The following is a 72,089-nucleotide window of genomic DNA, read 5'->3' as shown; positions in this document are numbered from 1 at the left end:
ATAAGTGAGGCCTTGGGATATTAGTTGCAAAGAATGTGAGTCTTTCACAAGTAATAAGTCTGAATGTTTCTTTTTACTGTGAACCAAGTACCCCATTCCAGCACCTGACTCTTAGGGCAGCGTATCAGAGCAGTCCAAGGGTGGGGTGCGGGATAGTAAACACAGCATTTTGGTACTCCCCAGGCCTCAATTAAGTGCTTTTATTATGCACATACTGTATAGTATTTAAGCATTATTTACAGATATATACAATTAGGTAGGTGGAAATACCTTTGGTGATACCCTAATTTCATGTTACACTCCTAATGGTTTCTGCACACTATAAACACAATACTTGTGTTGTAAGAAATTTGCATAATTTGCTTTTGTGTAGTTAAGTGAAATGTCATCAAAATTATGGAAAATTAGGCAAAAGAAAAATCAGCTATTATGAACTATATTTTGGCATGAAATGTATTTCCTTGTAAATTTTTGCTAGAAGAATGTATTTAAACAAAGTACAGCTGCTCGTGTTCTGTTGTACGGGTACGTTTACAGTATGGTTTTGTTACAAATGTAAAATCTTTACTGTGAATGGTGTGTAAACATGCAAAGTGGCACAATGGTGTCAGTTTGGACATTTTGAATAAGTTTAAAGGGAAATTCCCCAAATTACGTACATTTAGCACACACTTCAGTCACATATCCCAATATAAGGAGGTGTTGTTATCAGTAAGGCAGGCCAACTGGCTTTATCAACAAGGAAAAACAAGAACTGAAGAAGGACACCTGGATTAGTAACAGGCAGAAGGTACCGGGCTTCACAGAGAGGGATAGGTTGTAGCATGAGCACAACAAATACCTTGTGAGTACAATACCAGTTCCCAGTACCTTTTTCTAGTACTAATTCAGACGTCTTATTACCGCAATCATAAAGTAATCCTGCTTACTTGTCCTTTACTCTTATGTAGCACTTTGTGAGTAGCCTATTTGCTCCACTCCATGAACACCCAGGTGGAGCTCTTCAGACCTGACTGGGGTGAGCATCACCTGTTTACCTGATAGACCTAGAAGCTTGAGCTACATATACATGAGCTATTGTGTTGTTTCACTTGTTTGCTTACATTGTGACCACGGGAGCTAATCTAACTGTCCTTGTTTGTCTGTCTGTCTCATGTATCAGTACTTTGACTTTGTACAACATTGCACTTGCAAGCCATGAATAAACAGGAGAAGCATGAGTGCTGTTCACAAGATGTATTGGGACAGTGCTGATTATGAAATTCATTTCTCCTTTTTCTTTATCTCTTTTACAACAGGTTGATTTAGAGTGACTTGTAAGACAATGACTGGTGTATAATTGTTCACTACTGTTGAGTGTTGTATTGACATTTTTTACATAGATCAGGTTTACTGGTCCTGATGAATTGCCCCAATCCTATGACACAATAGAGTCAAGAAACATGTTGACCGTTTTGACACAGTTTTGATACTGCTATTCGACCATTGGATCAAGCAGCGGATGTATACACTTGTGTTTAATCATAGCAAGGTAGCCCCCCACATTAAAACTCAGCTTTAGGGAATCTCTTAGATACTTTGATCCTCACCCCTGTTACAATCTACAATTTGAGCATCTATTCCATCCACTTCATGCACAACATACATTTAAAGATCTCTAGCAAAGTGTCCCCATTGAGGGGCAAGTTGGGCATTGCAGCCTGGCCCAACGAGGAGCTAGCCCGAGGATGAAGCATAACAACCAAATGGATGTGTGAGGGCTCTTGCTCCTGAGCTACAGGTGCTTCTTTAGTGGGTGCCACATTAAGTGCTTCAGGTTGAGTAGTAGCATTTAATTTTCAGGCCCTGGATACATGTTGTACCATTTACTAGGGACTTACAGGTAAATTAAATGTGCCAATGATGAAGTCTTTGTGTGTGTACCCACATTGCAGTAAGTATCCATGGCCATAAATAAGTGCCCCAACGCAGACATGTCTTGCCTGGATGGAAAAACGTCAAATCTATTCAGGCCAATACTGACCAATTGGCCTTTCTGTTCACCAATGTCCTCAGAGTCACTTGCAAAATGGGGAAGTTATCTACCAGGTCAGAGTCAGTGATAGTACCAATCTATAATAAAGGAAATTGGGATGGCCCAACCTGCTATTGTCCAATCTCACACGTGGATGCCTGAGTATTGGAGTACGTTTTCTTTGTAAGGATGCAAGATAGAACGGAAGAGTGCCAAGACTGGCCTGACACTCTAGGTTTCAGAAAGGCACTGGCACTGTCGAGCAGTGTTTAAACCTGTCCCTACTGATTAGTAAATACACCAAGGCTAAAACTGTGCCATTTATTTAGCAATCATGGTCCTTTAAAGCACATTTGATTATGTCACACATGATAATCTCTGGTGCTTGAAGGTGGATATGGGTGTGGATCTATCCATTCTAAATATACTTAGGGACATTTACAGTTAAACCGCAGCCAGGCTGCCATTCGGTACCAATGGGGAATGTTCTGATTTCACATTGCTAAAGTGGACAGGCAGGGATGTGTGCTTGCACCTTGCTGTCCACAATTTACATTAACAACTTGCAGGTGAAGGGACATGCCTCAGGTTTACGATCGCCCATTTTCTGTTCTTCCAAATGAAGACAATGTCACCACAGTGGCCCACACACTAGTAGCCCTTCAATCATTACCGAGTGGTTTTGAGCTATTCATGGCAGATTTGAACACTAAGGTGAACCTCTCTAAGTCGCTCACCATGATTTGGGGTTCCTGGAGAGATAATTTACACACTTTCTATGAGAAATATATTTATTTTCTCTTAGCTGGGTTTTTTTGTGCCCGTTACTATTTTGTGAAGGCTTCAATTCCCTAAATGTATTTTTATCTAAGTTAGGCTTGTAGCGATTGATAGAAATAAGTACAATACAGAAAGCTAAATGTACATCTGTGGCAGCATATGTGTTATGCTTCAGACTGAGAGGGAACACAGTGAAAGGAATGCAAAGAATGCAGCAATCTTAGTCTGAGTAATGAATTTATTAAGGCACTTCCCAAGTTTCATATACGGAAAGAAAAACATGAGCTTTCATTTCAAGTGCAGCAACACATATGCAATTCTAAAAATTATCACAGCAGTAGAATAATAATGATCACGGAAACAGAGACAATGCAATACTTCAACAATGGATATTATATATATATATATGTAAACTATGTATTCATGCATGCACAATACAAAGATAAAAATAAGAATTAAAAATGCATCACAATGGGTCTTGACACCGACATTATCCCTTTGTCTGCCAACTTTAGGTTGTGGAACCCAGACAACCAAAAAGAGAGAGAATGCCCGCAATGGGATTATTTTCTGAGCAAGGCGTCCCTTCTCAGATGAGTCCCTTCTTCCCATCCATTAAACTTCCACTTCCTTATACTTTAAACAAACTTAAGAGGAAAGTTCTAGAAACTCCCCTCCAATAGGTAAGTTGTTCATACGCTGACCATACCAGATCTGTGTTGAAAGAACAAGTTAGAGACTGGCAGAGCTGTACCCTGCTTAACCTTAAACATTCTCAGCCTAGTATGTCCTTACCTTCCTTACTCCCCCATGTTATGTTCCTGTCCTTGGTGAGAAATAGCAAAAACACGTTCACAAGCTGTGAGGGGAAAAATACCGGCACCAATAATGTGACGTCATTTGAAGCTAAGCACAAAATAAAGTCAGTAGTCAAGATGGAGCCAGTGGTTAAACACAAATAGCATTACAATATGGTGCAAGGATTTGGAGACATGTGAATGTTAGAAGGCAACAACAGTCAAAAAATTGTACCTACAGAGAAGGATCTCAGTCCCATCTGGCTGCCTCTCTGCATTTTGCCATTATGAACTCAAAGCCCCATATGTTGAATATCTCATTAAAGTACAGCCCATATTATTATGGCACAGGGTACGGATGAAGGCTTGGGCAAACTTAAACAGAGGAATAGTCCTGTAAGACTGTCTACATTTAGGGCCATATTTATACTCTGTTTGCGCCGGATTTGCGTTGTTTTTTTTTACGCAAATTCGACGCAAAACTAACTCCATATTTATACTCTGGCGTTAGACGCGTCTAGCGCCAAAGTTCATGGAGTTTGCGTCATTTTTTAGCGTGGACACCTACTTTGCGTTAATGATATGCAAGGTAGGCATTCCCTTCTAAAAAATGACTCCGAGGCATGTGCGCCGTATTTACACTCCCGGGCAAAAATGACGCCCGGGAGTGGGCGGGTCAAAAAAAATGACGTCCAGCCGCTTTAGCGTCATTTTTTAACGCCTGGTCAGGGCAGGTGTTAAGGGACCTGTGGGCTCGGAAGGAGCCCAGAGGTGCCCTCCCATGCCCCCAGGGACACCCCCTGCCACCCTTGCCCACCCCAGGAGGATGCCCAAGGATGGAGGGACCCATCCCAGGGAACTTAAGGTACGTTCAGGTAAGTATTTTTTTTTCTTTTTTTTTTGTGGCATAGGGGGGCCTGATTTGTGCCCCCCTACATGCCACTATGCCCAATGACCATGCCCAGGGGACATAATGGCCCAGCGGAAATGTCATAATAGGGAGACAGAAATACCGCCGGCAATGGCGGTATTCTGTCCCCCGCGGCCTCGGCGGTCTTTTGAAAAGACCGCCGAGGTCGTAATGACCCCCTTAATATGTTGTTCCATATTGATGATTCCCAAAGCAAAATGACTAGTCGAGAGAGTTGGGAAATTGTCCTGGTGACAAAACCTCTATTCAAAGGATGTTTCAGTTTAGGTTTTTTTGTCAGTACTTTGACACACACAGTAATTTTTTTAACAAACCAGCCTTAAAGAAATAACATATTAGACGATGAGTCTGATTTATATCTTGGCGGCATGATTACTCCATTGCAATGGTGACAGAGTGTACATACTAACAAGATAAGGTCTGTCTGTCAGATTTAACAGCTGGTGGAACATAGGTTTAATGACGGTGAAGAATACTCCACCTCCGTTGTGATTAAACCCCTAAGATTGTCCTGTGGAATAAGGGCCGTCAGAGGCAGACCATTAATTATGCCCATCTAGTTTAGCTGGGTAAAATTAGAGGTCAGTTTTCACTGCTTTCACCACCAGAAAAAAACTTGCATGTAAAAGGCTGTGAAAACTGCTAAATGCTCCCCTCGTCATGGGAGAAAACTTCCATGGCAAGGGAGAAATTATCTTTCTTATTTTAGAAAAGAAAATCGCTTCAGGATTTTCTTTTTGAAAATAAAAAAAAATTAAACAGTTTTGTGCAGGACTCCGTCATGTTTATGGAGTCCTGCACCAATCTGTAAACAGCATTGACAGAAACAGCTGTAACAGTGGTTCATCCCAAAGCTTTAAAAATGCCCACCTATATATAAATGAGTTCCAATGTAAGGTGTCACTTGTGTTTGTACCAAATCTGCAAACAGAAGAGGTCTGTGCTACATAGCTTTCTACATTATCCAAGCTATTGATATTCGAAGAGATTAAAGGGCAGTTTAGATGCATTTTTAAGTGTTTATGGTTGCATGATTTTGCCATTTTGATTTTGTAGTGCATGTTGTTATCGTAATGATATAAATTGCTGAATTATACTTTTATGATTTTTAAGATTTAAAATAGAAAAAAGTTTATTTTGATTTAAATGTGCCAATTAGGTGTAGGACAAATTTGCTATTTTGTAGGGAGAGTGCAAAACACTTTAGCACTGGTTAACGGTCCTAAAGCCAACAGAAATAAATTCAGTAAATTATGAAGGGAGAAGGCAAAATGCTTGGGTGACTACCACCCAAGGATGTCAGACTTAACAGTAGGGAATAGACTAATAGCATTAGTATTGTATGATGAATTTTGGTTGACACATTCTTAACCTTCACCTTTATTTGCATGTGATCGCTTAGCTATTTTTAATAAGCATCATCATTCTGATACACTTGAATAGACTAGTACTACATAAATATAATCATATGATTGTAAAGTACAAAATATTGTGTATGTATATTGATTCATGAGCACAGTGGTGGAGCTTTACATCATAATTACTGTAGATAAGAGATTCTCTGACAGTACTCTCTGACTCCTAAAATACCATGTCTAACAAAGCATAACTCGCTAGACGAATTGTGAGAGACACTTGCCAGTTATCCTTTTCTCCAAATAGGGTGTGTTTTTTTGGGTGTTAAGGGGTTCTACCTGGAATTACCCCATTCATCCTGGGGTGAGCACAGCACCACTGATGCAATGTCTACTCCAACATGTGATGGCCTTACTGGTAACTTAGATAAACCTACTGGATGGAACCAATTCAACAGTGCCAGTTTAGAGACAGAGCACATGCACTGTGGCAAAGATGGCAGTGTCACAGCAGACAGACTTCTAATACCAGAAACAATCAGGGGCAGAAGAAGGTAAGCAATCTTAGGTGACCATACACACTAGGCACATTTCTTACACAGCCATACATGAATGGTCCTGTATGGGCTTTGTCAAGAGAGGGTGGTGATTGGTTATGATAAGTGGGGCATTTCCTCTACCACATCTTTCCCCTCACGCAAGCAACAAAGATCCTGGTGTATCCATTTATTTCATAAAATGACCTGTAGGTCCAGGCCTTGTTTTATTTTCATCCTGGCATTATTTGCAATGTTTTATTTTTGTGGATAGAATGTTTAAGTAACTTTGGGCCAGATGTACTCCCAGATGTACATACATTTCTCTTAACAATTTCTAAATAGTGATTCCATCTGAATCTCTGTTAGGAAATCGCAAATGGAAATGAATGAAAGTACACCTTCCACAAATAGCAATTTGGTAGGAGTTGCATTCTCTATATTTTGATTTCCTAATAGGAACTCGCAAAATTTGTGAATCAATATTAGGAAATTGTAAAAAGGAAAAGTCACTTTGTGAGAACAGAATGATGACATCACTCTGAGGAAGTGTTCCGATGCATCCCCCTCCTAGTGTTCTATAGCACAGAAGACGTGAGTGATGAAGCTGAAATGAAGGTTTTACATTTATTAGTGCATAAACGTAGTGCTGCAATAATCAAGTGTGACTTTAATCGAACTAAATAAGATTGTACGGGGACAAATGTGCCCTCAGAGTAGTTTGCCAACATTTATAAGCGTGCTTCGTATAACGTGATGTATTAGAATTGTACTAGTTTGACATAATCGTAAACGTGTGCCATGATTTGCTTGTTAGAAATGCTTTAGCTTAGCATAACTTTAGTGGAGGCTTTGGCCTAGCTGCCGTGTCTCACGGTTTAGATGCTCGTATTTTTCCAATGTGCTAATAAACGTGTATTCTTGCTTGAAGCTGTACTTTTCCAGTGAGACCGTTCACATGCTTATCTTTAAGGTTTCGTGCCAGCCTGGCATCTTCTTTTCCACTCCAAGGTCAATCTGCAGGTGCAGACAATGGACGCTCTGAAAGTGAGTTAATTGGTAAAATATGTTGCAACTTACGTTCCCGACTCCAAGGATAATGTATGCTTAGGTAAAAGCTTGAGAACTGTTGTTTTTGATTGGACAATTTGAAGCTAACCTATGAACCCTCCAATGGAAGACCCTACTGGATTTGAACTGTTGTCTATTTAAACCAGGTGCACGAGAGGAAAGCAGCCATTATTGGACATCGCCCATACCCGCCATTTTGCAGGACATTGCAGCTATTATGGCCCACTTTGCTGCGACGCCATTTTGAAAGAGACTTTGATGCTTTCTCTAATCGAGAGAAAGAGACTTTAAGTAATTCTCGCCCTAGAGACTTTAACTTTAATACGTCCCTTTGCATGAAGTATTAGTTTTATCTTGCCGCTGTGAGGCAATTGCCCCGTCCACCCTGCCCCTTTGCCCCCGTCCCATGCTGATCGGAACCGGTACCCATGCTGATCGAAATCGGTACCTGTGAGACGAAGACTGATTGAATTTGGTAAATATGAAAGGAAAATTGTACAATTGCATTGTGTTTTCTTTTTAGGTAACCAACTGCTGAAATTTTGATAAGAGCCTTAGTTAGGAGTTTTCCAAATTAATGTTGCTAAATTGTTTTTGCATGAAGTCCCACATGCCGATGCTGATTTGAGGTTAGATGAGGATTCATTTGATGCACGATGCAATTTGAGACCTTGTCATGCTGACTAAATGTATGCAATTAGCCCATTACAGATTGTAGTTTTAGTGGTTTGCGTTGCCATTATAGAAGGCATCGTTATTCAAATGCTGCATAGATTGCATCTGTTTCGCCGTTATGGACAGCTATTAATGTTCATTTACATATATCATTTGGTGTTGAGACACATTTATATTGTGCTAGCTTTGTTAATATAGGGAAATAAATTCATTAACTTTGCATAAACTGGTGTGATTATTCATGACCGAAAGGTCATGGTTTCGCCGAAATGTATTCTGGATTAATTGTGAAGTGTTATGTTGATCGGGGAATTGCTTATGTTCGTTATTGATTATTGATTGTTGATTTTGATTGATTACTCCCGAGTAAGGAGAGTCCCACTTGGCCAAAAGATTCATCGACCCAAGAGCGTCCAACTACAGGTAAATTGTTAGGCTGGTAACGCTCTATCATGAGTGATCTTGCAGGAGTTAATCTATGGACCGTTGTGGGAATCATTGGCTCCAGAAAATTCCTAAAATGTCCAGGGAAGAGACAGACAAAGACCTTGCAGCCAGAAGGCACGAGCTTAAGTTCTCAGAGAAGGAGCTTGAGGTCCTTACCACAGAGTGTGTTGGCCATAATGAAGACCTAATTTACTGTTTCAAAAGCACGAAATTATAAAATCTAGAATGACATTCTGGACAAAATCAGTTTCCTTTGAGTGACACAAAGTTCCATTCTAAGAATCAGGAAAATATTATACTACCTAAAATTGTGTACGAAAGAGAAATTAGCAAGTCGCTGGGCTGAGGCACGTGGGACAGGCAGAGGACCATGTCAGCAGCCAACATGATTGAAGCAACAATTTAGCTGGAGAGTGTTTTGGGGTTGTCCAACATAGATACCCCCAATCCACTATCTAATTTGGAAGGTAAGATTACATTAGATTTCCATTCTATCATGATAGTATGAGAAACACAGGCATTTCAACAATGTATTCAGAAAGGGTACTCCATTCTAATGGATGTTTGAACTTTAAAATTAATTATGGGAGTTGTACTAACAACAAACATAACTTTATCATATGCAGAGAAACACATGTAAAAAGATTTCTCTCAAAAACTTTGTCACTAAGCCTAGCCAACAATGAGAGAAATGAACTTAGGCTTACATTAATTCTTCGATATTCATGTGAAAATACAGTATATTAAAGTACAACTATAGATGTGTCTCAGATGTATCACAACAGATAGAGTCTGACACTGAGTAAAATGGCACTGATAAATGTCCTTGTGAAGTTCAGCAATCCATAGTTGTACCTGCCACACAGACAGAGCAAGTAACAACCAGAAGAACAACTACAGTTTCACCACACCCTGATTTCCCGGATATAGGAGATGAACCAACCCCAGCCAGGGCTTTCACTCCTACACCTTTGAGAGACAGACAGATGTGTCGCAGGTCTTTGCAGAGGCATTGTCATGCAACAGCTCCTTGTAATGCTCGTCTCCTTGCTGCAGAAGATGCTTCTTAGACATCTCAATTACTCAGAGGGTTAGCCTCTATGCTCTCTGTTCAGCGGCTGCAGACAAAAAAAATGTCAATTGGTAACTTACGTTTATCAATCACACAATGTCACAATTGCTTGTTGGGCTAGAGATTCTGAGGAAAACAGTTGAGGATGGTCAGATAATGATGAACATCAGCTTTACAAGACTCATTGATTGCACAGACTTCTTACAACAATGCAGCAGGATCACTCAACACAAAGGTGCGAGCATCACCAGCACATGGTGAGGTTTGATCCTTTAAGCCACTCCATCAACTCTCTGGCACAGGCCATTAGCAGTTTATCTAAGTTCACTGTCAACATTCAGACTCAGATGGGTCCCTGCTGCAGTGATGTAGCCTGTGGCTTAATGCAGATTACATCTTAAACCAGTGTAATATTAGGGCTTGCAAAAGTAGGGTTAGGGGATAGTGAGGTGGCATCAATCTTAAGTAGCCTATCTGTGCCTGATGTCTCAAACCTGAGGCACACACACCAACGTACATCTAGTACAGATGTTGGCTACAAAGGCAGGCACTGCTGATAAAAGTAGTGCAAGCAGAGGTAGAAGAAAACACTAACCAGTTTGTGTCTTTTCATTTAAATTTCACTTCTTATCATGGTTACATAACAAAAAGAACTGAACAATTGTGATCGTCCAACACAAAATGAGAATGAATCCTAAATGAAAGGAATATTTTGATTTCAAACCATCATCGAACATGAGGTATAGTTTTAATTTCCAATATTCCCTTTTTATTTATCTTAAAAATAGTTATCAGTGATCTCAGCACAACATGCTTTACCCTCAGCAGCACAAGAGGCACCTGTCGGTGTTGTATTTCTGGTATTCCATCCTCAAGATCGGAATCCGATCCTATCTCCACTTTGAGTACACCCTTCCTAATATCAAGATTGGGTAACATTGCACATGTAGCTATGATTTTGCATCATTTTTGGGGATGGTACTGGAGGGCTCCACCACTCTTCTCCAGACACTTAAAGTGTCCTTTTAGGATTTCAAACAGAGCATGTAGTTTTCTGACCATGGTTGTGTCTCTGCTTACTCCTTTTTCTTGAATTTAATAAGATGTCAGGATCCAAGGCCTTGATGCATATGAGCTGTCTCCTGAAACGTTATAAAACAGAAATTAGTATGGCTCTTTACTTTGTATTCTAAACTGTGGGCAACAGCTTCAAAATGGACTTATCACGTAGAAAACTGTTGCCAAACAAAAAGACCCTTATCTCAGTTTTTCTGGATTTACATACCTGATATATAACAGAACAGTGTTTGTAATAGTTTGACTTCTGTGGATCTCCAACTAATCATAACTGTCACACAGGGCACCCAACGTATCATTATTGGAAAATCCGGACTTCTGGCTATGGTTTTAGATCAGTTGAACTGCAAAATATTACACATACAATACAGAAACAAGTATTCATAAAACAAATGCACCAATGTGTAAATATGTTAATTAATTCACAAATATAACAAATATCAGAATTTTTATGTAACGGTTGGAGCTTTTCTAAATCCAATTGAGGCCCCTTGTTATCCATAGTTCAACCAGGTTGATGCTCTTCTACTACCACAAATCAATCTGAGGTTGCTAACTTAATTTTTAGCTTCTAGTTTCAAATTTCTTCATCTGTACAAAAGGTTTTAACATTTTATTTATGTACACTTTATTAATCTGTCAATATTATTTTTCTAAGCAATCACAGAACCCCTGTGTACGCTTCCCGGACCCCCAGGGGTGTCCAGATGAGTAGTTAAGAACCATTTGTAGAGAATCCTTAGTCCAGCCCTTAGCAGGAAATGTGAAATGTGGTTTCAAAGTCAGAGCAAGGGGCCGCAATGGGGGAGTAAATGTGAAACTGATAAACTTAGTGTGAGGAAATGTACCAGGTGGACAAAACAGAGAACCACCAACGATATGCGTGAACACTGTTAATATCTGTGGTGTCCTAAACTCTGCAAGCTAACCTTTCTTTACCAGGCACAGATGAACGGCTGACTCAGGAGATGCACTCAACTCACTTAAATACAGAAGAAGGAAAGAGTCCTGTTACAAATAGATGTAGTATTTATTGTTAAGCCACTGCGACGTTTCTTCAGAGAGTACAGCACTGACCAGCCAGCCTTGCTCAGAAGGACCTCCTAGGACAGGACCCAGCTACAGGTACCGTCTGATTGGTATGTTGGTGTCTTGGGGGCTTTTTACTTGAGATGCTCTATCGACGTCTTAGAGCCCTGACATGCGGCTTTGGGTTTTTGACCTTTGGCACGTGAGGATTTTACCGTCTCGTGCTTTATACTTGTGTTATTTTACTCTGTACTGTAGTCGTATTTTTCATACTGCCATACATTCTTTACAGCCACAGGAAGGAACACAGCTTTGTCATTATTAAAAACTACCAGTATTATTACAGCTTGACAACCAGTGGCCTAATACAAACTTATGCCCCCGCCCCCCATTGCAGAATCATAAAAGGGGCCCACAAGTTTTCCATATCTCGGGGCAGCCACTGAAGGGTAGGAGGCTCTGGAAGGGTTGGGGGCCCCTGTGCCACATGGGCTGCAAGGGCCAGAATTACGTCCCTGATGTGAACAGTAAATTGCAGGATACTTGTACCATCTAAAATATTTTCCATTGATAACGATGTTTCACCTAATAGTTTTAACACAAATTAAATTAGCATTCATGGGTAACTAATTTAAATACCATCAGCAAAGTTATTTTAAACCTTTGGTGTCAATACTGCAGAGAAATTCAAACACCGAACACACACCACGTTTTACATGAGATGGCCCAGGAGATACTGAAATGAGGGAAGTTAGGAGTGGATTTGTGAAAACAGTGTAATGAATACACTCCAAAGCACGAATGGAAGATGGAAGGACAGGAGCGTGGGATTGAGGAAAGGAGGGACTGAGGAATGGGTGTTAAAGTTTAGCGGTCCTTGGCACGGTCCGGAAGTGAGAAGTCACTGGCTCTCTGAGAAAGGATTGTGAAAAGAAAGATCTAGCTGCCTTCGTGGCCCAGAAAGTGAGAAGTCATCGGCTCACTGTGTAAGGATGGTGACGGGGAGGACTGGTGTGGATGTAGTGCCACGGTTGCTGATCAACATTTGTGTGGTTACTCTTCCTTGTCACAGCTTTCACTGGGATAAAGATTCACTAAAGTGAAGATTTAGGGCCTGATTTACATATTTACTGTGATTCTGCTGTCCCAAATACTCCATCAAGCCGATGGAGTTCTGCCCACCATATTTAACTGTATTGCGGTTGAACTGACAACTGCCAAAAAGGAGTGCTCCTTTTAGCCATCAGGCTGGTCACCTCCCGCCTACCATATTTAGATGCTAGAACACTGTACGTGGTGCTCTGGCGGCAGATTGCTGATGGCGGGAACCTGTCATAGGAGTCATTGCTCATTGTACAATGGCAGTGGCTATGGAAAGGAGGCAAGAACCACAAACCCCATGTATGTTAGCCATATGTGCCCACCTGCATAACACACTACACAACACACTACGTACACACAATGATCCATAGCCATTACACCGCAACACAACATGTACATGCAGAAAACACACAATGCCATGTATCCTAAACACAACATACACACACTATAGATAAGACACCCACATACACCACAACACAATGACACACTCATCTAAACAAACACACTCACACAAGAGCACAACTACACAAATCACAACAGCAACCACATGCAGTCAACAACTCACCTGAATGTTGCACACAGCAACACAACACACAACCAAACATAAACAACAAACTTCAGACCCACATGCAAATGGCACACCTACAGACTCAACCACATCACCCACTCCAGCCCCCTCCTACCTCTACCCACCAATCCACTCACACCCCTCCCAAGTAAAAGCTTTGAGGTGTCAGATGTCCCAGTAGATGCCCTTTCATGATAAGGACACCCCCGGACTATAAGCAGGAGAAATGTGAAGGGCAACTATCCAAACATTTTTACCTGTCATATAGGATTACATTGCCAAAATAAAATAGATGAGGGTAGGGATACAGGCATGATGACTTCAGTCCAATTTTAGGCACAGAGTGCCCCATGTTTTGTAGTGCTGCACAATTCATTGTTGTCAATAAAATGGAATTGTTGCTCCACTTAGATACATGTACTGACTCAAATTCACAACTGGCAGCACTATATTTAACTTGCATTGTTCCATTTCAAAGTGCATACCTAGACATAGTTAACAAATGTGATTTTTTTATTTATTTTGTTGCAAACATTTATTGGGCAATAAATATTCACACCAAAACAAAAACATTTTTTGTGGCATGGATTTATTTTATGTACAGGTGTGTCACCAAGAATTTCTGACATAGATGTGTTACAGACCGATGCATGTTCAAAGTTGTTTTAAACATATTTGTGTAGCATGCACATTACTGCTAATTTGGCACTAATGTTACATCACCAAACAATGTTCACTAGTGATAACGAATGCTTACGTTCCTATCTAGCAATGACTGGGTCATGTTTCCTTTGTGGTCAAGTCGCAGCAGCAAGAGCAGGTCCTGTCCAATCAGGTCCAGTTGGAAACAGAAGCGGGAAGTGGAAAAAAAAAGGTCGAATTTTACTCAATTTCCCTTCCAATCCGCTAATTCAGGTGTGGACGTAACACCACCAGTGTTGCCTTGGCCCTAAGGCACACCGTTATTGGATCGGTGGGAAAAGGGGCTGAAGTCCTGCCACCAACCACTGTTTCCAATCGGGCCTTCGGTGCAGGTGAAGATTCCTGTCGGAATCAGCGGGACTCGGACGGTCTTTCTTCTATTGGACCACCAACATCTAAATACAGCCAGCAGACCGCCAAGGTGGCAGGTGGGAAATCTGACAGAAAAATAATGGTGGGACCAATTCCATCAAGGTCTAAATCAGGCCATTAGTGCAGTTAGAACTCAGAGCATGCTGTTGAGTCAGTATAGCTAAGTCAAGAAAGTTAAGTCAGTAATGTACAGTGTCAGTGGTGTCAGCCCTCTGTAGATTTAGTAGCATAAGGAATAAGGCATCCATGTATCAATGGTTTGTATAATCATGGGTTGATTGGGTTTGGATTCCCTAAATTTAAGGGGCAGATTAAGTTGACTTTTTGGAGAGTAATTAGTAGTCTATTTAGTAGTCTATTTAGACAATCAAGGTATCCTTTAAGGCACTTGGTAGCCCTTTCCCTGCTTGGGATTGCCAGTGCACATTGGTCGGTCCTGAGCGCCAAGAAGTACAAGTTTATTTTTCTTGAGCCTATCAGAGAAGTTCTCTAAATAGGAAAACGCAAATTGGGAATTTCTGTTTGCGATTTCCAAAGCACATGTATCAAGCATTTCCTAAATGCAAATTGGGCATTTAGGAAATGCAAATACCCCAATCTCAAGTTTGGTTGTAAGCATGTGCAATTTTTAAAAATGCATTAAAAATGCATTTTTAAAAGTGACATGTAGCGCACATATGCCCCTAGGGCATGTGTGTGCTTCACATGTCCGCAAGTATTTTTTTGGGCTGCATCAGAGGTGGCCTTAGGCCCCCAGCACCCTGGGGTTTGCATTACCTAATTTGCGAATTCCTAACTGGAATTTGCAAATTGGGAAATGCAAAACCATTCACACCTATGGGCCTACAGGCCCATAGAGATGAATTGAGTCACAGTCTCTAATTGAGATTTGGTAATAGCGTTTGTGAATTTTAAGAAATCGCTATTACCGACTCGCAATTTTGATACATCCCATTTTGCATTTCTTAAATAGCGATTTATTAAAAAGCGCTATTTAAGAAATGCAAACCGGGAGCTTGGTATATCTGGCCCTAGATCTTGTAGAGATACAGACAATTTACTTAAGTGTATTACCCTTACCCAAGGTGTGTGAAACTTGCTAAGACAACACTTGATTTGTGGAGCTAAAGTTGGTGGCTGGTTCGAAGAGCTTGAACCGAGATTGAAGGTCATCTCATCCTCAGCTTTTTGAGATTTTTGCTTTATATGTTCTTTCAAAAAGAGACAGCCATTTATGTAGAATCTCAAGGAAATGGAGGTGGAGGTGAGCTTGTGAAAACAGTTGTAGCTACATGCTGTTGAGCCAAATTTAAATCTTGGTAGGGAGATAGCTACAAAAATGGTCAGTATACAGATAGGTCCTTAGGTCGTCTGCTTCAGGGGCCTATGAGTTTTGTAGTCGCATTTTGTCATTGTACTGGTTAAGGGTGGTAACTTGTTTGGCTTGTAGGGCCACCCAGCAGTGCCATATAGATATTGAAGATTATCCCTTTGGGGTGAGTCCATCTAGATGTATTTTTGCTTTTGACCAGAAATTAGGTGAATTCAGGGCAGCTTGGGTGATGCAAATGTGGAAAGTAAGGTTATTGAAAATAAGTGGTGACCAACATGTAAAATACTACTGGTGGGGGCCATGTGCCAGATGTTTCACTACTAGTCAACCTCAAGCCATCTCAGATGAATGGGATAGTTGCAGTGTCTTAGTGCAGAGGCCTAAAGCAAAACTATAGCAGTAAAATGGCTTTAGCCATTTCTTTCCAAGACTTTGCCAAAGAAGGTAAGGCTGTAGATTGTTTGGTAATTGTCAAAATCTAAAATATAGGTTTTCCTGAAGAATCGGAATATTTTGGCATATAGTAGTGTGTAGATGTTGTCTAGCCATGACTATAACCGCAGCCAGGAGAAGGCATCTGAATAGTGGGAAGGGAGATTTTTCATTGCCATATGAAGTTAATTTGAGAGAGTTAAAGATGTGACCGATTTTCAATTAAACAGTGCTTTGAGGTATGTCAAGTGGTAGAGGGATTTTAAGGAAAATAAAAGGGATGTTGTCTTTATTTATTTTGTTTTTTCTATATGTTGCAATAACAGAATAAAAAGAGCATGAAAGCTCAGTTCATTCAAAGCAAATAATCATCATGAACTGAAGTGGTACTTCATTTTGCCTAAATCAGTCCTTATACATGCATACATCCTATAAATCGAGAATCTACAAAAATAAGAAATTGGAGAATGTAGCACCCCTACTTTCCATACATATTGAATTGGTCTAATTTTCCCATCCTCATTTTTCCATATTCTATTTAATTTGATTGTAGAACCCAATCTCTTTGTGTATAATTGTTTCAGAGAAAAATCTTTGTTCATCACCTTGCTGAAGAGGGTAATCCACTGCAGATTTGCTGCTCTAAATGCGTTATAACTAAATTGATTCTAAAATTGCACTGCATAGCATCCAAGATACACCCCATAGAATTTAAAAATAAACTGAAGTTATCCATGAGTCTGGTTTTTCTCAACAATCAAACCATATACCAATTTCCTATACCTTGTAGCAAAGTGATAAAGTAGGCTTGCCCCAACTTTGCAGCTATCAGCTCATCTCCCTCTGTAACCTCAGCAAAAATGCTAAATCTGAGCATAGCTGAAAAAGATGGACACATTCATACCAGAGTTTAAACTCACAACCCGCTGCCATTGAGAAAATGTTCCCATATAGTAAAAATCCTGTAGCCTATGTAATCCCAAGCCAGACCAGCGGATACATGAGTGTGCTTAAGCACAAACTCAATGGGATGCAGTCCTAAACCCTTCAACCGAACAAGAAAGGCCGGGACCCTATAGCCTTCCCGAATTCTCTGGAACTGATATGGAATAATATGCGGTATCTTGTATCTCAACTTTTTGGGTAACCTTTGGATTTTCAAGAAAGGAAAGAGGCCAGACTTTGATTCTTTTAGCATATGTTTTAGAAAAATTATTGGAAATTGAACAAGAGGATCTCATTAACCAGTCGAGCAGAGACACCTGGTAGTGCATTTTCAAATTAGGTAGAGCTAATCCTCCTTCTTCTGGTTGCAACTGTAGAGGCTATCATTCTGGGTTTTTTTCCCCCTGAGAGAAAATGTCTGATTTCCTTATCGACTGTCTGAAAAAAACGTGTGGAACTTTTATCAGAATGTTAGCAAATAAAAAATAAATAAAGGGAGAATGGACACTTTGGTTAATGCCACCCAGTCAATATTCGAAAGATGGAAATCTTGCCTTTGATTCAGAAGGTTACACATGTTTTGCAAAGTAGCCTTAAGATAAAGGGCATATAACTCCTTTAGTTTTGGAGAGACCTGAATCCCTAAATATTATTAAAGTTCTGTCAAAGAGTACTGGCCCTATATAGGTATTAGTAAAACCTCTGAGGAGCTGTTAATCAGTACGGACTCACATTTAAAATAGTTAATTATATAGCCTCCTACTTCCATTAACTGGCTGACTTTAGAAAAGGCCCACTGTTCATTAGCCTTATCAGTAGCCAGATACATGGCCATATCCTCGACAAATAGTTCTAGCTTGGTAGACCCTGCAACTCGAGCTAAAATTGTCTTATCCTGCCCAAGGGCAAGGGCCAATGGTTCCTAAAGTAATGCAAATAAAGTAAGGGAAAGGGGACAACCCTGGCTTGGTCCACAACTAACTAGATAGATTTGAGGGCCCTGGCCTGAGAGCCTAAGATGGTGGACACATAATTTTGGTGCTCGACTCCGGCCTCACAACTATCCTGAGACTGGCAACAATTCCTGCCTGATCCCACACCACTGAGCCTGAGGCAATGAGAATTGGCTAACTGGATCACGCCCCGGAGCGGTGGATGCAGAGAGAAGATTACAGTGCCCTTGCGACCTCTGCAGCTGGACCTTGACCAGGAGCTTGAAAGCGAGGTCGGAGAGGAATGTCGCTGGGCCTTGGCAATCATCACCAAGTGAGCGGCTGGACTCAGGCTGATGACGGTGACCCGGGGCGCTTGGTGTTTTTCTCGAGAACAAGCAAAGGGCCAGGAGCTGAGAGGGTGGGCCACACATCACTGCCTGTGGTGCGGCTGTAGGGGGCTCGACTGCACTGGTACGAGGACTGAGTGGGGGAGGGTGGGGCCAAGATCTACCACCACACACTATATGGACCCTCGTGCAGGCCCTGGGCCATCACCTACTCCGGGGATCAGAAATGCCTCCGAACCATGCTGACCTTCCTGCACCGGTGGCGGCTACCACTGTGGACAAAATGGGTGCCGGAGCCATGAAAACTGAGGTGGATGCATGACGCTTGGGTGACTTAGTCCCTGCTGAAGGCCCTGAGGAGAGAGGCGGACGACTCTGGGCGCACATCAACACAATAATCCACACTACACAGCGGTGCCTGAGGTGAGAGGCAAGCCCTGTATGGGCCAGGGCGCGCTGGACTGGAGTTCACAAGTGACGGGCCTGATCCCAGGGCTGCTGCCCTGCATTGGGTTCAGGCACTGACCCATTGACGCCCTACTGTCCTGCAGACAGCATGCCTACTTACTAAGGAAGGAAAGGAACCCAGGCAGGCGACCTGACACTGGGGGGTAGCCTGGGGCCCGGCCTCATGTTGCCCTGCTGGGGGAGAGAGATTGCTGTGTTAGAGGTGAGACTGGCACAAAGAAATAGGAGCTGTACCTTGCCGGGGCAGAGGATCCTTGGTGCACCCCCTTGGACCTCCCTGAGAAGTACTGGAATGCAAACACAGCACCTTTATCCTCACTGATGGGTGATGATCTACAGCCCTGCCCTGCTTAGAGGCATTGAGCAGACCCCAACGGAGATCCCAACTGCGAGGGAGATAATACAGTGAGAGATCAGTGACTGGGCCTAGACCAGAGGAGGGGTGTAGGAAAGTGCCATTGTTGGCATGGTTACCCCCCCACTTTTTGCTTAGTGTTGATGCCAACTTTGATCGAACGTGTGCTGGAATCCTGCTAACCAGGCCCCATAATTGGCACAACCCTGGCATACAGCTAAACCCCTTATAAAAGGTACCCATGGCACCAAGGACTCTGTGGCTAAGGAAGGTCTCTAAGGGCTGCAGCATATATTATGCCACCCTATGGGGCCCCTCACCAAACACATGTACATTGCATTGCAGCTTGTGTGTGCTGGTGGGGTGAAAAAGGCAAAGTCGACATGGCACCCATCTAAGGATGCAATGACCACAAAACACTGCCTGCGGCATAGCTAAGTCACCCCTCTAGCCAACCTTACAGCCCTATGGCAGGGTGCACTATACCACAGGTGAGGGCATAGCTGCATGAGCAGGACTCTGGGGAGGGTACTTCCAAAGACCTTTCAGTTATCAGGCCTCCTATGAAGCTGGTAGTAGGAGGGGGTCACACATCAGTAGGGCACCTCTCACTCCAAAAGGCCAGGTCATTAGGGTTCAGGTAGTTAGAGAAAGGTCCACTTCTGCCCATTCTCACACTACCTCTGTGTCAGAGAATTCCCAAACCTCCCACCCTGAGGATAACACCCTAGACAGGGAACGCAGAAAGCTGAGGTTGAAAGAGGCCAGACTGAAGCTAAGACAGCAGCAGTTGGCCTTAGATATGGAGTTCTTAGATGTAGAGAGAGAAAGACAGAAGTTGGGGTTAGTTCCCCATGGTGGCAGCAACAGCAGCAATCTTGATAGTCATACTGTTAGAGAAACAGATTCAAGAAACCTGCATAAGATTGTCCCCCTTTACAAGGAAGGGGGTGACATAAACTAGTGGTTTTCTGCACTGGAGAGGGCCTGTATGGTACAGTTGGTGCCTCAAAGGCAGTGGGCTGCTATATTGTGGCTGTCTTTCACTGGCAAAGGTAGGGACAGACTCCTTACTGTCAGGGAGAGTGATGCCAACAATTACAATGTTTTGAAAGATGCACTCTTAGATGGGTATGGCTTGACCACTGAACAATACAGGATAAAGTTCAGAGATACCAGAAAAGAGTCCTCTCCAGACTGGACAGACTTTGTAGACTGTTCAGTGAAGGCCTTGGACGGATGGTTACAAGGCAGGAAGGTGACTGACTATGAAAGCCTGTATAATCTAATTTTGAGAGAGCATATGTTGAATAATTGTGTGTCTGACTTGTTGCATCAGTACTTGGTAGACTCAGATCTGACCTCTCCCTAAGAATTGGGAAAGAAGGCAGAAAAATGGGTCAGAACAAGAGTGAGCAGAAAAGCTCATACAGGTGGTGACAAGGATGGCAAGAAGAAGGATGGTAAGTCTCATGACAAGGGTGGGGACAAAGAAAAAAAGAATTCTGAGTCTTCATAAGGCCCACAAAATTCCTCTGGGGGAGGTGGGTCCAAATCCTCTTCATACAATCAAAAGAAGCCATTGTGTTATTTATGTAAAATTAAAGGCCATTTGGCAAATGATTCTACTTGTCCAAAGAAAAACACCAAGGCTCTCACCACCACAACCCCAGCTGCGTCCACTAATGTCCCTAGTAATAGCAGTGGTGATGGGAAGAATACTGCAAATAGCGAGTCAAAGGGTATAGCTGGGCTCACCATTGGTAATGTAGGGGAGGTTGGTCTTGTTAGGGAGACCACAGAGGCTGTTTTAGTCTCTGATGGTGGTATTGATTTTGCCACCTTGGTTGCTTGTCCCCTTAATATGGGTAAGTACAAGCAACTACCCCTAATAAATGGTGTTGAGGTTGAGGCCTACAGGGACATAGGAGCTAGTGTCACCATGGTGACAGAGAAACTGGCTGCCCCTGAACAACACCTACTTGGTCAGCAGTACCAAGTGACTGATGCTCATAACAACACTCTTAGCCACCCCATAGCTGTTGTGAATCTCAACTGGGGGGGGGGGGGTTACTGGCCCAAAGAAAGCTGTGGCAGCCACTGATGTACCTGTAGACTGCTTACTAGGAACTGATTTGGAAACATCAGCTTGAGCTGAAGTGGAGTTGGAGGCTCATGCAGAAATACTGGGCATTCCAGGGCATATCTTTGCTCTCACAAGGGCTCAGGCCCAGAAGCAAGGAGGACAGGGAAACGTGGATCCTGCAAAAATGGACCAAGTGCTCCCAAAAGCCGGGGGAAGAAAGGGTAAATCCTTGCCCACTATCCCTCCCTCTCCAGAAGATTCCCCTTTTGAGGAAGAGGAATCCTCTCCCTGTGCAGAACCCACACCAAATGAGCTGGCAACAGACACTGCTGAGCTTTTGGGTGCAGGTGGCCTGCTAGGGAAGAGCTGAGTGTGGCACAGCAGACCTGTCCCACACTAGAGGGTTTAAGACAGCAAGCTGTCAAACAGCAGAATGGGATGTCACTGATACCCACAAAGTCTATTGTTAAGACAGCCTTCTCTATATTGAGTAAAGGGACCCTAAACCTGGAGCTGCCAAGAGACTGGTCATCCCTTTGCAGTATAGGGAGTTTCTTCTGACTTTGGCACATGTCATTCCTGTGGCTGGGCATTTGGGCCAAAGTAAGACATGGGACAGACTTGTTCCATTGTTTCACTGACCTCATATGTCAGAGGACACTAAGGAGTTCTGTTGCTCCTGTGTGACCTGCCAAGCCAGTGCCAAGACTGGTGGCACACCTAAGGCCCCCTTAATTCCACTTCCAGTAGTTGGGGTGCCCTTTGAGAGGGTAGGGGTTGACATTATTGGCCCCCTTGACCCATCAACAGCTTCAGGAAATAGATTAATCCTTGTGGTAGTGAACCATGCCACTAGGTATCCTGAAGCTATACCTTTAAGGACCACTACAGCTCCTACAGTGGCAAAAGCCCTCCTGGGAATATTTTCCAGAGTGGGTTTCCCTAAGGAAGTGGTATCAGACAAAGGTAGTAACTTCATGTCTGCATATCTCAAGGCAATGTGAAAGGAGTTAGGTGTTACCTACAAGTTCACCACCCCTTATCATCCACAAACAAATGGGTTGGTTGAGAGGTTTAATAAAACTCTCAAAGGCATGATCATGGGACTCCCTGAAAAACTCAGGAGGAGATGGAATGTGCTGTTGCCATGCCTCCTTTTTGCATATAGGGAGGTACCCCAGAAAGGAGTGGGCTTCAGCCCCTTTGAACTCCTCTTTAGACACCCTGTAAGAGGCCCCCTTGCTCTTGTGAAGGAGGGTTGGGAACAACCTTTAAAAGCTCCTAAGGCTGTCCTGACTCAGTACCAACCAGGACAGCAGGTGTGAGTAGTGGAGCCTGTGGCACCAAGAGCACTCCAGGAGAAATGGAGGGGACCCCATCTCTTTGTTGAGAAAAAAAGGTGAGGTCACCTATTTGATGGACTTGGGCACTGCCAGAAGCCCCCTTGGAGTGCTTCATGTCAATCACCTTAAACCTTATTATGACAGGGCTGACTTAACCCTGCCCATGGCCACAGATGAGAGGCAGGAGGAAGAGAGTGACCCTCTCCATGACCTCTTCTCCACCACTGAAGCTGATGGCTTAGTGGAGGGAGTTGTGTTGGCAGATTGACTTACTGCTGAACAGAAGGACACCTGCATAAATCTCCTTGATCAGTTCTCTGACCTCTTCTCACTACTTCCAGGTACAACTACCTGGTGTGAGCACACAACTGACACTGGAGACAGTTTACCTGTCAAAAGTAACATTTATAGACAGCTTGACCACGACAGAAAATGTTTGATCTTGGAGTGATTGAACCTTCTGAAAGCCCCTGGACCAGCCCAGTGGTGCTTGTCCCCAAACCTCATAGTAAAGTTGGAAAAAAGGAAATTAGATTTAGTATTGACTATAGGGGTCTCAATCAAATAACAAAAACTGATGCTCACCCTATACCCAGGGTAGATGAGCTGATAGATGCACTGGCTTCTGTCAAGTATCTAAGCACTTTTGATTTAACTGCATCGTATTGGCAGATTAAGTTATCAGAAAATGTTAAACCAAAAACAGCATTTTCAACCATTGGAGGACATTATCAGTTCACCGGTATGCCCTTTGGATTGAAAAATGCACCTGCCACTTTTCAGAGGTTTGTGAATACAGTCCTCCAAGCATTGGAAGCCCTTAGTGCAGCATATCTAGATGATATAGCTGTCTTTAGCTCCACCTGGGATGATCACCTGGTCTACCTGTGGAAAGTTTTGGAGGCCCTGCAGAAGGCAGGCCTCACTATGAAGGCCTCAAAGTGCCAGATAGGGCAAGGGAAAGTGGTTCATCTGGGCCACCAGGTAGGTGGGGGACAGATTGCACCACTGCAGGGAAAGATCCAAACCATTATGGAATGGGCTCCCCCTACAACTCAAACCCAAGTGAGAGCCTTCCTAGGCCTCACAGGGTACTACAGGAGGTTCATAAAGAATTATGGCACAATAGCTGCCCCTCTTAATACCTCACATAAAAAAGATGCCTAAAAAGGTAAAGTCCACTGCAGATGGACTCTCCATATATTTCCACTTAGACAATGAAGACTTGTCTGGGCAAGGTTAGCCTTATTTTCCCTCGTTTGGGGGGGGGGGTTGTGTAGGAAAGTACCATCTTTCTTGGCATGTTACCCCCAATTTTACATGTATGTCAGTATGTTTTTGCATGTCTCAATGGGATCCTGATAGCCAGGACCCCAGTGCTCATAGCTTGTGGCCTGAATGTGTACACCTGTGTATTGCCTAACTGTGTCACTGAGGCTCTGCTAATGAGAACCTCAGTGCTCATGCTCTCTCTGCCTTTAAACTTGTCACTATAGGCTAGTGACCACTTTTACCAATTTCAATTGGCATACTGGAATACCCTTATAATTCCCTAGTATATGGTACTTAAGTACCCAGGGTATTGGGGTTCCAGGAGATCCCTATGGGCTGCAGCATTTCTTTTGCCACCCATAGGGAGCTCAGACAAACCTTTACACAGGACTGCCACTGCATCCTGAGTGAAATAACGCACACGTTATTTCACAGCCATTTTCACTGCACTTAAAAAAACTTACAAGTGGGTACCAATGGTACTTATACCTTGTGCCAGGTCCAGTTATCCCTTATTAGTAGAGTCTAGTAGTGTGCTAGCAGCTTAGGATGATGGAGGTAGCTATAGCAGAGCAGCCAAGGCTGAACTAGGAGACATGCAAAGCTCATGCAATACCACTTACATCATATAGGTACTATATCATAAGAAAGACAATACTCAGTGTTACTAAAAATAAAGGTACTTTATTTTAGTGACAATGTGCCAAAAATATCTCAGAGGAGTTACTCCCTTAGGAGGTAAGTAACATACACAAAATATACACAACAAACCATATCAGGTAAGTAAAACAGTCAGAAAGTAGTGCAAACACTATAGAATACAATACGATGCAATAGGCCTAGGGGCAACACAAAGAAAGTGGAATGCGAGCCACAAATGGACCCCTAGGCTAGTTTAGTGAGTAGAGGGTGCTGGGAGTGTAAGAAAAGACTAAGGGGTATATTTATACTCTGTTTGCGCCGGATTTGCATCAATTTTTTTATTCAAATCCGCCACACATTTAACTCCATATTTATACTTTGCCGCTAGATCCGTCTAGTGCCAAATTTATGGAGTTTCAGTCATTTTTTTACAGTGGAAACCTACCTTGCGTTAATGAGATGCAAGGTAGGCTTTCTAGGGCAAAAATGACTTTAAGGCCCTTGCGCCTTATTTATACTCCTGTGCAATGTCCCTTGGGCATGGCCTTTGGGCAGGGGGGCATGACTCCTGTCTTTGCCAAGACAGGAGTCATTTCCACGTGGGTTGTGCATCAAAAAATGACGTTAGTCAGGTTTGTGTCAATATTTTTTACTCTAAGCTGACTTGCACCATTCTTTGACGCACAAGCCCCATTCTTCCCTCCGCCTCCGCCGCCCTGTGGCGGCTAATGTCATTCCATAAATAAGGCACCCGGCTCGCGCGTTGGAATGGCGTTAGCCAGCGGTAAACTGTTTGACGAAATTCTGCGCTAGGGCTGATTTCCATCAAAAAGTATAAATATGGGCCCAAGGATGTAAAAGATATCCCACCCCAAGACCCTGGAAAGTAGGAGTAAAGTACCACTATTTCCCCAGAAACACACTAAAGTCATGATACGGGATTTTGCAAGGATCACAACAGACTGCAAAGCACTGAAGATGGATTCCTTGACCTGAAGACCTGCAAAGGAAGGGGACCAAGTCCAAGAGTCGCTAAAGTGTCCAGGGGGGCAGGGGCCCACTAAACCCCAGATGAAGGTGCAAAATGGCTGCCTGCGGTTAGAAGAAGCTGCAGGTTTTGCAACAACGAAAGGAGCTATGAAGTGCTCCTTTGTGAAAAAGATGTCCCACGGTGTGCTGGAGGATGCAGAGTTGTTTACTTGGCAAAATACTGCAAACAAGCCTTGTTAGCTGCAAGAGTTGCAGTTGGAGAAAAAGGGTGCTGCCCGGGCCCAGGAAGGATCAGGATGTCACCACTTGGAAGAGGAGACAGAGGTGGCCCTCAACAACATAGAGTGCCCATGCACAAGCAGGAAGCACCCGCAGAAGTCCTCGAACACGGGTTCAAGAAGTCTGAACATGGCAGTCATCTCTGCACTGCAAAGAGAGGTCCCACGGCACGAGAGATCAACTCAGGGAGCTGAGCATCGCAGGACAGAGTGCTGGGGACCTAGGCTCGGCTGTGCATGCAAGGACTTACCTCCTCCAAATTTGGACAGTTGGACCACTGGACAGTCTGGGTCACTTGGGTCCACCACTTGTGTTCCAGGTGCCACGCTCGTTAGGATGACAGGGGTCCCAGAGTACTGGTGAAGCTGAAGTTTGATGTCTGCTGAAGCAGGGGGAAGATTCCATCGACCCACAGGAGATTTCTTTGTGGCTTCCAGTGCAGGGTGAAGGCAGACAGCCCCCAGAGCATGCACCACCAGGAAAAAGGGAAGAAAGCTGGCAGGATTAGGCGCTACAATGTCGCTGGTAGTCATCTGGCTACTTTGTTGCAGTTTTGCAGGTGTCCAGAAGCAGTCAGCGGTCGATCCTTGGCAGAAGTCGAGGAGAGAGCTGCAAAGGAACTCTGGTGAATTCTCGCAAGTCGTTATCTGAGGAAAAGCCCACTGGAGAGACCCTAAATAGCCCTCAGAGGAGGATTGGCCACCTAGTCAGGTAAGCACCTATCAGGAGGGGTCTCTGACATCACCTGATGGCACTGGCCAATCAGAGGCCTCCAGAGTGCCCTCACACCTCTGGAAACAAGATGGCAGAGGTCTGGGACACACTAGAGGAGCTCTGGGCACCACCCCTGGGGTGGTGATGGACAGGGGAGTGGTCACTCCCCTTTCCTTTGTCCAGTTTCACATCAGAGCAGGGACTTGGGGTTCCCCATACCGTTGTAGACTGGCGTATGCAAGGAGGGCACCATCTGTGCCCTTTAAACCATTTCCAGAGGCTGGTAGAGGCTACCCCTCCCCAGACTTTGACACCTATTTCCAAAGAGAGACGGTGTAACACCCTGCTCTCAGAGGAACTGCTTTGTTCTGCCTTCCTGGGACTGGGCTGCCCAGACCCCAGGAGGGCAGAACCCTGTCTGTGGGGTGGCAGCAGTGGTAGCTGCAGAGAGGTGGTTTGGCAGTATCGGTGGTCCATAGTGGAGCCCCGGGGATGCATGGAATTGACTCCCCAATACCAGATGCGGCATGGGGGGACAATTCCATGATCATAGACATGTTACATGGCCATATTCTGAGTTACCATTGTGAAGCTACATATAGGTATTGACCTATGTGTAGTGCACGCGTGTAATGGTGTCCCCGCACTCACAAACTCCGGGGAAATGGCCCTAAACTATGTGGGGGCACCTTTGCTAGTGCAAGGGTGCCCTCACACTTAGTAACTTTGCACCTAACCTTCAGCAAGTGAAGGTTAGACATGTAGGTGACTTATAAGCTACTAAAGTTCAGTGAAAATGGCTGTGAAATAACGTGTGTGTTATTTCACTCAGGCTGAAGTGCAGTCCTGTGTAAAGGTTTGTCTGAGCTCCCTATGGGTGGCAAAAGAAATGCTGCAGCCCACAGGGATCTCTTGGAACCCCAATACCCTGGGTACCTAGGTACCATAGACAAGGGAATTATAATGGTGTTCCAGAATGCCAATTGAAATTGGTAAAAGTAGTCACTAGCCTATAGTGACAAATTTAAAGGCAGAGAGAGCATAAGCACTGAGGTTCTGGTTAGTAGAGTCTCAGTGAAACAGTTAGTCACTACACAGGTACACACATTCAGGCAACAAACTATGAGCACTGGGGTCCTGGCTAGCAGGATCCCAGTGAGACAGGCAAAACAAACTGACATACATGTAAAAATGGGGTAACATGCCAGCCAAGATGGTACTTTCCTACAGGGACCAATTGGATTATAGTTGTGTTGTACCCCCTCCCCAAAGGGAGTGGGCACAAGGAAGGTGTAGCCACCCTCAGGTGACCTGACAAGAAGAAGAAGGACTGCTTAGCTGAAATCCCCAGCAGAGGAGAAGGAAGACAACAACTGCTTTGGTCCCAGCCCTACCAGCCTGTATCCTGCTTCAAAGAACCTGCAAAAGAACAGCGACACATCCAGCAGGACCAGCGACCTCCACTCACCTCCAGAGTACTGCCATGTACCCAAAAAGGACCAAGCACTCCAGAGGACAGCGATCGTGTCCAAGAAAAACAAACATCCAAGGACTCCAGCCTCACTCCAAGTGCATGAGTCCTGACCTCCTTGCACCCGACGCCCACGGATCCTGTCCATGTGCTCCACCCAGCTAGAGAGGATCTCCAGACGATTGGTAGCAAGTGATCACCCTTGGTTGATCTCTCCGTCCCTCCACGACAATGCCTGCAGAGGGAATCCCGAGGACCCCACTTACCTCGAAAGCTCCGGGTGAAGATATCTGACACCGAACATTGGAAACCCGATGTACTGTTTGCACCCTGCACCCAGCCGCCCCTCTGATGATGAAGGTGTATGTTTGGTACCTACTTGTGGCCCCTCCAGTGCTCCTCTAATCCCCCCTGGTCTGCCCTTCGAGTCGCAGGTACTTTCCTGCAGCAGACCTGATTCCGAGTATCCCCTGTCTACATAGGACCCCACGTTAAAATTATTCATTTTTGACCTCTGCACCCGGCCGGCCCTGTGTTTCTGGTGGTCGGTGTTTGGGGTTAGTTTGAACCCCAACCAGTGGTCTTCCTAAGACCAAGAGAGTAAAGCTGTAAATGTTGTACTTACCTACAAATCAAACTAATATTTCATCCCCCCAGGAACTATTTCTGAAAATTGTAGTGTCCATCTATTAAAAAAACAGATTATTGCCAATAATTCAAAAACTTTCTAATTTAGCAATTTCAAACAAAGTACAGTTGATAGGTGAGTGAAATACGAGTTTATTGAAGTACTCATGTGCAACTTTAAACTTGTGGTTCTAAAAATAAAATAAGAAAATATATTTCTTCTATATAGAAACCATTGGTCTGGAGTTAAATCATTGAGGGGCATATGTATACTCTGATTGCGCCGAATGTACGTCACAAATTTTGATGTGCATTCGGCGCAAACCTTGCCCCATATTTAAACTATGACGCCCGACCCCGCGGACACCAAAAAACCTCTGTGTGCGTAATTTTGGGGATGCGGGAAACCGCCTTGCATTAATGATATGCAAGGTAGGCGTTCATGTCCAAAAAATGACTTTAAGGCATGTGCGCATTATTTATACTCCTGCGTCATTTTGACACACAGGAGGGGGCAGGCCTTAAAAAATGGCGCACAGCCTGATGTGCGCTGTTTTTTAATGCCTGGGTGAGGGCAGGAGTTAAGGGACCTGTGGGATCACTTCCATGGTCTCAGACCATGGAAGCAGTCCAGAGGTGCCCTTCCCTGCCCCCAGGGACACCCCCTGCCACCCTCGCCCACCCCAGGAGGACACCCATGGATGGGGGGACCCATCCCAGGTAAGTACAGGTAAGTTGAGGTAAGTATTATTTTTTAATTTTTTAAAGTGGCATGGGGGGCCTAATATGGGCCCCCCTACATGCCACTGTGCCCAGACGTCCCCTGGGCATGGGCATTTGGCAAGAGGGCATGACTCCTGTCTTTGCTAAGACAGGAGTCATTTCAATGGGGGTTGTGCGTCAAAAAATGGCGCAAGTCCAGTTTGAGCCATGATTTTTTACTCAAACCTGACTTGCACCATTTTTTGACGCACAACCCCCATTTTCCCCTACGCCGGCTAACGTCAATCCTTAAATAAGGTGCCCGCATGGTGCGTAGGAATGGCGTTAGCCGGCGGTAAATTGTTTGACGCCAACCAGCACCGGCGCTGGTTTGCGTCAAAAAGTATAAATATGGGCCTGAGTGTGTGCTTCTTCTATTGTCTGTGTTTGTACAACAAATGCTTTGTACTACCCTCTCAAAAGCCTAACTGCTCAACCATACTACTATAAAAGAGAGCATTAGTATTATCTACTTTAGCCTCTGTTTGTCATGCCGCGGGCTCCCAAAGTGTCCTCTGCTCGGGCGTCAGTGGGAGCTGCGGTCCATTTTCTGGGCCGTGGGGCTCGCTGCGGCCCTTTTTCACATCAGTGGCCCGCATCGTCGGAGGCCCAGGGTTGGGTATCGGTCCTCGCGGCATTCAACACGTGGCATGGGTGTTTACCGCGGAGTGTCTGCAGGCTCTTTCTTTCTTTCTTTTTTCTTTTTTCCTTTTTCCTAGTGGGGCCATATTCTCTCCTTCCCAGCATGCCATTCTTCTTGTCTTTTCCCTACATGCATCTGTTTCCCTTTCTAATATGGTGCCTTCTGCTTTGTTCTATAGCCTCTTTCCCAGCTTCTTCCTGCATGTCACTTCCTGCTTTGGGGAATTTAAGGGGTCAGATTCTTGTTCTCTTTGCTTTGCAACACTTCCTCTGGTGGCGATCGTGCTCCGGCTGGTTTTTCTCTGATTCCAGTTTTTGTTCCTGTTTTTTCCAGCTTTTTCCAGTTATTCTTTTCTTGGCATTGGAATTCTGATTTCTCACGTGCCCTTTTTTCTTCTGTTCCAGGGAGTTCCGGTCAAAGAGGTTTTTTCCCTTAGGGGCTTTTCCTCTGGGACTTCCTCTGGAGGGCATGGACTGTTGCGGCGTACAATTGTCAGCAGCACCGTGGTTACTGGAAAGGGTCACCCTTACCTCGGGCAGAGCCGGACCTGCAAGAATCGAGATCGCACTTCAGCTCCATCTGACAAAGCCAGTAAGCGAAAGGTAGATCATGACACTGGTAAGCCTCTGGGGAACCCCTGGACTTTGTGCACACTATGGGGGTCATTACGACCTTGGCGGGCGGCATCAGCCGCCCGCCAAGATCTGACCGCCGTGCGGCCGCCAATGCGGCCACACCCCCGCCGCTGCTATTTGGAGATCCCCGCTGGGCCGGCGGGCAGAAACCTGGTTTCCGCCCCGCGGCACAGCGGGGATCACGGCCGCAACATAGGAGCTGGCTCCAAACGGAGCCGGCGGTGTTGCAGCTGTGCGCCGGGTACAGTTGCACCCGTCGCGCTTTTCACTGTCTGCATAGCAGACAGTGAAAAGCTGCATGGGGCCCTGTCAGGGGGCCCCTGCACTGCCCATGCCAGTGGCATGGGCAGTGCAGGGGCCCCAGGGGCACCACGACTCCCCGTTCCGCCAGCCTTTTCCTGGCGGTGCAAACCGCCAGAAAAAGGCTGGCGGTCGGACACTCGTAATCCCCTGGGCAGCGCTGCCCAGGCGGATTAACACCGCCTGGGCAAAAGTGGCGGTGGTCGTAATACGCCTGGAAGCACCGCCAGCCTGTTGGCGGTGCTTCCGTCGTTTTAGCACTGGGGGTCCCGTACCGCCAGGGTCAAAATGACCCCCTATATCTCTATATCTCATATTAATATAGCACATACAGAGCCAGTTTCCTACAAGGGGCAAACAACAGGCCGAATCCCTATTCACACCTGGCTGGGCAGCCCACACTTCAAGTGCAATTTGACAGAATCTTGGCAGCAATTGCAGACACCAAAGCAGCCCTCCAGCAACACATTGGGGTGGTGCCCATGGAACTCGGGCTACCGCGGGCCGAACATCAGAAATTGGCACACAGAGTGAAAGAGGTGGAAACAGGGCTCAAGGAGATACAGTAGACCCAACTGGACGACAAGAGACAAGTGGGAGAACTGAATGACAGAGTGCAGGTACTGGAATATAGGGCCGATGACCCTGGAGGGCACAACCAGCAGTACAATATTCATGTGATGGGCCGTCCAGAGGGCTCAGAACAAGATGACATGGTAGCATACTTGGAAAATGGTTCACCTCTGAAGTAGCACCAGGTCACATGATGCCCTTTTTCACTGAGTCTCCGCAAGACCTCCACCATCAGGCAGGCCCCTGCGCTCGATTGTTGCGAGACTCCTGTATTTCAGGGACCATGATAACCTCCTGCAGAGGGCAAGGGAGGATGAACCAAACACCATAAGCAACGGAAAAGTGACATTGTTCCCTTATTATACACTAGCAGTCCAATCCAAAGAGCCTCCTTTATGTCTGTCAAGAAAGCACTTAGAGAGGAAGGGATAAAATATTTGATGTTCAGCTAAACCGAAGATAAAGTTGAATGGCAAGACCCATTTGTATGAGGACCCCGTGGTGGTGTGGGATTGGCTCGATTCAGATAGAATGGAAGTGACTACCCCCTGCACCCAGAGAATAATGAAACAGAGAGCCACCAAGCCTGAGAAAGAGACCATGGAGAAGAGGTAGCAGGCAGATCCCAAAGAAACAGAGTAAAGTGGAAATGGACAGGGATAAGGCAGCGGCTCTACAGGCACAGCAGCCATCATGAGCAACACAGGCTCTGATTCTGAACAGGAATCACAATCGGAGAAGCTTACAGTAGACTCAGAGGGATCTTGCCCCTGACACCAGGAGTCTTGCCTGAAGTGACACCACAGTCAGTGATTTGACCAGGCATGATGTCCCCGATTCCTACTATATGGGAAACAAATTACCTTTACTCCCCAGAAAACTGCAATACATCCTCCCCAAAATGTTACAAGCAATGCAGCTCTTACCAGGAGCCACGCCCACTATGGAGCCTAGGAACTACCTGATTAACAGTTCAGACACTGATGATTTTGAAGCTACAATTTTTAACAGGCCCTCGGGGAGGCCCATGGGTTGGCCAGAGTGGCTTGTGGTATCTCTTCCAACACCCCCGGACTTGATGTATTTGGTTTGTGATGTTAATACGTTGGACAGCCGGCCATTGACAGGTGGTCCTGGGGAAGGGGATTGGTTTTGGTTAGACATCTCTAGGGCAAGATTCTTAACTCAATGATTATTTTGACACACATTGCAACATTTGGAGGAGGGTCTAGAACCACAGAACGCACTGATTTCATATGGCAGGTGCAGGCAGTATATTGACATGTAAATCCTGTAATGTACTGGTTTGGGGTCTCCACCTATGCTATCCACTACTACTTGAAGCGTAGAGGGGTACAAATAGCCAAGCTACAAGAAACTCACCTAGCAGGAAAGGAGATAGATTGACTATGGCGGAGATGGCGGGTACACCTATTTGCAACTTCCTATTTGACTGACGCCCAAAGGACTCTTTTATGTATATGGGCTGGTACATTGAACCATTCCACTCCTTGATTGACAAAGAGGAACAATATATTCTGGTGACAGGTAAACTTATGGGCAAGGAAATCATACTAGGCAGTATATATGCATCCAATCATGACCAACTCGCCTTCTTTCAGTCTCTGTCTGCACCACTGGGACTCCTGGTGATAAATTGTAGGATAGCCTCTTTCTAGCTTGGTTCCCCTCACTTTTGGCATGTTTGTCAGTGTGTTTGACTGTTTCTACTGGGATCCTACTAATCAGGATCGCAGTAGTTATGCTCTCTCCCTTAAATTTGGTTTGTTGGTTACTGTCAACACAGTATTTCAACCACAATTAGCATACTGATGGCCCCCTTATAAGTCCCTAGTATGTGTTACCCAGGTACCCATGGCATTGGGGTTCCAGGGGATCCCTGTGGGCTACAGCATATATTTTGCCACCCATAGGGAGCCCATGCAAAGGCTTCTGCAGGACTGCCATTGCAGCCTGCGTGAAAAGGTGCAAGTACCCTTTCACTGTCATTTACACTGCATCTCGTCACTTATGAGTCACCCCTATAGCAGGCCCTCAAGCGCTGAGGGCAGGGTGCAAAGCAAAGTACCTGTGTGTGAGGGCACCCCTGCACTAGCAGAGGTACCCCTACGACCTCCAGGACCATTTTCCCAGACTTCATGAGTGTGGGATGCTATTTTACGCATTGTACTGGACATAAGTCACTACCTATGTCCGGCTACATAATGGTAACTCCGAACATAGGCATGTTTGGTATTCAATGCACTCTGGGGCTCCTTTGAGGACCCCCAGTATTGCCATTTCAGCCTTCTGAGGTGTTCCAGGCAGCCCCAGTTGCTGCACCTCACAGACAGGTTTCAGCCCTTCTGTTGCTTGAAAAACTCGAGCCCAGGAAGGCAAAACAAAGGATTTCCTTTTGGAGAGGGGTGTTACACCATCTCCCTTTGGAAATAGGTGTTACAGGCTTGGGAGGGGTAGCCTCCCCAAGCCACTGGAAATGCTTTGAAGGGCACATTTGGTTCCCGCCTTGCATAATCCAGTCTACGCCGGTTCAGGGACACCCAGTCCCTGCTCTGGCATGAAACTGGAAAAGGAAAGGGGAGTGACTACTCCCCTGCCAATCACCACCCCAGGACTGGTGGTCAGAGCTCCTCCAGAGGGTCCCTGGATTTTGCCATCTTGGATTCAAGGTTGGCAGGGAACTCTGGGAGCATCTGATAGGTGCTTACCTATCTCCCTTTTAGGTGCTATTTAGGGTCTCTCCTTTGGGTGGTTCCTCAGATTCAGATTGCACGACTCCAGCAGGAATCGTCTGCATTCTCTACTTCCACTTATCACTGAAGGAACGGCATCTGGACCTGCAGGAACTCTACAAACTGTAACAAAGAAGCAAGATGACTTCTGCAACATTGTATCTTCAGCTTCTGCCAGCAACTGTTTCCCGGTTGTGCATCCTCTGAGGACAGCCCTTCTTCAGCCTGCACCAGAAGAGCAAAGGATTCTCCCTTGGAGTGAAGGAGTCACTCCCCTGCTTTAGTAGACACTGACTGCAACAACGACCGGGTGCGTGGATCCCCTCTCCTGCAGAGCTGCGTTGATCCTGCATCACGGCTGGTGAACTGAAGTGGTCCCGATGGTCCTCACATTCAACTATCCAACTTTGGTGAACGGAAGAGCTTGCCTCCCCACGCAAGACAGTACCCCCGTGCACCACATGTTTTGCAGCTGCCCAGGCTTGTTGGCATCCTTCCAGGAAGTTCTTTGTGCATCTTGCAGCTCTGGCCCTATCATGCTATCCTGCGATGCACAGCTTCCTGATTGGTTCTCTAGCAGTGTGGGAGCATTTGTCCTAGTGCTGCATGGACCTCTTTTGCACTTTCTTTGTCCTGTGCTGTGGAACTCCTGTGTGTGCGGCCTAGTCTTCTGTGGGCTCTCTGAGTTCCTGAGAGCCCCCTCTGACTCCCCCTCCTGGGTAGAGTCCACCTAATCCTTCCTGGTCCCAGGCAGCGACATTTTGCGCTAACCGCGAGCTTTGCATGTGCTAAGGCTTGTTGGCGGACTCCAGCGAAGCAAATCAGACTGCAATTCTCCATCCGGTGTGGGACATCACTTGCACCAACCAGGAACCCGGCTCCGTCTTCATGGGTGCAGTACTGACTATTCTTCTTCACCGGTGGCTCTTCTTTTGCACCTTCATCCGGGTTAACAGGAGCTTCTGTTCTCCCTGGACTCTTTTGTGCTTTTCGGACTTGATCCCCTCCTTCCACAGGTCCTCAAGTCCAGGAATCTACTGTCCGTATCTTGCAGTCTCTTCTGGTTGTTGCTTAATTCTTTTTCTCGATTCTCTGTGTGTTCTGGGAAAGTTACTGTGATTTACTCCTGCTTTCCTGGTCACTGGTGTGGGTTCTAGTATTTACGTTTGGGGTTTTCTTGTACTCCCAGATCCCCTCAACACACTGCACTTGCCTAGGTGGGAGACCGACTTTCCCCCTGCAGGCCCAACTTTTGCATTTCTGTTCCCCTAGTCCATTTCTAACTATTGTGATTTTCACTAATTGCACTGTTTTCAAACTATTTGTATGCCTATTTCTGCATATATGTATATAATTTATGTCTTACTTACCTCCTAAGGGAGTATAGTCTCTATGGTACTTTTGGTATTTGTGTCACCAAAATAAAGTACCTTTATTTTTCTAAGACTGAGGGCCTGATTACAACTTTGGAGGAGGTGTTAATCCGTCCCAAATGTGACGGATGTACCACCAGCCGTATTACGAGTTCCATAGGATATAATGGACTCGTAATACGGCTGGTGGTATATCTGTCACTTTACAGTCACTTTTGGGACGGATTAACACCTCCTCCAAAGTTGTAATCAGGCCCTGAGTGTTTTCTTTCATGTATGTGAGTACTGAGCATGAGAATGAGCTTTGAGCTTTGCATATCTCCTAGTTGAGCCTTGACTGTTCAGCCACAGCTACCTCTAGAGAGCCTGGCTTCTAGACACTGCCTACATTTCACTAATAATGGATAACTGGACCTGGTATAAGGAGTAAGTACCTTAGATACCCCCTTCAAACCAGGCCAGCCTCCTACAGCAACACGTTAGTATTGGGGGGAGAATACAATTGTGTGACTGATGTAATGCTGGACTGCTCCACCCCACCTCTTACAGGCATGCTCGCCAACAAAATGGCCACTGGTTTTGCAGAATGGCAACACCACTGGGGATTAGTAGATATTTGGAGGGTTCAACATGGTGGGGACTGCAAGTACTAATTCTACTGCCCCATACATATGCTAAACACACAACTGGATGCCTTCCTCTGCTCTGACCAACTGAGCAGGTGCATAACCTGTATGTAGTACCTTGGGCATACATTGTTGGACCACAGCCCCATACTACAGGGTCTCCATTTATGAGGAGACATCCCCACGTGGCGCCTGAAGCCAAAGATGCTCAAGGACCCCACCTTTAGGGAGATATTGCACACAGCTATTACCAACAATTTTGGTACTAACCAAGTCACAGCCTCCACCCTGTTGATGGAGTGGGAAGCATTCAAAGTAGTTGTACGAAGTCACTGACTGAGTCAATCTGTGGGCACCAATAGGAAACACAATGCAGAACTTTATACACTAGATAAAACACTTCCTGCACTGGAGACCGCCACGACCGTAGATGCCACTACCCACCAAAGGCTACTGAACACAAAGAAGCAATATGGGGGGGTTGTTAGAAATACTGAGGAGCTATGACCACAAACTAAAAATGAGTAGAATCCATGCAGAGGAACATAAATCAAGAAGACTGCTAGCATAGCTGATTATACCTGAATCCTGGAGGTTGCCCATCACCCACATAATGACGGGGACTGGAACAAGGGTTTACCTACCAAGAGAAATTAATAGAGAATTTAGACAATATTATGAGACATTGTACACTGTACCCTCAATCCTTTGGATTGCACAATGCATGACTTCTTGGATGGGCTCTCCCTCCCGACTTTAGCCTCTGATGCAAGGAGAGAAATAGGAGGACCAATAACACTCCAAGAAATCAAGCAGCCTATTAAAGACATGGTGAGGGGTAAGAGACCAGGACTTCCAGCAAAGCTCTATGCGATGTACACTACCCTAGTGGCACCAAAACTGGAACTCCTTTATGCTGAGTTTCTAAGACTCAGTTATCTCCCTGATTCGACTCACAGTGCCACAGTAGTACTTCTTCCTAGGACCACTGCAACAGGGACCCCAGTTACAGCATTTTGTCCCTTATCCATGCTTAACATGGAAATTTTAAGCAACATCAAGGTGACTAGGCTGCTCCCACACATGCAGGCTTTTTATACATGAAGACAAAATGGTTTCATCCCACATTAGAGCACATCGGTCAGCTTTCGGAGGCTTTACCACATGCTTTACCACCCTGAGGTCCTAGCCCAACCAGCAGCACACATTCTGTTGGTAGACCTTGAGAAGGCCTTTGACTCGGTACAGTGGGATTATCTGATGGGGGTGATGCTTAAGATGGCGCTGGGTGAGGGCTGGATAAATTGGGTCACCGTACTGTAAGACAAACCATCGGCAAGGGTTAAAACAAGAACTACCATCTTAGAGGAGTATAACATCCACAGGGGCACAAAATAGGGTTGCTCATTATCACCACTTTTATTTGCCCTAGCTTTACAGCTCCTGGCAGAACACCTTCGTCAAAATGGAAAGAGGGTGGTGTCAAGATAGTGGGCCTAGAACATGTCTTATCCCTCCATGCAGTTGATATCTTATTGTACTTATACAATGGCATGATGGGGGCACTTGGAGCAGTTCAAGTTCTTGAGGGCTTCGGCACAATTTCAGGTCTCAGGGTCAACAGATCCAAGACCTGTCTGTTCCCATGCCCCGGGATGCACCAGTTTCCCTGTGGGGATGCAGTGCCTTATCTTGCAGAGACCAGTGGTGCAGGGTGGCCTTGGAGTGCCTGACTTTGATTTGTACTACCTGCCAGTCCAACTACAATGGGTGGCCAGGTGGCTGGGAGATACTGAGGACTGGGTTTTAAACCTCCTGGGACTGGTACCCCATCAGAATATAGTCCTTACTAAGTTTTGCATCCTGAAACTGCAATGTACCAACCGGGAATACTACTTCGGGCAGCTTTGCATGGATGGCGCAGGGACATGGGGCAAGCACGGAGAGCTCCGGTGTATGCACAAGCGCTGCTGTTAGTGGGACTGCCACACAGGGCGCCAGTGAGATACTTTACCAAACCCAATTACAGGCATGGATGGCTGCAGGGGCAACTACAACTGCAGACTGTTTTTTTGGCAAACCTGGTTGACAAATTCCAACTTCTCCCTGGCCAACTCCTGCTATAAGAGACACGAGTGCAATCCTTCCGATATCTAAGGGGAACGGGGAGAGAAGAACCCCCACAACACCTACTACTGCACTCACTGCTCTCATTGGGCTCTGCCACACAACAGGTGATTTGGATATTTACAGCATTGACTGACATGGCACGACTGCCCATGGCCACACTCAAAGCCCCCCGATGGAGGGAGACACTTGATCATGAAATACCAGACGCGGACAGGGACAAAATAGGTGCATACCCTTAACAGATATCCTGCAACACTAGGTTATGGTGCATACAGTTTAATTTCCTCTACATGATGTACCTCACCCCACATAGGTTCCAAGTAATCTATGGAGGGGAAGCCCGGCTTTGCCCCAAGTGTCAAACCCCAGATTTCAAACACACGGAGTGAGATTGCCCCCCTGTTCAAAATTTCTGGGCCCTGCAGTGGCTTGGGGAGAAGATTGGGATGGCACCTCCACAGACCACAGAAGCATGCCTGCTGGGGAACTTCCTAAGACCCTTAAAGCATAGGGTGGGTACAAGGTTCATAGACCTAGTGTCAGGGAGACCAGATCCTCGGGGCCTGTGCACGTTCCCAACAAGTCCACCACTAGACAGCTCCAAAACTCTGATAGAAATATCAGAGAGCCTGAGAGAGTCCAAGTGGGGGAAAAGGGGATTAGGTAGGGAACAGCTGGGAAGGAGACCTGTAGGAAGCAAAAGATTAAACAACACAATATCAAGATATAATCACAGTTCGTTTCACTAGACTATGGTTCTAAGCGTTCTCATACTGTAATCAAGGATAACCTAAGAAGTTACTATCACTAGACCTCAAGAACTCTGGGTACCTCGAAAAAAATCAAGAATGGTTAATACAATGTTTCTTATGGGCTTTTCATGAAATGTCACATACTGTCTAGGAATACAACAACCTTCTAGAATAATGTTTCAGAACAAATATTGCATTTTAAACATGAGGACAAAGGCAATCTGAAACATTCCCAGGAAAACAATAGGAATTGTACTAGGAACTTAATGTCACATTTTGAATTTTGCTTCTTCGCAGGAGCCCAGGATAAAGGTGTGCACTTCAACAACACTTCGCATCAAAGTTGTAATTGCCATGAAATGATCGCGCACACTGTTGTCGATCTGAACGTCAAGTTTTATACGTTGGAAATGAAACGCACACACTGTCAATTCTAACAAGGATATGTAAATGCCAAGAAATGATCGTGCAAGGTTTTGCTGATCTGAACACCAAGTTTTACATGCGGGAAATGAATCGCGCACACTGCCAATTCGAAAAAGAATATGCAAATGCCCAAAAATGATTGCGCAAGCTTTTGCCGATCTGAACACGAAGGTTTACATGTGGGAAATGAATCGCGCACACTGCCGATTCTAACAAGAATATGCAAATGCCATGAAATGATCATGCAAGCTTTTGCCGATCTGAACACAAAGGTTTACATGCGGGAAATGAATTGCGCACACTGCCAATTCTAACAAGAATATGCAAATGCCATGAAATGATCGTGCAAGCTTTTGCCGATCTGAATACCAAGGTTTACATGCGAGAAATGAATCGCGCACATTGCCAATTCTAACAAGAATATGCAAATGTCATGAAATGATCGCGCAAGTTGTTGCCGATCTAAACACCAAGGTTTACATGCGGGAAATTAATTGCGCACATTGCCGATTCTAACAAGAATATGCAAATGTCATGAAATGATCATGCAAGCTCTTGCTGATCTGAACACCAACGTTTACATGCGGGAAATAAATCACGCACACTGCTGATTGTAACAAGAATATGCAAATGCCATGAAATGATTGTGCAAGCTGCTGCCGATCTGAACATCAAGTTTCGCATGCGGGAAATGAATCGCGCACACTGCAGATTCGAACAAGAATGTGCAAATGCCATGAAATTATCGCGCAAGATGCCGCCGATCTGAGCATCAAGTTTTACATGAGAGCAATGACACGCTTACTCTGAAAGTTCCACGAGTAGGCCCAAAACTCAAGAATCTCTGAGAACGGGGTCGGGGGCCCAGCCCGACCTCCGCCTTACCACCGTGCTCAAGGATCACCAATATAATGCGGGGCAGGCCTGGAACATCAAGTTTGGCCTCCGGAACATGAGCTCAGGAAGTTGCTGCTGCTCTGCACCTGGACCTCAGAATAGTGAGCACGTGGGGCTGGGCTGGCTCCCTTATATAGAGCCTGGCCCAGCCCACAAACCACACCCGGTCATGCTGCAGGGAAAGCTTCTAGAAAGTCCTAGAAAGGGACCACACCCTAACACACTCAGTAAGCCTGCAGCAATACATTGCAAATGAACAGTTATTGAAAACATCATTAATAGTGTTTTTCAAGGTTAAAGTCTGCAATGCAAAAAGTTAACATACTGCATATAAATACAATGCATGAATTATGCCCTTACATAAAGGCTGGGTTTTTTGCATTTTTGTCGCCCGTAGAGCGCGCATTGTCCTGATGTTGACACCTAGCCCTTGTGTTGGCTACACACAAGATAGCAATAGCCTGGAAGTCCACTTCTGGGATTTTAGTAGAAACGTGGAAAGAAGATGTCTCCGCTTGGCCTGAGGCAGAGGGAAGTATCCTGCGCCAGAGGATGGGAGAGGCATCAGGCAGCAACCAATTATTGAATTATGGCTAGAGGCACTAGGCAGCTAGGAAGCCCCACCAGCGCTGAGATGAGTGACAAGGAAGGTCATAACTTGGTAGAGGCCTGAAAGGGATACCTGTCAAATCTGAAGTACGAAAGGTGATAAGGGCCAGCCAGCCAAGGCATTTGACGTGTGGAAGTAATCCCCCCTGCCTCCATACATATCATACTTCAAGGAAGGAGAAGCTAGACCGTGACTGTACTGACAGACCGCCCAAGTACCACACAATACTAGTACTAACTGTGAGAGACATAATCGTCAATTGTGTGCCCTTCCTTCTAATTACATCACCCCCACAGATGAGGTCACCCCAGATATGCTTTGTTTAGTTTAAAGTTTAAGTTTGAGTTTAAAATAAACGAAAACCCTGAGCGGTTGCAGTTCTCTCCTTACTCACCACTCGTAAAGGAGGATCAGTGGACTGAACATATCTGACCCACACCGATCAATAGTGCAGCAGACAAGCCAAACCCCGCACATACACCGGCCTGTTTATGTAACTAAAAACAAATCCTCAGTGAAACGAAATTCCACCACTACCACGTCACATAGCTGAAAAGTTAGAGGAGACACACTTTTTGGGGGTGATACTTAATTGAAACAATCCCACAGAAGAAACTATTATGGATTGTTGCTAACTGTTTACCTTGCGTTATCTCATGATGTATGAACCGTGGTCAAAAAGAAATGTGATTGAGATTATGCTTGTAAATTGTCAATAAAGATATCTTTAGAAAAAACGAACTAGCTAGATTCCCATTGATGACTATAGATGTTTTAGCATCCAAATAAAGATTTTTAATTACTTGGACCCATTGAGACTGGAAGGCGAACTTTGTCAATACAACAAAAAAGACATTCATTGGAACCCTATCAAATGCCTTCTCTGCGTCCAACATTATAATTGCAGCTCTAGTTTGCATTGAGGTAAAATAATCAATGGCTTGAATCAGATAGTGAGAATTGACTGACATGCTCCTACCTTGAAGGAAACCATTTAGGTCCAGATGAAAAATGGAGGGCGCCAATGAAGAAAGAAGATTAGCCATAACCTTCATGAAAATTTTATAGTCAGAATTCAATAAACTGATAGGGGGATAAGAATTTGCATTCTGTGCTGGCTTGTCTTTCTTCAAAAAGCTAACCACACCTCTTGATTAAATGAGTCTGGAATCTCAGTACTCTCAGAACACTATTAAATAAAACTACTAAAAATCGATTCAGCTGAGGTGCAAACAGCTTGTATATTTCCGGTGGGATCCCATCTTCTCTGCAAGCTTTATCTTAGAGCATTGCATCAGCTGCCTGTTTCATATCTGCTAGAGAAATAGGACTGATTAACGCGATGTCCTGTTCTGTCGTTATTGGTTGAATACTTACTCTAGCATACCATTTCTGTATATCCTCGGTGGAGGCATTTATTGCGCCTGAATATAAGTCTATATAGTGATGAAGAAAGACCTTAGCTATCTCTCGAGGGTCAGATAAAATACACTCCAAGTAATGGATCAAAAATGTGTTTAATACAGTTAGTGTTGGCTTTGCGCATGACAGACAACAAGTATTTCATAACATGCTCATTTTCTTCATAGCTTTTCTATAAGTTTGTATTGTAATTGACTTTCTCTTGAGCTAAGAAATGGTCCCTAAGATTGTGCTTGGCCTGAGCCAACTTTGCCTTAGATTCTTGTGAGGGAGTATCTAGATGGACTCAAGTGGCTTGATTGAGCACTACCTGCTGCTAATGATAGGCTGCTCTCTCAATTTGTCTCAATTTCAAACAAAAGGCTATGGCTTCGTCCCTGAAAAAAGCCTTTAATGTCCCTCACACTGGAAACTCAGAGGCCACATTTACACTGCGCTGCAAGAAATCTTCCAGAGCCCTACACATTTGTGAAATCCATGATTCTTTGGCTAAAAGGGAATTATCAAAGATCCATGTAGGTGAACCACGAAATCGAGACAAGAAGTGATCATTGCATGATCTGAAAACGGATTTGCTAAAATTTCAGACTGTGCTCTAGTGAGGGAATGTGAAATCAGAAGAAAATCAATATGTGAGGATGAAGGAAATCATTCAGAATGGCAGGTGTACATTCTATCCTCGGGGTGATCACACCTTCAGGGGTTAATCAAAGCGAAACAACGCATTAAAACATGTAAATGTTTACTGGACTTAGGTTTCTTCTGTGATTTATTCACCTGTGAGCAGTCTACAAATGGATCACAGAGAATATTTAAATTTCCTCCTATCACAAGAGGACCTGGCTCCTCCTTAGTGAGATTATAAAGGGCTTGCAGAGTCCCAGGCAAATCTTCAACAGGGTGATATATATACTAAATAACTTAATCAGATGATTAATCATCCCAAATCTATCTAATCCATCTAACATTAGGATCTTTATGGACTTTGATTACTTCAGTGCAAATCTCTTTAACAATTAAAATAGCTATGCCCCGGACCACAGAAGTTTTATTGGTGATCCTGCTGCTTTAAAGTGTGTCTCTTACATTAAAATTATACTAGCCCAAAGGTATTTAAACCAAGTGAGCTCTGCTCTCCATTTCACTCCATTATTGAAGCCATTCACATAAAATTGTTCAGAATATTTGGGCTACCTAACAGAAACAAAGGGGCATCTTTACAAGCCCCTTGCGCCTTCTTGCGCCACCCTAGCATCTTTTTTTTATGCTACGAAGGCATTAAGGAGGCCCCCCATGCGCCATATTTACAAAGTGGCGCAATGCATGCATTGCACCACTTTATAACACCTTGCACCCCATTATACCTGCGCCAGGTGTAATGTATGCAAGGGGGGACGTTCCCACGCAGCGATGCCCAAAAAATGGTGCAGTGACCTTTACAAGATTTCACAACACCATTTGTTCCATCATTTTTAACACCTGCCATGGAAAGGCATTAATATGACGCTCCCATAATAACCTACGGGCCTCCCTGTGCTTTGCTGGACTAGCGCCATCATTTAATTATGACACTATTGTGCCTGTTGGTGCTCCATGGTGCGCTGCATAGTAAATACAGCACTACCATGGTGACGTTAGGGGGCAAAGGGTGACAGAAGAAAAGTGGCGTGTCAGAGCTGATGCTCCACTTCCTTGTAAATATGTCCCAAAATTCCCAGAAATCCTGTGCTTACACCGGCACATAGCCTCTAGTTAAATTGCTACATCATTTAACTATTTACATTATCCCACCACCCTCCCACTGACACCACCTTGCCCCTCCACACCACAACACGTCTCCCCTCCCTTCCCGTCTCTAACCCAGCAGCCCCCTCTCCCAGTATTCACCAATGCTGGAGCTCCATCCATAATTGTCTCATTCCCTGAGAGGGACATCCCCTCCACCCCCTCAGCCCCTACTTTATACTTATCCCCCCTTCTAAACTTATTCACCCAACCCTCAGAGCAGTCCCTTGATATGGCACTGGAAAGCTGCCCAGGGCACCTGAGGGCATCTTTTTAACACGTATACTGTAATCTATGTATTAAATGCGTTATAGTTACAACCTCCCTTCCACCCATCTTCTGGTCTTTGCTCCTCCCCTTCCCTTACCTGCTGAATTGAATGAAAAAAGTATTTTGCTTGATCCACAACGAATATGTGACAGAACAACTAGGTCCTAAACAACTATAGCCTAAACCACTACTGCTAAACAACTAAGAAGTCTCAAAAACTAAGTACTGAACAACTACTGTGCCTGATTAACAATTGCCGGAACAACTAATTTTGATATATATTCTAAACAATTAATAAGCCATAAAAAACAAAAAGAAAACCTTACCTTAAAATTAGCTGTTCAGGCAATTTTGAGTTCACCCAGAATCTGATGGAGAAGACTCTCCGTGAAGGGGGCATGCCTTTCATCTATCTCATCTGTCTCGACTGCTCGTACAGAAGGTAAGGGATAGCAGGAGTCAGAGGGAGGGTCTTTCCCTACATTTTGAGTTAGCTGTTAAACCACTGCCAGTCCTAAAGACAACACAGTCTATATGGTATTAGGAGTGTTCAGATTGCTCAGTTCATGTTGTGTGCCCATCATACAATTTAGCATGGAAGGCACTGAATTGCATCTTGTTTGATTCTTTTGTCCTACGTCTTCAACGAGTTCGGTCACCTTCAATATTTCCTTAGAACTAGCTAGTGAGAACAGTGGGTTTGACGTCACTTTGCTCCTACAGAATGGTCAATACATACTACCCCCCCAAATCCTCTGTTATACAACTGGCATTAGACATAAGATCAAAGTTTTTCTTGCTGCATACTAGAAGTGGAGAGGGGGGTTCATTTAGCTTCTTTAGACCTTGTCACTGCTTCAGTGTCTGAATTTTTACATCCACTAACTGCTAGACACCCCTCTTTCTCCTCCTTGTGACTAGTGGGGGAGTGCATCATTCGAACAGCAGAAACAGCAGGGGCAGGAGCCGCCTGCATTGTAGTTCCCACAGAGCCCAACCCTGATTTTCCTATGAGTTATGGAGACAATGCTTCAAATTATGGGCTGTTTTTTTAACAGAAGCGTGCATTTTGAACTGAGATCGCGTGAAATATGCTCCATCATAGCGGGCAAGCCTCACTAACTGTACTGGGGGCGTTTGCTTAGGTGTCATAAGCCACACCTGTAGCTACACAGGCCGCTTCCATGGCAGCCCCAAGCATAACTACCCACCCAGCGAGAAGCCTATTGCGACCCACTGAAGTGCGTGGTTAATGGAGACAGTGGGACCTTCTATCCTTCACGCAGAGATAACATCTTCACCTTCTCTCCCTTCCTACACTCTACTCTCCCTTCTTTGGCCCCTGATACAATCAATCAGTAACAGAGTTGATCACTTTATATCGCTTTATATTTACAATCACTGTGTAAGTGGTTGGAGAAGGTCCAATAATTTATAAATGTGTCAGCAGGATACTAATTGTTGGTTGCAAATTGTGTGCTTACAAGAATGGTCACAGCTGGTTATTTATTGCACACTGATCGCATTTATCAAAATTAACAGTCCCTGCGGAGTGCTCACTGACTCACCAGCAATCCTGGTGCCACTTTCTCCCTCAGGGGCCCGTTTTTAAGGCAGCTGAATACCAGTCGGCTGATGTGGTAACACCAGAGAGTCAGAGCTGTCCTGCCATTGAAGCAAAGCTGAGAGAGGGAGGGAGGAGACCACATCGTGCTATCCGCGATGTACCGAAGTCCACTTAAATTCTGCCTGATGTCATCTTCTTGCCATCATTTTATTTGCTGCGCTGACTTGCTCCGGGCTCCTCCCAATGAAGATATCCCTACACCAGAGAAGGCAGGGAGGGAAGCCATGCTCCACACTCATAGCTGTGCACCATTGACATATTGATGTAATTGTGAAGATTGTTTCAGATTGTTTACATTTTACATACAAAGAAGTTTTTTGATACATTTTTCTATTCAGTGATAGTTCATATTTTCTACTATTAAGTGAGTGTTGGCAGCATGTGGCAAGAATGTACACAGTTTTTAACTACATTGTATGAGACCTAATGTTAATTTACATGTAGGAATGACTGTTAAAATGCTGCCATAAAGACCACAGAAAGTAGAAACAACTGTCTCCGAATCCATAACCAGATTTCTGCGAGGAAAAGCTAGCTCTCTCTTGATAGCCTGGCTAAACAGCAATATTTACCTCTGTAAATGCACATGATCCATAGGCAGCAACACAAAAACAACACAGTTGAGAAATAAATTGCTTACACAAATTTGAACTTGGATTAGTTATAAGAAGGAAAATTTGATAAGCAAAATAGTATTTTGGTATCAAGATTATTGTAAAATATTCCACAAGAAATAAAGGGAAAGTTAAATTATATCTTTATTTGTTGATGCAGCAGAATGGGGCTTTGGAACTCATTTTGGCCAAGCTGTGATATAGTATGACTGGGGAAAAGCTAGTGGTTTGCCCCCACGAAGAACCATAGGACTATATTTAGCAGTTGTGGAGTCTTCGTTAATCCAAGGCTGAAATTTGTAGCGGAGCGGCGCTACACAAGTCCAGATAAGTCTCTTTCCCAGACATTGGCTTGGGACATTGCTGTTAAAAGTGGGACCAACTTCCAAGATGTACCAGTTAAGGTCATACATTTTAAGGTCATTGTGAGAAAACAGGGCTGATTGCAGAGGCCCCATAACTTTTTGCCCCCATTTTCCACTTTTTGCTGGTGTTTTCCTGACTTTAAAGGTGCCCTGGGTACTGCTAACCAGTCCCAGGGCCTGTGCTCTGTGTAAAATGGATATGCAAATTAGGCTAATTATAATTGGCTAAGTTAACCTACCTATAAGACCCTAGTATATGGTAGGGCATGTAGGTTTAGGGACCACAGCATAGGTGGTGCACACCTAGGTGCATTGCTGAGGTGCCCAGTGTCATTTTAAAAGCAAGCCTGCCTTGCTGGCTGCTTTTAAATTAAAGTTATATGCAAATTCGACTTTGGAATTAAAGGTACTTCCAAAGTCTTAAACTACCTTATTTTTACATATAAGTCACCCCTAAGGTGTGCCCTATGTGCCCCTAGGGCTGGGTGCCATGTAACTATAAGCAGGGACTTTATAAAAATAGATTTATAAGCCCTGGTGAGGTAAAAACAGCCAAAAAATGTTTTCCCTCACTGAAGTAAATGGCCTTCATAGGCTAGAATGAGCAGACTTTATTTTAAATTTTAAAGTCTCCTTAAATGTTACATACCAAGAATTTGGTATCAAATTGATTGTTGTAATAAATCCCACAACTTCCAGTTGTTGGATTTAATATAACTTGTCCAGGTAAAAAGTTTAGACTTTACCTAAAAAGTTGCCAATTTCAGCTCTGCATTGTTTTTGCTGCTGTGCTCTGATTGGCCAGCCTGCAGCAGCTTCTGCCAGGCTGCCTTGATGAGGTGTGAAGTGGCCAGACTTCACACAAAGGAATGTGCTTGGGGGAGAGAATCTCCCCTCAGCAGATGGTGAGGCAGGAAGGGGGAGGGCTGCCAAACTAGTCTTCAAAGGCAGAGAAGGACATTTGCAGCACCCAGCAACACCCCCACATCCTTCAACCCCAGACAGCTAGGTGCCCCCTTGATTAGATTAGGAGAGGGCAGGAGAGGGGTGTGTTTATGATTTTTAGCCACACCAGTGGGTGGGCTCAGCCAGATGTAACCTCCAAAAATCAGATTCAGCCATGTTGGATTTTTGGAGACTGTTGCCTTTTGGGATGGATTTTTGCCACACTTCCCAGGAAGTGGTCATCACAGGGGGACGACCCTGTACCTGATTGGAGAACCAGGGCCCCCCTGCTTTTCACCCAGGAGCAAGGATAAAACTGGCAGACCTGCACCCACGCCTCAGATCCCCTCCAGAATTCAACAAGAAAGGAACTAAAGAAGAAGAAGGACTGCCCTGCTGGACCCCTGGCCTGCACCTGGACCCTGCACTCAGAAGGACTGCACCAGCTGCACACTTGGGCTTCACCACAAGAAGGACTTTGCCTGGCTTCAACTGGTTCAAGGAGGGACTCCCTGTTTGCTACAGGTGAAAAATTGCTAAACCAGAGTCCCCTGCACCAACTCCTGAAGAAAGCGACCAGCTGACCACTGTCCAGTGGCCAAAAAGGAGTTTGCGCCAGGTGCATTCTGGGAGTTGAAGTCCGCACCCCCAAGGACCATCACAGAACTTCTGGACCCTTGGGGTGAGCTGTGGACCCCAAAAGAACCTTTAAAGAACATCTGGGTGAAGCCCCAGAAGTTTGGAAAAGATTGGAGAATTTTTGAAAAAAAGCTCCATAAAGTGACCGACCCGACGCGGAAATTCTAGCCGGCTTGCCTCAACCGCGACCCGGCCTGACTTCGTGGTTCGTCCCGGTAAAGAAAAACATCCAAAAAAGAGACTAAGTCCGAACGTAAAAAGTTGACCGGGACCTCCCAGCCATCGTATCCGAGAAGGGCTCCATGGACGTCGGATCAAGATCCAGGTTTACCACGGTCGAAGGATTTTCATCTCGAAAAAACGACTAAGTCCGAAGGTAAAAATCACCACCGAGGAAACCGACTTCGCGTATCCGGACAAGGGCTCCAGGAGGTCGGATTCAACTGGCAGGTTCGTCCCGGTGAAGAAAAACTTCAAAATAAAGACTAAGTCAGAAGGTAACTTTTTAACCGAGGCCTCCCGCGACTTGTAGCCGAGCAGGGCTCCATCGCGGTCAGCCTGAAAGTTTGACTTTGCCCCGGTCCTGGTGCAACCAGATGACCCGATTGGCGCTTTTTGTTTCTAAGCACCAGAAAATAATAATACTTTAAAAATTCATATCTCCGGTTCCCCTGAACCGATTTTAATCGTTTTTGTGTCATTTTAAAGATAAAAATATAAGCTATTTTTATAAATTGGTTTTGGATTTTTAAACTGTTTCCTGTGTTTTATTTAATTACTGTTTTGTGATATTTGAATGCTTTACACTTTGTCTCCTAAGTTAAGCCTTGACGCTCGATGCCAAGCTACCAAGGGTAGAGCTGGGATTAATTTACTGAGACCTAACTGTACCTATTTGGAGGTTAGTGGCTTGTTGCTAGGTGTAGGTACCTACCTGCCCTACCAATAACCCATTTTCCAACAGTCATACATTTTTTAACGTCACTTAAAATCTTGGTGCTCCAGAGATAGACTTCAACTTTAAGAAAAATGTTTGAAATTCTGTTTCCAGAACTCAGAAGTCTTCAAACATTCAAGAAACGTACCTTAAAAAACAAATGGCTCAAGTTGCAAACATGGTCACAACTGTAAAGCACAAAACGTGCTAAGATATATAGTGTAAAAATAGTTGTCAGACCCCGCTTATAGGGCCACATGGCAGACAGGGGTTCAGGGCCCCAACCATGCTGTTTAGGTTCATTTGCCACTGCCATCCTAATATGGCTCTAGAAAATGGACCGGGTACCACCCTTTCTGCACTTGTCTCTCAGGGAAGTTTCCCGGGGAGGTAGAGTGGTGCAAGAGTTCAGAACTCAACAGTCAAAATACAGACACAATAATGTATAGTTTAGCCCAGAGCATATCTTTTCTTTAAAAAGAAAGTACTTTAATCTCATAGCAGAACAAAATAATATGCAATTTGATGGGCATATCCTACAGGGTTGTAATCTCAATTATCTTTAAAAGGAAAGTGCTACTCCCCCTCTCTTTTTTCTATCATATCTTCCTTCTGCTATAGTGGAGATCCTGTATCTACGGCCCCAAAGACACTACTAGTTCAGATGTTGATAAAGAACTTGCCCATCCAATAGTCAATGGTCAACTGTGCAACTCAAAGTCTTTTTGCTCCTTTTAACAAAATTCGGATGCATGCATGACTTATTGGCATGTGTTAGTCTCTTTTCCCAGGTGCATGCTAAGCCCACACTTACCTGGTTTCAGCTGTTGTGGTTTGATCTTCTTGGTACATAGAGTGTTAGGGAGCCAGTGCAGACTTTGTGTGTGGTATTCAGGCACATAAGGGGAGTGAATATTTGGGAACGGATTGCATGAATGGGTACATATCTGACCATACAGAACAAAGCACCAGCTACCTGAAAAAACTGATAAGAAGAGTTAAATTTCATGTTGAAGGACAGAGTGTTGTGAATGGCCGGGTCTAGGTGGATGAGTTGTTGACAGGACAGAATTTGGAGTTTGGTGACAGGAAGTGTGAGTTTTTTTTCAAGCCTAAGTGCAGACATGGTTATGTTGGAGATGAGGTTGACAGAGAAGGAGAGTTCCAATTGTTAACCGTTGTGGAATTGTGTTCATGTTTCAGGCACTTCGGTTTATCTACAATTTTATTGAGGATTTAATGTTAGAGGCGTTAGCGCTAGAGAGCAGTGGATTACTTTACATTGTAGCATTTTCAGAGAGGGTGTTAACTGAGTAGGTTGAGTTGCACCATTTTGTACAGACGCTGCCTATTCCATGGGTTTACTTGGTTGTGACTGGTGGTTGATGCTGAGACAATCTGATATCTGCACAGTGAAGACATGGATGCGTTTGTGATGAATGAGGATTCACTTATGAAAAGTAGATCAAGGTTGTCTTATGTGATTGACCTTAAAATGCTGTGTGGAGAGGGAAATTAGGCAAAGAAAGCAAGGGTGTTGATGAGATTGCCTGCAATACATGTGCATGCATTACTAATTCAGACTCTGGCTATGCATGGTTCATTTAGAGCTGGTGTGGTCAGAGAGGCTGTCAACACACTTGGGGCCAGATGTAGCAAAGCTTTAGCGAGTCGCAAACGGCGAAAATCGCCGTTTGCGAGTCGCTAAAGCCCCTTTGCCATGTAGAAATGCATTTTGCGAGTCGGTTCTGAGTCGCAAATAGGAAGGGGTGTTCCCTTCCTATTTGCGAATCTCAATGGTATGCATTTTTATTTGCGACCGCGATTGCGGTCACAAATGAAAGCGCAGTTACCATCCACTTGAAGTGGATGGTAACCCAGGCGCAAACGGGAAGGGGTCCCCATGGGACCCCTTCCCCTTTGTGTTTGGCACAAAAAATAATTTTTCAGAGCAGGCAGTGGTCTACCTGCCCTGAAAAATACCGAAACAAAAGGTTTCGGTTTATTTTTCAAAGTGCAGCTCGTTTTCCTTTATTAAAAAGCAGTCACGGACATTGTGGTCTGCTGTCTCCAGCAGGCCACCATCCCCGTGAGTGCCCCTACTCGCAATGGGGTCGCAAATTGCGAGTTGCAGAGTCTGCATTCCAAATTGTGACTCGCAATTGCAAGTCGCAATTTGGAATCTTCCTACATCTGGCCCTTGGTGGCTTACTATGGTGCAGATACACAGTGATTCTGATCTATGACTCACTCCTGGCCCTAAAAGGCCGAAGCAAGACTTTCCATTTTTTTTAAACTTGCCTAAATATGTTGAATGTACACGGCTACGCCACTTATCTATTAGAGGAGACTAGAAATATAACATGTTGTGATGGAATTTTATACAGGGATTGCATGCTCCCATGTATTATATATTAGACTATTATATTTATAATTCTTTTTGCTTTGAATTTGTAATTATTTTTGCTTTTAAACTGTACCTGAGACTTCATAGAGATAAACGGGAATAATGGTTCCCTGCTGATTATAGTTTGGGGATTATCTTGTAACCTCCAATTTCGGGAGCAAACTAAAAATACAGAGTAGATTCCAGCAGCTGAATTTCCTTCTCAATACTTTTCCTATGATGCTGGTGGTTTTTACGCTCTTGTATGAATTTCCTTTGGAAACTGGAGCCATTTCAGTTACATTTTGTAAACAGGCCATTGGCAGGTTTTTGATCACACCCTGTGCATTTTCAACCAGTTCCCCCAGCAATTATACCATATTCCATCTACATTATTCTCAAGCATTTCCTTTTAAATACATTGCATTAGTGGTTGTTTTGGTCAATAGAAATTGCCATATGTTTCTGAATCCTAGTTAGAGACACCAGTTTTCAAGAACTTGCATGAACATGTTAGAAAACCACCTTTATGCAACTAAGGGCCAGATGTAGCAAAATTGCAAATTGCGACTTGCAATTTGCGAGTCCTTCTGACTCGCAAATTGCAAGTCGCAATTTGCAATGCAGAACGGTGTCTCAGACACCGTCTGCGAGTCGCTATGGGGTCGCAAAGACCCACCTCATTAATATTAATGAGGTGGGCCGCAAATTGCGGCCCCATAGCGACTATGGGCACTCGCAAACATGGAGGCCTGCTGTAGTCAGCAGACCTCCATGTTCGTGACTGCTTTTAAATAAAGCAGTTTTTTTTTTTTTAAGTGTAGCCCGTTTTCCTTAAATGAAAACGAGCTGCACTTAAAAAAAAATCCGTAACCTTTAGTTTCGGAATTTTTTCAGGGCAGGTAGTGGTCCCTTGAAAAAAATAATTTGTGGTCCATTCACAAAGGGGAAGGGGTCCCATGGGGACCCCTTCCAATTTGGAGTGGGTTACCATCCACTTCAAGTGGATGGTAACTGCGACACCATTTGCGACCGCATATGCGGTCGCAAATGGTATTGCATACCTCTGCGAATCACAAGTAGGAAGGGAACACCCCTTCCTATTTGCGATTCGGAAATGCATTTTGCGAGTCGGTCCCGACTCGCAAAATGCATTTCTGCATTGGAAACACACATTTGCGAATCGCAAACGGCAAATCTTGCCGTTTGCGAGTCGCAAAGTGTTTCTTGTATCTGGCCCTAAATTCTAAAGATGTGACTTCTGTGGACCCCCCCCCTTTTATCATTCGTGGAATCAGGAGACCCCCACTGAATAATTATTGGAATCCAAGGACCCCCAATGAGTCATAACTAAAAGCTGGGTACCTAATCTGTTAATATTATTTATTTTTTAAGCAGTCGTGGACCCCCTGAGGAGGCTTCGTGAACCCCCAGGGGTCCGCGTACCACAGGTTGGGAACCACTGATTTAAACTATTGTCAACAAATGGGCTTTGTCCCTTTTCTTTCTTTTTTACCTCTGTCTAATTCTCCTGATTTGTTTCGTCTCTCCCAGGGCATTATGGCTCTTCATAATAGGACCTACTATTCGACGACTTGGACTTTCGAGGAGAAAGACAAAAATACAGTGAACTTGGTGTCATCTGTGTTCTTTTTCTTTACTAGCTCTGTTGGGATTTTTGGAAACTCTCTCTTCCTCTGGACTTTGGGATTCAAGATGATGAAGACAGTCAACACTGTGTGGTTTTTCAGCTTGGTTTTGTCCGGTTGGACTTATTCGATGGTCATGCCAATTCTTGGGGTGTTTGCTTTGCTTGATTTTCACTGGCCTTTCGGCATAGTGATGTGTAAAGTGGTGAACATGCTTTTATCTCTCAGTATGCATGTTGCAGTTTTCATCTTGACCATCATTAGCCTCGATCGGTACGTTCTGGTTGTCCACCCAATCTGGGCCAGGCATCATAGAACCCCCAAATGTGCTACAATTATCAGTTATTCCATCTGGAGCGCAGCTTTTATCTTAAGTGCACCATACCTGGCTTTTCGTGAACTCAAGAGCAATGAAAGGAATAAAACCATCTGTACCAACAATTACGTATTTTCTGATGACTGGAAAACTCAAGAAGTACAAACCAGAAGACAGAAGATCCACCTGTGCCTGTTCTTGATCAGGCTTCTAGTGGCATTTATTTTACCATTCATGGTCATCGCTTCCTGCTATGTCAGCATAGCTCTCAAGGTGAATTTGAGAAGCCTGTCAAGGTCAAGTAAATTAATTAAAGTCATAATGGTCTCTGTTGTGTCATTCTTTGTGTGTTGGACACCAGTCCACCTGTACAATGGTTTAATTCTCTACAGAGAATCTGTCCCAAAGTTACTGATGCATGCATGTATGTTGGTGGCCGCCATTGCAACATGCGTCAATGTGTGCTTCACTCCTATCTTTTATATTTTCATAGGAGAAAACTTTAAAGCAGTTTTTAAAAAGTCTCTTCTCTACCTGATTGAGTCTGCTTTCCATGAATAGGTCGACTGAACTGTGCTTCGCAAAACAGATCAAATGAGTTTTAAATCATGCAAGTGGAATTCTCCATAAAAGTATCAGAGCAAACCTGCAATAGCTTGCCATGCTGGAAATATTGTCAATTGGTATGTGTTTCCCCCTCCTCAAACTATGTAACCCAGCCCTGCCTCAGGCATTGCTTCCATTTCCCCCACTGTCCGCTTCCCCCCTCCTTGATTTCCATATTACCTCACCTCTTTACCCACATTGCAACTTGCCTTTTCCTCACCAAATCTTTGGAATGCATACCAGTACTTTAGTCGATAATCTTCTCTTTTCCCATCTATTCCAATGAGCCTTCAAATCACTAAGGGACTCATTTAGAGATTGCAAGGAACTCCAAATCCTCTCGTTTTTTGGAACATAGACTAAGGGCCTAATTTAGAGTTTGGCGGATGGGGTTACTACATCATAAACATTACGGATATCCTGCCCACCGTATTACGATCTCATTGTATCCTATTGGAATCATCATATGGTGGCTGAGATATACGTCTTGTTTGGGATGTAACCCATCCGCAAAACTCTAAGTCAGATTTTAAATGTGAACTAGAATCCTGCTGCAAAATTATCCCCACAGTGCTATCCAGATGGAGGAATAAAATTCAGCTGATAGACTCTGTATAGAGTTCCTGCCAGAAATCAGATGATTTTCAGGAGCCTCCAAACAAGGCTCCAACTCTCTCCTCCAAAGATGTGCCCTGCCATACGTTTCTATCCAATCATTATCCTATATATTTCATACACCCAAAGCCTTGAAGTCCCCAATTACTTGAAGCCCAATTTTGTCTTAATTTTCATTACAAAAATTGTTCAAACACTCTAATTATTACGATTTCTAACTTCATATTTTTTCCCAAACAAGAAAGGGCCTTAACTTCTATAACTTCATTTGCTGTATCTCCACCCGCAATCTTCTTGCCTCCTTTAACCTGGGGCATCTTCCTATCATTTAAGAGAGGAGACCCACTAAGTTTCCAATGTGCGTCTTATTACATCATTACCCTCACCGCCTTATCAATTTTGACAATCACTGTTTGTCCCTCAGGCAACATTTCTCCAATAGACTTATCATTGTGTGTTTTAGGCTACCCTGATGCACTACGCTTTCATACACCACACCAACATCAACCGTATCCATCTCTGCACACAATGTTTTATACATCATTGTAAATATTTTTTTCAGTCCCATACCACTTAGTCTGTGCCCTAGCCACATTCTGGCAGTACAGAATGGACGGAAAGCTCTCCTCACTGACCAGTGGGCTCGTAACTCTCACACTGTTCAAGTAAGCCATCATCCCCACTGTTGATGAGTGAATGCCTACAGCCTCAAAGACAGCTCCTGCCATCAGCTAATCATATACTGAGAATTTAGAAACTGTAAATATCTGAGCGTGATTTTATATTCAATGTATGCCCACACTCTTCATTTCTCACTGTCCAACTATGATTATGTTGTTTAGTATTTGCTAAAAAAATGTATAGTATTTCAACTGCAATGGCTGCTTCATAAATAAAATTGACTGTTAAATAATCTACCACAAATCGCCAGCCTTTTTTGTGCTGTGTGTGTGTGTCTAATAGGACACGCAGATTAGACGTGAATATCCCACCTAGAATCCTTTCAAGTTTGAGGACAGGTGAGTAGGAGACTTCCTGGGGTGGGAGGCACCATATTATAATTTGCATTATATGATACTTTTCAAAACTCAAGCATGTGGCTCGGATTATTTTTCAAAGTTTACACCAAAATTACTTTTTATTTAGGAGCACCAGACTGCAGTGGCAGTCAGTGGGAAGACAAGCCTCCTCAAAGTTCTTGGAGCCAGATTACAGTCCATTGTACCAGTGGCAGGACAGTGTCCACTGGCATTCTCGAGTGACGTGGGACGATGCTGATTGATGCCATGACAAGTTTTGCAATAACATTCCTTGATTAAATTGCGTTGTGCTTGTGCCAGTGCGATTTTTCACCAACATTTGCACCTACGTTGAGTGCTTACTAATCGAATAAAACGTTTTTACACTGATCAATAGGTGCAAATGTTGGGTCAAAATGGAAAATCTCAAAATGTCAGTTGAAAATTGTACTGGGGCATTCTATTTAACACAATGGGCAAAATTTACAAAAATGTACCTTAGAACAGCGCAGCAACCAAGGTTGCTGCACTGCTTTGAGGATGAGTGAAAATTAGCATCCCATCTACTAAGACCTGGTGCTGTTCTTCTCTCCCCAGCGGAGAGGCCCTTTAGGCTGGTGTTCTGTCAGGCATAGGTTTTGTACTAGAAAAGAAGACTTCTGGTAACAAAAGTATGTGTTAATACTTTTTCACTGTGCATGTTCAATGAACAATGCAGCACACATGCAAATTTTGAAAAGTATAGAGAAATTTAGTACATGATTCCTCTGTTATGCCTGCCTCGAGGAGCCATAAAGTTTTGGAGCAGATAGTAGATAAGGAATTGGATCAAAACTCCTGGGTGATTAAATGAAGATGACGTACAACCATGGAATGCCCCATTGATGCAAAATAGCACAAAGCAGGGAATGGCACTATTTTGGTTTTGACCATCTTCCCCATATAAAACCTGTTTTGTATTGGAGGGTAAACACCACCCCAACATTCATTGCTGGGTTTGAGTTACAAAATTAATACAAACCAGGCACAGAGTGTTAGTAAATCTGGGCCAATTTATGCTGAACACAGGAATATTTTTTTCCCATCCCAAACACTGTTCTCCAGCTGTTGCTGTCATGGAGAAATCATACTCAAAATTCCTAATATTGCCAGTTTCCTGAAATATTTTGCCACATCCACTTTGAGCATTTGCTCTGTGCTCTAATTCTCCAAGTTACAGTACAATTAAAATGTGGTTTGTTTATTTATTTATTTGAGGCATCTCAATGAAATCCATTTGCATTCTGCTAAATAGACCTCCAGCTCTTCCAGTGTGGCTCAAGTTCACCACTGTCCCTTTCTCCGCATTCATCTGTTGGCAGATGATACATCGATGGCAAATCACCTCTGCAGCTTGTCTGAACTTTGGGTTAAACCAGTCGATCTTGAACAACCTAATCATGGCATCCCTCCCAGTGTGTGCTTGACCATGATAAATCCTTGCAAACTGTGACAAGAGACTGTTCGGCAAAACCATTTTCTCCTCTTCTGAAACCCAGAAGTCATCTGGTCTTTGTATGCACATGTGGCATATTGTTCTATAAAAGACAACACAGACTCATCACTTTCATCCTCCAAATTTCAGTGCGCAGTTTATCCACAGTAGCACGAGAATGTGAGGAGTACCTCTTGCCTGGTACTCTTTCCACCAAAAGTAATCACCTACTTCTCCAAGAGGAGGGTTGCTTTTCTTGCAAATAAAAGCAAGCATTGCTTTGAACCTGTGGTTGAAATATCTACAAACATTAGCAGGATCTAATGAGCACAGTTCTCCAGTGTGAGAAACTGGGGCTGATTGCAAGGGCCCCATAACTTTTTGCCCCCATTTTCCACTTTATGCTGGTGTTTTCCTGACTCTGATGGTGCCCTGGGTACTGCTAACCAGTCCCAGGGCCTGTGCTCTGTGTAAAATGGATATGCAAATTAGGCTAATTATAATTGGCTAAGTTAACCTACCTATAAGTCCCTAGTATATGGTAGGGCATGTAGGTTTAGGGACCACAGCATAGGTGGTGCACACCTAGGTGCATTGCTGAGGTGCCCAGTGTCATTTTAAAAGCAAGCCTGCCTTGCTGGCTGCTTTTAAATTAAAGTTATATGCAAATTCGACTTTGGAATTAAAGGTACTTCCAAAGTCTTAAACTACCTTATTTTTACATATAAGTCACCCCTAAGGTGTGCCCTATGTGCCCCTAGGGCTGGGTGCCATGTAACTATAAGCAGGGACGTTATAAAAATAGATTTATAAGCCCTGGTGAGGTAAAAACAGCCAAATTCGTTTTTCCCTCATTGAAGTAAATGGCCTTCATAGGCTAGAATGGGCAGACTTTATTTTAAATTTTAAAGTCTCCTTAAATGTTACATACCAAGAATTTGGTATCAAATTGATTGTTATAATAAATCCCACAACTTCCAGTTGTTGGATTTAATATAACTAGTGCAGGTAAAAAGTTTAGACTTTACCTAAAAAGTTGCCAATTTCAGCTCTGCATTGTTTTTGCTCCTGTGCTCTGATTGGCCAGCCTGCAGCAGCTTCTGCCAGGCTACTTTAATGAGGTGTGAAGTGGCCTGACTTCACACAAAGGAATGTGCTTGGGGGAGAGAATCTCCCCTCAGCAGATGGGGAAGCAGGAAGGGGGAGGGCTGCCAAACTGGTCTTCAAAGGCAGAGAAGGACATCTGGAGCACCCAGCAACACCCCCACATCCTGCAACCCCAGACAGCTAGGTGCCCCCTTGATTAGATTAGGAGAGGGCAGGAGAGGGGTGTGTTTATGATTTTTAGCCACACCAGTGGGTGGGCTCAGCCAGATCTCTCCTCTAAAAATCAGATTCATCCATTTTGGATTTTTAGAGACTGTTGCCTTCTGGGATGGATTTTTGCCACACTTCCCAGGAAGTGGTCATCACAGGGGGACGACCCTGTCCCTGATTGGAGGACCAGGGCCCCCCTGCTTTTCACCCAGGAGCAAGGATAAAACTGGCAGACCTGCACCCACGCCTCAGATCCCCACCAAATTTCAAGAAGAAAGAACTACAAAGAAGAAGAAGGACTGCCCTGCTGGACCCCTGGCCTGCACCTGGACCCTGCACTCAGAAGGACTGCACCAGCTGCACACTTGGGCTTCACCACAAGAATGACTTTGCCTGGCTTCAACTGGTTCAAGGAGGGACTCCCTGTTTGCTACAGGTGAAAAATTGCTAAACCAGAGTCCCCTGCACCAACTCCTGAAAAAGTGACCAGCTGACCACTGCCCAGTGGCCAAAAAGGAGTTTGCGCCAGGTGCACTCTGGGAGTTGAAGTCCGCACTTCCCAAGGACCATCACAGAACTTCTGGACCCTTGGGGTGAGCTGTGGACCCCAAAAGAACCTTAAAAGAACATCTGGGTGAAGCCCCAGAAGTTTGGAAAAGATTGGAGAAATTTTAGAAAAAAGCTCCATAAAGTGACCGACTCGACGCGGAAATTCTAGCCGGCTTGCCTCAACCGCGACCCGGCCTGACTTCGTGGTTCGTCCCGGTCAAGAAAAACATCCGAAAAAGAGACTAAGTCCGAACGTAAAAAGTTGACCGGGACCTTCCAGCCATCGTATCCGAGAAGGGCTCCACGGACGTCGGATCAAGATCCAGGTTTACCCCGGTCGAAGGATTTTCATCTCGAAAAAACGACTAAGTCCGAAGGTAGAAATCACCACCGAGGAAACCGACTTCGGGTATCCGGACAAGGGCTCCAGGAGGTCGGATCCAACTGGCAGGTTCGTCCCGGTGAAGAAAAACTTCAAAATAAAGACTAAGTCAGAAGGTAACTTTTTAACCGAGGCCTCCCGCGACCTGTAGCCGAGCAGGGCTCCATCGCGGTCGGCCTGAAAGTTTGACTTTGTCCCGGTCCTGGTGCAACCAGATGACCCGATTGGCGCTTTTTGTTTCTATGCGCTAGAAAATAATAATACTTTAAAAATTCATATCTCCGGTTCCCCTGAACCGATTTTAATCGTTTTTGTGTCATTTTAAAGATAAAAATATAAGCTATTTTTATAAATTGGTTTTGGATTTTTAAACTGTTTCCTGTGTTTTATTTAATTACTGTTGTGTGATATTTGAACGCTTTACACTTTGTCTCCTAAGTTAAGCCTTGACGCTCGATGCCAAGCTACCAAGGGTAGAGCTGGGATTAATTTACTGAGACCTAACTGTACTTTTGTGGAGGTTTGTGGCTTGTTGCTAGGTGTAGGTACCTACCTGCCCTACCAATAACCCATTTTCCAACATAATTGGAAGCAGCGACGGGATCCTGTACTTGTGTTCAATATCACGTTACAGTTTTAGATAAAACAAATTAAAAATCCTTTAAATTGTCCTAGTGCAAAAATTGTTTTTAATTTTTAATTTTAATTTTTTTTTAAAAAATTAATTTGGATTAATTTCAATTATTGAATTTTTGTAATTTTTCTAAATTCCTGTTACCAATTTTTGCAAAAAGTTTTTGTTGACACAAAACTAGGGAACCATGGAGCTTGATCTGGCTAGCCTACCTACACTGACAGTAGTCCAGCTTAGGGGGTTGTGTGTTGAGAGAGGGTTGCCTGCAACCACTAATCTCAGGAAGGAAATCCTAATTAAATCCCTGACAGCATGGGCTGAGGCCCAAGAGGTAGAGACAGAGGAAGCTCCAGAGGAGGAAGAAAAAGAGGAAGATGCTAACTCTAACCACTCAGGGGAGGGAAGGCATCAGACCCCAAGTGAGGAAGAGGAGGAACGGTCCTCAGTAAATACAGTCACTAGGGGCAGACCCAAAGCTAGTGGTAGGAAGGGGGTCCTTTCAGGAGGAGAGAACCCATCCATCAGGGAGAGAGAGCTGGAAGCCCAGCTAGCCTACATAGCTTTGGAGGCAGATAAGCTTGCCCTAGAAAAAAAGAAGTGGGCAAGCAAAGAAAAAAAAGATGGAAGCAGCGATAAAGAAGCTGAGGTGTCCATGGGTGGGGGAGTTTGCCCCAGATTACCCAAGGGGGTGGTTCCTGCTTATGTAGAGGGGGATGACATAGATAAGTGGCTAGGGGCCTTTGAGAGGGCACTCCAAATGAGAAGGGTTAGGCCTCAATACTGGGGTTCCCTTTTGTGGGAGTTGGTCCCCAACTCAGGGAGGGATAGGCTTCTGACCTTAAGGGGGGAGGAGGCAGATTCATACCCTAGTATGAAGAGGTGCTTAGTCAAGAAGTTTGGTCTGACCCCAGAGCAATATAGAATGAAGTTCAGGGACACCCAGAAGGTCAGTACCCAGTCTTGGGTTGACTTTGTGGACACCTCACTAAAGGCACTAGAGGGCTGGATTATTGGCAACAAAGTAAATACTTATGAGGGGTTATACAATCTGATCATGAGAGAGCACATCTTGACCAATTGTATCCAAGAAAGGTTACGCCAGCATCTAGTGGACTCTAAGCTGACCAACCCTAGAGAGCTAGGGGAGGCAGCTGATGAGTGGTTGAGAACCAGGGTGGTTGTCAAGTCCCAGGGGGGAGACTCCAAGAAGGGGGGGACAGGTCCCCAAAAACTTAAGGAGGGAGGTGGTAAGCCCACCACAGAGACTCCCTCTGTACCCCAGAACCCTAAGAAGGAGGAGAGTAAATCCCACTCCCACTCTGACATGCAGAGACAGGGAGACCCAGGGTTAAAAAAGCTCTTGGACAGTAGGGCTTGCTTTGACTGTCAGCAGACAGGTCACTTCAGAGGAGATGTAGCCTGTCCAAAGAAGGTGGTTAGCACTGGGCTGTCCAGTGTAGCCATAGAGGAGGATTCCTCAGATGATGAAGTCCTCCTAGCATTGTGCTGGGAGACAGGACCAGATGGTAAGCTGGTGATCCCTGAGGGTGGGAGTAGGCACTTCCACCACATTCAAGTGAATGGGATCCCTACCACTGGCCTGAGAGATACCTGTGCCAGTCACACTGTAGTGAGTGACCGGTTAGTGACCCCAGACATGTATGTCCCAGGAAAGACAAAGAAAGTCAGGATAGCCACAGGGGAGGTCACCTCCAAACCTGTAGCCATAGTGCCCCTAGAGAGGGAGGGTATCCTTGACTGGATTAGGGTGGTAGTCAGTGCTGACCTCCCCCTAGATTGTATCCTGGGCAATGACCTCCCAGAGGAGAGTCTGGTCACAGATGGGGTGGTCGCCCAGGGCGCCCCCCCAACCCAAAGTCCTGGGGAGTCAGTCCCTACAGTTAGGAGACAGGGGTCCCCAAGAAAAGGAAAGAAGAAAAGGAAGGGTAGGCCACTCTTAAAGAGAGTTCCAGGGAGCCAAAGGCCTTCTGCCCCAGTAGGGGGGGAGCCCAGAGTTGGCACTGGTGAGGCCTCACCTGACCCCAAGGAAGTCCTGAGTAGTCAGGCAGCTGTCCAGATGCAGGGTGTTGCCCCTGCACTGACAGAAGGGAGAGTGGAAGGAGGGTGTCTGCCACAGGAGGTGGTAGCCCCCCACTCAAGACAGCAAGAGGGGTGCCAGGACCCCAAAGATGCCCCTAAAGCAGCTCAGCCACCTGTCAGTGGAGAGCTTAGGGTGTGGTTCTGGGTACTGACAGCTGTCAGTAGCCTCTGCTGGGTGCTAGCCTTCCTGGCAGCACTGTACTTGGCCTGGGAGGCAGACCCCAGGGCCAATAGCAAAGTAGGCCCCCTGACCCTGTTGGTCATGGTGGGGTTGCTCAAGTGTTGGGTGACCTCTTTGGGTAAGCTAGGTGTTGCCCTAGCAAAGTTTGGAGTAGGGGAGGTGGGCACCTCACTACCCAAGTTGGCAGAGAGAGAGGAGGAAGACCCCCCTAGAGGGAAGTTTCAGTTTGACTTGGGTCCTTTTACTGTTGGGATGGCTTCACTACCCAGAGGGAGTGACCCTGACAGGAGGATATAAGGCAGAGTAGGCCCTGCAAAGGGACAGCCAGTTTTCTTCACTGTCTTCCTCGCCTAACAAGCCAGGAAGACTCTCCCAGGGTTGGGCTGAGTCTCCTGGGCGTGTGGGCTGGGGGGGGGTTGTGTGAGAAACTGGGGCTGATTGCAAGGGCCCCATAACTTTTTGCCCCCATTTTCCACTTTATGCTGGTGTTTTCCTGACTCTGATGGTGCCCTGGGTACTGCTAACCAGTCCCAGGGCCTGTGCTCTGTGTAAAATGGATATGCAAATTAGGCTAATTATAATTGGCTAAGTTAACCTACCTATAAGTCCCTAGTATATGGTAGGGCATGTAGGTTTAGGGACCACAGCATAGGTGGTGCACACCTAGGTGCATTGCTGAGGTGCCCAGTGTCATTTTAAAAGCAAGCCTGCCTTGCTGGCTGCTTTTAAATTAAAGTTATATGCAAATTCGACTTTGGAATTAAAGGTACTTCCAAAGTCTTAAACTACCTTATTTTTACATATAAGTCACCCCTAAGGTGTGCCCTATGTGCCCCTAGGGCTGGGTGCCATGTAACTATAAGCAGGGACTTTATAAAAATAGATTTATAAGCCCTGGTGAGGTAAAAACAGCCAAATTCGTTTTTCCCTCATTGAAGTAAATGGCCTTCATAGGCTAGAATGGGCAGACTTTATTTTAAATTTTAAAGTCTCCTTAAATGTTACATACCAAGAATTTGGTATCAAATTGATTGTTATAATAAATCCCACAACTTCCAGTTGTTGGATTTAATATAACTAGTGCAGGTAAAAAGTTTAGACTTTACCTAAAAAGTTGCCAATTTCAGCTCTGCATTGTTTTTGCTCCTGTGCTCTGATTGGCCAGCCTGCAGCAGCTTCTGCCAGGCTACTTTAATGAGGTGTGAAGTGGCCTGACTTCACACAAAGGAATGTGCTTGGGGGAGAGAATCTCCCCTCAGCAGATGGGGAAGCAGGAAGGGGGAGGGCTGCCAAACTGGTCTTCAAAGGCAGAGAAGGACATCTGGAGCACCCAGCAACACCCCCACATCCTGCAACCCCAGACAGCTAGGTGCCCCCTTGATTAGATTAGGAGAGGGCAGGAGAGGGGTGTGTTTATGATTTTTAGCCACACCAGTGGGTGGGCTCAGCCAGATCTCTCCTCTAAAAATCAGATTCATCCATTTTGGATTTTTAGAGACTGTTGCCTTCTGGGATGGATTTTTGCCACACTTCCCAGGAAGTGGTCATCACAGGGGGACGACCCTGTCCCTGATTGGAGGACCAGGGCCCCCCTGCTTTTCACCCAGGAGCAAGGATAAAACTGGCAGACCTGCACCCACGCCTCAGATCCCCACCAAATTTCAAGAAGAAAGAACTACAAAGAAGAAGAAGGACTGCCCTGCTGGACCCCTGGCCTGCACCTGGACCCTGCACTCAGAAGGACTGCACCAGCTGCACACTTGGGCTTCACCACAAGAAGGACTTTGCCTGGCTTCAACTGGTTCAAGGAGGGACTCCCTGTTTGCTACAGGTGAAAAATTGCTAAACCAGAGTCCCCTGCACCAACTCCTGAAAAAGTGACCAGCTGACCACTGCCCAGTGGCCAAAAAGGAGTTTGCGCCAGGTGCACTCTGGGAGTTGAAGTCCGCACTTCCCAAGGACCATCACAGAACTTCTGGACCCTTGGGGTGAGCTGTGGACCCCAAAAGAACCTTAAAAGAACATCTGGGTGAAGCCCCAGAAGTTTGGAAAAGATTGGAGAAATTTTAGAAAAAAGCTCCATAAAGTGACCGACTCGACGCGGAAATTCTAGCCGGCTTGCCTCAACCGCGACCCGGCCTGACTTCGTGGTTCGTCCCGGTCAAGAAAAACATCCGAAAAAGAGACTAAGTCCGAACGTAAAAAGTTGACCGGGACCTTCCAGCCATCGTATCCGAGAAGGGCTCCACGGACGTCGGATCAAGATCCAGGTTTACCCCGGTCGAAGGATTTTCATCTCGAAAAAACGACTAAGTCCGAAGGTAGAAATCACCACCGAGGAAACCGTCTTCACGTATCCGGACAAGGGCTCCAGGAGGTCGGATCCAACTGGCAGGTTCGTCCCGGTGAAGAAAAACTTCAAAATAAAGACTAAGTCAGAAGGTAACTTTTTAACCGAGGCCTCCCGCGACCTGTAGCCGAGCAGGGCTCCATCGCGGTCGGCCTGAAAGTTTGACTTTGTCCCGGTCCTGGTGCAACCAGATGACCCGATTGGCGCTTTTTGTTTCTATGCGCTAGAAAATAATAATACTTTAAAAATTCATATCTCCGGTTCCCCTGAACCGATTTTAATCGTTTTTGTGTCATTTTAAAGATAAAAATATAAGCTATTTTTATAAATTGGTTTTGGATTTTTAAACTGTTTCCTGTGTTTTATTTAATTACTGTTGTGTGATATTTGAATGCTTTACACTTTGTCTCCTAAGTTAAGCCTTGACGCTCGATGCCAAGCTACCAAGGGTAGAGCTGGGATTAATTTACTGAGACCTAACTGTACTTTTGTGGAGGTTTGTGGCTTGTTGCTAGGTGTAGGTACCTACCTGCCCTACCAATAACCCATTTTCCAACATCCAGCTGTCTTCAAATTGATATCTTTTAGATTAGAGTTCGCTTCTCTCAAGAATTCAATAAGATCATCCCATGCACACTCTGCACAACATAATGTCAAAACCCACTTTGGTATTCCTAGATTTCTCAGCATACGCTTCAGTTCTCCATGACAACGGTACAAGTATTCGTTAGTGCCGCGTTAGCATGCCATTAAATTAACTACGTTATATTTTAACTTTTCGTCCTTTTCTTGAACTTTGTTAATAACATTTCTTGCAGACATATTTTGAAGATTAACTCCTGTTTTTTAATGTGATTCACTGCATATGAAAGTCCAGACAAGTCACTCTCAAATAGAAGGTGAAATATAGATGGGATACACCGTCTATAATTGTGTAGATCGGTACTCAGCAGCTAGTATTTGTATGGGCTGTCCATCATACCGACCTCTTACTCCAGTGGGAAACAAGTGAGGAAAACAGCAAGCCGCTATGCTTTTTTCCCCAAACACTCATTGAAGCTCCTTCAGCCTGCTTCGTTTGGGAAAGGTCTATAGCATCACCAATGACTTCTCTGTAATTCAAAGGATGGATGTTGTAATGCACATCAATTGTCTCTGATTGGGATGGATCTACATTTTCTATTTGTCTAAATCCTGGTAAATGTTTATCATCAACATTTGGCACATTATGTTCCACTTCAACATTTTTATAATAAACATTATTTTGTACTAGGTATAACATTGCTTGTTTAACTTTATTAACATTAACCAACTCCTGTCAAATGGTTTTATTCTTAGTAGGTACACCATTTGCCAGAATAATAAGGGGCTCTTCACTATTGTTGTCTTCTCCTATGGTTTCAACATTTATTTAAAGTCTAATGGCAAATACCCTACTCTTCCTTTAAGGCCTTTCAACAAGTCTGTTGGTTGCAATTTACCTGTTTTTGGTGCCAAACGTATAATTACTCAAAATAGATGTACAGATTGTATAAGAATCGATTCATATACATTTAAGTCTCGTAGCTGGTATGGAATACTCACAAGTTCCAACCTGTTATACACTGCTCTACCTGGTGTTTTCAGATCCTCTAACTTATCATAGCAGTACTTACATATAGCTTGCTGCATGGACAAGTCAAAACACTCTTCTACAAATAAATAAGCAGCACATTCTTGTCACTTTTCTTTGTTTTCCCTTTCAGTTTTAGAAAGTACATGTACATTTTGTGTTTTACTTTTTAGTGAGTGCGCCTACAGCAACTAAAAATATAGTTTGTTTTTTCAGAACAAGTTGTATTAAACTTTATAATCTCTTCTTCAAAATTGTCAGTTCAAATACCTGTGCTCTGCTTCTCAATACCCGCACCTACAAATTCCTCACTCTCCCTAGATTCCTCTTCAGGACCAAAAAACTGAAACGGCACATCCTCACAAATGTTTTCTACTTCTTGTACAGTACTATGCAAAAGTAATCTAATTATCTCTCCTAAATATAACTCTGGAGTCTTCACAAAGTAAAGTCTCCTAACTAGAGTTCATATTTTTGAATGGTGAACTGCCAACATTCTAAAGTAATGCAAGGTGCTTTGATACACTTTTTTTCGACAAACCTGCTAATGAATGTCCTTGTAGATTTGTAAACTTCCTTACTTTATATGGAACTAATCCTTGCAAAATTGAATTGTTTTGCTTGTGTGCTCTACATGGAAACTCACATACAAAAGTGCATAATAAATCAATAGATTGCTGCAGAATACTACAACTACTACTGCAGTTCCATTTGTAAACAGGAGCCTGTCTACGCCTTCCTTAAACCTCCTCAGCTACCACCTCTTACACATTTCTCAGAACAATCTCTTCTGTTTTAGCGGGACTCCCATCCTTTATCTCATAACATTGGCCAGATAAATCAACTGCATGCACTGATGTGTTCGCTTGTGTTAGCGCGTCAGAACCTTGATAAGTAAACTTACAGGAAGACACGCGTTTAGGTTGATACACCTTTGGACCACGTTGGGAGACTACCCAGTACGAAGTAACTTCTTTGCATACTCATTTAACAGATCAATATAACAAATCAATAAAAGTAATCACTAATCAATAAACAATCAATAAGAATCGATAACTGAACACACCATGACCTTTCATTCATGAATAACCACACCAATTTAGTTAAATGTTAAGAGATTTAGGGGGTTATTACAACTTTGGAGGAGATGTTAATCCGTCTCAAAAGTGACGTAAAGTGACGGATATACCACCAGCCGTATTACGCGTTCCATAGGATATAATGGACTCATAATACGGCTGGTGGTATATCTGTCACTTTACCGTCACTTTTGGGACGGATTAACACCTCCTCCAAAGTTGTAATAACCCCGTAAGTATGATAGCTGGCAAAAGTCTTTAGCAAAGGAATAAGTGGCAATGGCTAAAAGTATTTTGGAAAAGTCAAATGGCAAAAGTGACTGCGATGATTTCTCCTTGGGTCATGCCGTTAAATCAAAACCTTCTAACTGTTCCCTAATTCCTCATTGGGTAATTGTTGGTGCATTAGTATCTCCATCAAATCGCAAGGTAAGTCCCCTACTAGAATTTTCCTCAATTTGTTGCTCTCAAGTCATTCATTGGTCCCGTTTATTGACGTCTTCACAGTTTGGAATGTCAGGTGGAAAAAGTTACACTTTGCGCTCCAGTCAGTGTCTTCATTGTCTTCTCCCTGGGAAGGTAACCTTGTGTCTGTTATGAATTACACTGTTGCATCCAGCAAGAACATCGCCTTGAGCAAGTCGGTTCTCATGAGAAAGAATTTACTATCGCTACACACACATAGCTTCTGGGAAAGTACAGCTTTGTGTCGTTCAGCAAAACAGCACATTGCACGTTAGAAAAAGCAATGCAAATATGAGGCAGGCAGCTAGGCCCAAGCCCTTATTAACTTAAACCCATTTTATTTTAATTAATAAAGCAAACTCTTAACATATAACCTAAAGTATGATATATTAGTACAAATTTCAAACATTAGTGCATAACATTTCATCATTAATAATTATTTTCATTAGTCTTCATGTACATTGGTAGCCACTCCCCGTGGGCACATTTTAGAGGCGTGCATTATTTCTCTATGTTAACACATTTCTATGCAGCTTTAGCACACATTATATTTCAAGCTTTGTATTTTTAATATTGCTTTAAAACTACACACGCCAACAATTGTAAATACCCTTCTTTATTGAAGAAAGGCTCAGTACCTGAGGTATGTTTCCAGTCATCTCTAAAGATTTTTTGAAAATTACTTTTATTAACAAGTCTTTTTCTTTGACTTTATTTCTTCATGCATAACAACGTTTTATCCAGTGATCTCATTCTAGTGAGAATCAAAAGCTTCCTCTTTAGGGCAAACTGCAGCCTCAACATGTTCTTTTTTATCCCTCCTTTCCTTCTCCTTTTGTACTACTTCATATTTTTAAAGTCATTCTGAATGACTCTGGGACTTAACTTTCTAACTCTAATTTACTTGATCTCTGCTGCCTTCTGTTTAACCTATCTGATTTTTTCGATGATTTCTTACTCTTTATGTCACATGACTTTTCTCCATTCTTGCTTGACTTCAAACTTCCTTTATTATTATTTTCCACACTTTGCAATATGCCACATATACTTTTAAGAAACCTTGTGCTTCTCATACAAAATGTTCCTTTCTCTTAAACCACAATCTTCTCATCTTGCACCTTTTGTTTTTATGTTGCAAGTAGAGAGTAGACTTTCCTCAGTTTTTTTGTTTCAGATATTTTTGGTATCTTCAAAGTCTCTTCTTAGTGAAAATAAATATCTGAAACACAAAAGAATATTACTACAGATTTGCATTTACGCATCAAAATGTACAATGACATATGATTGCAATATGCTCTTAATAGAATCAGACACGTAACTAAATTGTAGGCACCGTACATCATTTTCTTATAAATTGACTGGTTGTCTCACCATATCTATGGGTATCTTCCTCCAAGTTTCTTTGTATGCAAAAATATGTATTTCTGTCTATTACTATGTGCATATGTGTGAAAGGAAAGTTAGCATGACACTGTATGCATTAGGGTACACTTGATACTATTGGTACATATAGCAATATACAGCACACATATAAACAGTAAAATACTTCTTATGTTTGTTTTTTTGTAAACCACAGAACGCAAGCACCCTTGTACCTTATTACAGGGCGCCTGCATTGTTGGTAGGTAGTAACTTCTACATCTGCACACAGAGGGATGTCAGGAATGAGTTATATCTTGTGGAAACAGCACACATCTCCCCTTTCCCAGTGCCACAAGGCAGCACAGCAAGTCACATGCTGCACTACCCTGTGCCATCTGCCTCATTAATAAATCCTATATCTCTTATCAAACAAACAGAAATCTCTCTCTCTATAACAAATATACATTCTAATTTAGATGGAATCTTTGTGTACTACTGCAGATTACTCTACTGTACCAGGAGTTCAAAAGTTCATAGCATCTTTTAGCAGCAGTCTAGCTTTACTAAGTTGACTGACTTAATTTTTTCAATCACAACCTGCTTTTATCTGTCACTGTTTTCACAGCATCCAATAAATTGTGTGCATTTTTTCAAATCCGGTGCTCCCTCGATTTTCACTACCTCATATTTTGAGAACTCCTTCATTCAGCTGCAGCCTTCTCCTGTGTGCAACTTCTCCTTACCTTCAAAATATTCAGAGTCTGGATTGTAGGTCACAGCTGTGTTTTGGGGCTAATGAGTATGCTAGAAACAATGGCATTGACAGGGTCCTGAGTTTGCCTAATGTGGTAGAGTTTACTGCCCACCATTAATAAAACATTAGCTTTACTTACATTTTGTGAAGATCACACTACATTAAGCCGACTTGACCACCCTCTTGTGTCAAAATGTTTTTTTTAATGTTTTTGTCCAGCTTAACGTCCCATCTAGCATGGCAAATAAGCATTTTAGAGGGAAAATAATGCCTTAATTAAGCAAAACATTTGTTTTACTTCACAAGGTCGTCATGATAATTGTGGATTTACTACGGTCCGAAGTAACTTTGACTTCCAGGAGACAGGAGACTTTTTCCAATTAGAAGTTTGCCACCTGAAACAATACCACGAACAATTATGCCAAAAGTATCTGAGCTACAGGAAATCAGGAAACAGCAAAACACAATTCTTATAAATGCATTGATTTCTCTGTGTGCTTCCAACTTGAAAAGGGTAGTAATTATAAATTCAGACAGCAAATAGAGTTGTTTTATATCAAGGTAGTACTAATATTCTAGCTTGCTCTGCTCTCTGCTTTTGCAGTGATCATATCACTGCTGATTGGACACAGAATTGATTTCTTCTAGCACTAGCAGGACATTTCCAGATTATACACGTGTATAGCCATGAACCCGGTGGGTGGTTCCTAGTCCATTACTCATGAACTTCTTATTCCAGTAGTCTGTTTTACAGAGAAGATTTGCAGTGTTTCTTCTAACTGCAGGAAGGGGCAGATGGCACACAACAGATGTGCACAGGCGCAAAAGCAAGAAGTGTTAGGCAGCATGAGACACAGAGGATTGGGTCAGCCTGAGAGTGATACCGAGCAACATTTGTGAGGCTCGCTTGGAGCCCTTAACATGTATGACAACCATTCCCTGCAGTGAAGCCTGAGGAAGGCACAGCATGAGCCCCAGCTCCACTTCCAGGCCGCCCAGCTAACACAAAGTGCCGCTGTGGCGGATTAACACATGGTCAACCAGCCCTACCAGCCCTGGCCCAGCAACAATGGCAGTGGCAACTATATACATGGCGCAGAATGATAAGCAGGATTGAGACATGTTGCTGGACCCTGCATGAGAGCGGTAGCATTGCAGGTGAGAGGGTGGGACCTACTGGGCAGGGGAGGGTTAAATGTTTTGAGGCAATTTCCTTTTGGACGTGAGGATGTGTAACTAAGTCAAGTAGGTTGGAATGAGAGGTTCAGGCTATAAGAAGGGGTGGGTGCGCACACTTAGCCTATGCACTGCCTCAAGGCACTTGGCATGCCACAGAACCAATAATGAGTGCATTCTTGGTTTGGCAGAACTCCGAAGAATCTTGAGAGT

At 44.2% G+C, this 72,089-nt stretch overlaps 1 protein-coding gene across 1 annotated transcript; it reads left to right on the top strand.

Moving 5' to 3' along the window:
- Positions 1-48,922: 48,922 nt before the first annotated feature.
- Positions 48,923-55,187, top strand: LOC138247444 (probable G-protein coupled receptor 33). Its single transcript, XM_069202071.1, has 2 exons — positions 48,923-49,410; positions 53,791-55,187. Exon 2 carries the CDS (start codon positions 53,797-53,799, stop codon positions 54,760-54,762), a length of 966 nt encoding a protein of 321 aa, XP_069058172.1. The 5' UTR covers positions 48,923-49,410; positions 53,791-53,796; the 3' UTR covers positions 54,763-55,187.
- Positions 55,188-72,089: the final 16,902 nt, after the last annotated feature.

This window comes from Pleurodeles waltl, chromosome 7, assembly GCF_031143425.1.
Source record: "Pleurodeles waltl isolate 20211129_DDA chromosome 7, aPleWal1.hap1.20221129, whole genome shotgun sequence".
NCBI lineage: Eukaryota > Metazoa > Chordata > Amphibia > Caudata > Salamandridae > Pleurodeles > Pleurodeles waltl.
The sequence above is the reverse complement of the archived record's forward strand: the minus strand, read 5'-3'. Positions and strand labels throughout refer to the sequence as shown.

Coding starts and splice junctions, on each gene's coding strand:
- LOC138247444 (XM_069202071.1), top strand. CDS start 53,797: ATGGCTCTTCATAATAGGACCTACTATTCGACGACTTGGACTTTCGAG.